Raw genomic sequence first — 71,310 nt, 5'->3', positions numbered from 1 at the left:
GGGATGTCAATGTAAATACTCCGATGGCCATTTGATTAATTGTTCAGCAGACTTATGGCTTGGGGAAGAAGCTGTTAAGGAGCATTTTTGGCCTAGACTTGACGCTCTGGTACTGCTTGCCGTGCAGTAGCAAAGAGAACAGTCTATGACTTGGGTGACTTAAGTCTTGGACTATTTTTTTGCCCTTCCTCTAACAGCGCCTAGTATATAGGTCCTCTATGGCAGGAAGCTTGGCCACAGTGATGTATTGGGCCGAATGCACGAGCCTCTGTAGCGCCTTATGGTCGGTCAGATGCCGAGCAGTTGCCATACCAGGCGGTGATGCACCCGGTCAGGATGCTTTCGATGGTGCAGCTGTAGAACATTTTGAGGATCTGGGGACTCATGACAAATCTTTTCAGTCTCCTGGGGGAAAAGGTGTTGTCGTGCCCTCTTCTTGACTGTTGTTGTGTGTTTGGACCTTGATAGTTTGTTGGTGATGTGGACACCAATCAACTTACCTCTCGACCCGCTCCACTACAGCCCCATCGATGTTAATGGGGGTCTGTTCGACCCACCTTTTCCTGTAGTCCAAGATCATCTCCTTTGTCTTGCTCACATTGAGGGAGTGGTTGTTGTCCTGGTACCACACTGCCAGGTCTCTGACCTCCTCCCTATAGGCTGTATCATCTTTGTCTGTGATCAGGCCTTCCACTGTTATCGTCAGCAAACTTAATGATGGTGTTGGAGTCATGCTTGGCCTTGCAGTCATGGGGAAATAAAGTAAACAGTTTGGTACTGTAGCCTGCATAAAACCAATGTCTTAGATATTGCACATGAACATATGGAAGATATCTTGGATAACATGGATAATATCTTGGAAGATTAGTCCAAATGAGGACTAAAAAACAAACAAACAAAACATATACAGTGCATTCGGAAAGTATTCAGACCCTTGACATTTTCCACATTGTGCTATATTACAGCCTTACTCTAAAATAGATTTTTAAAATCCTCATCAATCTACACCCATACCCCATAATGACAAAGCAAAAACATGTTTTTATATAAAATAAACTTATTTACATAAGTATTCAGACCCTTTGCTATGAGACTGGACATTGAGCTCTGGTGCATCCGGTTAACATTGATCATCCTTGATGTTTCTGCAACTTGATTTCAGTCCACCTGTGGTAAATTCAATTGATTGGACATGATTTGGGAAGGCACACACCTGTTTATATAAGGTCCCCTAGTTGAAAGTGCATGTCAGAGCAAAAACCAAGCAATGAGGTCGAAGGAATAGAGCTCCAAGACAGGATTGTATGATTGAGGCACAGATCTGGGGAAGGGTACCAAAACATTTCGGCAGCATTGACAGGTCCCCCCATCATTCTTAAATGGAAGACATTTCGAACCACCAAGCCTATTCCTAGAGCTGGCCGCCCGGTCAACTGACCAATCGGAGGAGAAGGGCCTTTGTCAAGGACGTGTCCAAGAACCCGATGGTCACTGACAGAGCTCGAGAGTTCCTCTGTGGAGATGGGAGAACCTTCCAGAAGGAAAACCATATCTGCAGCACTCCACCAATCAGACCTTTGTGGTAGAGTGGCCACACAGAAGCAGCTCCTCATTGAAAGGCCCATGGCAGCCCGCTTGGAGACTCTCAGACTATGAGAAACAAGGTTCTCTGGTCTGATGAAACCAAGATTGAACTCTTTGGCCTGAATGCCAAGCGTCACGTCTGGAGGAAACCTGGCACCATCCCTATGGTGAAGCATGGTGGTGGCAGCATCATGCTATGGAGATATTTTTCAGCAGCAGTGACTGGGGGAGTAGTCAGGATCAAGGGAAAGATGAACGGAGCAAAGTACAGAGAGATCCTTGATGGAATCCTGCTCCAGAGCGCTCAGGACCTCAGACTGGAGCGAAGATTCACCTTCCAACAGGACAATGACCCTAGGCACACAGCCAAGATAACGCAGGAGTGGCCCAGCCACTTTCCTTGAGTGGCCCAGCCTGAGCTGGGACTGTAACCTAATCGAACATCTTTGGAGAGACTTGATAATAGTTGTGCAGCGTCGCTCACCATCCAACCTGAAAGCGCTTGAGAGGATTTGCAGAGAAGAATGGGAGAAACTCCACAAATACAGGTGTGCCAAGCTTGTAGCGTCTTACACAAGAAGACTCGAAGCTGTTATCGCTGCCAATGGTGCTTCAACAAAGTACTGAGTAAAGGGTCTGAATACTTAAAGTATCAGTCAAGTTTGGACACCTACTCATTCTGTGCTTTTTCTTTTTAATATTTTCTACATTGTAGAATAATAGTGAAGACATCAAAACCTTGAAACAACACATGGAATCATGTAATAACCAAAAAAGTGTTAAACAAATCAAAATATATTTTAGATTCTTCAAAGTAGCCACCTTTTGCCTTGATTATAGCTTTGCACACTCTTGGCATTCTCTCAACCAGCTTTCCAACAGTCTTGAAGGAGTTTCCACGTAAACAGAGCATTTCTTGGCTGCTTTTCCTCCACTCTGCGGTCCAACTCATCCCAAACCATCTCAATAGGGTTGAGATCATGTGATTGTGGAGGCCAGGTCATCTGATGCAGCACTCCATTACTCTCCTCCTTGGTCAAATAGACCTTACACAGCCTGGAGGTGTGTTTTGGGTCATTGTCCTGCTGACCAACCAGATGGGATTGCGTATCGCTGCAGAATGTTGTGGTAGCCATGCTGGTTAAGTCTGCCTTGAATTCTAAATAAATCACTGACAGTGTCACCAGCAAAGTACCCCCACACCATCACACCACCTCCATGCTTCACGATGGGAACCACACATGCCGAGATCATCCATTCACCTACTCTGCATCTCACAAAGACATGGCGTTTGGAACCAAAAATCTCAAATTTGGGCTCATCAGACCAAAGGACAGATTTCCACAGGTCTAATATCAATTGCTCATGTTTCTTGGCCCAAGCAAGTATCTTATTCTTCTTGGTGTCCTAGAAGTGGTTTCTTTGTAGCAATTCGACCATGAAGGCCTGATTCACGCCGTCTACTCAGAACAGTTGTCTGTTACTTGAACTCTGTGAAGCATTTATTTGGTCTCCAATTGCTGAGGTTGGTAACTCTAATGAACTTATCCTCTGCAGCAGAGGTAACTCTGGGGCATCCTTTCCTGTGGTGGTTGTCATGAGATCCAGTTTCATCATAATGCTTGATGGTTTTTGCGACTGCACTTGAAGAAACTTTAAAAGTTCTTGAAATTTTCCAGAGTGACTGGCCTTCATGTCTTAAATGAATGGTGGACTGTCATTTCTCTTTGCTTATTTGAGCTGTTCTTGCCGTAATATGGACTTTATCGTTTTACCAAATAGGGCTATCTTCTGTATACAACCCCTGCCTTGTCACAACACAACTGACTCAAACGCATTAAGGAAAGAAATTCCACAAGTTAACTTTTAACAAGGCATACCTGTTAATTGGCATGCTTTCCAGATAACTACCTCATGAAGCTAGTTGAGAGAATGCCAAGAGTGTGCAAAGCTGTCATCAAGGCAAACAGTGGCTGCTTACCTCCAACACAATAAAATATACAGTGGGGAGAACAAGTATTTGATACACTGCCGATTTTGCAGGTTTTCCTACTTACAAAGCATCCAGAAAATCACGTTGTAATAAATTTTAAGTAATTCATTTGCATTTTATTGCATGACATAAGTATTTGATCACCTACCAACCAGTAAGAATTCTGGGCACTCACAGACCTGTTAGTTTTTCTTTAAGAAGCCATCCTGTTCTCCACTCATTACCTGTTGACTGCACCTGTTTGAACTCGTTACCTGTATAAAATACACCTGTCCACACACTCAATCAAACAGACTCCAACCTTTCCACAATGGCCAAGACCAGAAAGCTGTGTAAGGACATCAGGGATAAAATTGTAGACCTGCACAAGGCTGGGATGGGCTACAGGACAATAGGAAAGCATCTTGGTGAGAAGGCAACAACTGTAGGCAGAATTATTAGAAAATGGAAGAAGTTCAAGATGACGGTCAATCACCCTCGGTCTGGGGCTCCATGCAAGATTTCACCTCGTGGGGCATCAATGATCATGAGGAAGGTGAGGGATCAGCCCAGAACTACATGGCTGGACCTGGTCAATGACCTGAAGAGAGCTGGGACCACAGTCTCAAAGAAAACCATTAGTAACACACTACGCCGTCATGGATTAAAATCTTGCAGCGCACGCAAGGTCCCCCTGCTCAAGCCAGCGCGTGTCCAGGCCCATCTGAAGTTTGCCAATGACCATCTGGATGATCCAGAGGAGTAATGGGAGAAGGTCATGTGGTCTGGTGAGACGAAAATATAGCTTTTTGGTCTAAACTCCACTCGCCGTGTTTGGAGGAAGAAGGATGAGTACAACCCCAAGAACACCATTCCAACCATGAAGCATGGAGGTGGAAACATCATTCTTTGGGGAGGCCTTTCTGCACAGGGGACCGGACGACTGCACTGTATTGAGGGGAGGATGGATGGGGCCATGTATCGCAAGATCTTGGCCAACAACCTCCTTCCCTCAGTAAGAACATTGAAGATGGGTCGTGGCTGGGTCTTCCAGCATGACAACGACCCGAAACACACAGCCAGGGCAACTAAAGGAGTGGCTCCGTAAGAAGCATCTCAAGGTCCTGGAGTGGCCTAGCCAGACCTGAACCCAATAGAAAATCTTTGGAGGGAGCTGGAAGTCCTTATTGCCCAGCGACAGCACCGAAATCTGAAGGATCTGACGAAGGTTAGTATGGAGGAGTGGGCCAAAATCCCTGCTGCAGTGTGTGTAAACCTGGTCAAAAATTACAGGAAACATATATGATCTCTGTAATTGCAAAAAATATTAAGTTCTGCTTTTCTGATGTATCAAATACTTATGTCATGCAATAAAATGCAAATTAATTACTTAAAAATCATACAATGTGATGTTCTGGATTTTTGTTTTAGATTCAGTCTCTCACAGTTGAAGTGTACCTATGATAAAAATTACAGACCTCTACATGCTTTGTAAGTAGGAAAACCTGCAAAATCGGCAGTGTGTCAAATACTTGTTCTCCCCACTATTTGATTTGTTTTAACACAATTTTGGTTCCCTGATGATTCCATATATGTTACACTTATTCTACAATGTAGAAAATAGTAAAAAATAAAGAAAAACCTGTATTGACTCGGTGTCCAAACTTTTGACTGGTAAATGTGATATTTCCTGTGGTGTGTCTGTGTGATGTATTATTTATTTATTTATTTATTTATTACAAAAATGTCTGAGCAGTTTTTGTTTCGTCATGATGGTGTATTGTGTGTAGATTAGAGGGGGGGAAATAAACTACAGCTAGTTTTCCCCTCCCCACTCAGACTCCCCCCAGGCAGTCCCAGCTAAATTCTTGCTTGCTTAAGAAATATTGTTTTGCTAAAAACCTATTTTTGTCTGTTTCCATGGAAATCTATTACAGTGAGGTTTTTAATTGTTATCCAGAAATGATTTGATATTGATATAAAAACAGCTGCGTTTCCTTAAGAATCCAGGGGAGCCAACTTCTAGTTTTAAAGCATACTAATAACCTGTTCTAAATGCTCTATGGTCTTATCAAGAAGGAATTTACAAGATAGATTGGATTCTATTATATTTTTGTCAATAAGCAGACGCATTTATGAATTGCCCTTTATTTGAAATGTATATGTAATTATTCAACTGTGGTGGCATACTGTATGTGTCCCCGGATTTGCAACAGTGAAAAATACTTAAAATGACAGTTCAATATCAACCAAAATATTTGATGTGTAACTGTATATCAATGACAAAACATAATGCAAGTGGTTTATACTGCAATTGTTTTTTGCATTGTATAAAGTACTTAGGACAGGGGTGCTCAAACCTTTGGCCTGGTGGGCCCTGGGCTGAACAAATACATGTTTTATTTAGAATTATAAACTGGGTCGTTCGAGCCTTGGATGCTGATTGGCTGAAAGCCGTGGTATATTCGACCGTATACCACGGGTATGACAAAACATGTATTTTTACTGCTCTAATAATGTTGGTAACTGGTTTGTAATATCAATAAGGCACCTCTGGGGCTTGTGGTATATGGCCAATATACCACGACTAAGGGCTATATCGCGGCACTCCACGTTGCGTCGTACTAAGGAACAGCCCTAATGCCTTGGTATATTGGCCATATACCACACCCCCTCGTGCCTTATTGTTTAAATATAAAATGTAAAACATTGCATTTTAGGTCTTGAAACAACTGCAGTTCTGCAGTTGCAGAATGTTGCAGTTTTAATTCTACTTCCTTGCAGTTCTACACATTTTGCCATAGCATATGAACATGACATAAGTCATCTGAGTGAGAGACTAACAAAATCAGTGGGGGGCCCCTTGAAAGTCTGGGCCCCTGGGCACGTGAGTTTGGTTTCCCCGTCAGTAATTTTACTATGATTACTACCAGATTACTACCAGGTTTAATTAACTGGCTGGACTAATTTGTTGAATTAAACTATTGTTTTGTGCTGTCCTTGAATCCAAAGTTTTATTTTGTTGAGGAATCTGAACAAAAAGGTCACTCAGTTAGTTTGAACTAATGACAAAATGAATGGACACCATTCATTTCTATGTGAAGACTCAATAGAGCATTTGAAGCCAAGGAAGTCTGTTAAGATGGCGTATCATATGTACATAACATGTGCAGTGTCGTGTCTTTACTACTATCATTAAATTGAAGACAGTTTTTATTAAAGATTCTCTGTCATTAGTTTTACGTGATCAACTGATTAATCATGTGACTGTAATTAACTAGGAAGTCGGGGCACCAAGGAAAATTATTCAGATTACAAAGTTACAATTTCCCAATATAACCTTTCAGATATTTTCATATCTGATCAATAGTCATCTGATTAATGAATTATTTATTTGACCTCACGTTAGTCTCATTCCAAACGTCTTAAATTGTTGGTTATCTGCACGAACCCAGTCTTCACTATGAGTCATCTATACATCAATTGTCTTAAATCATTTATTTATTACTAAGTAATTCACAGAAATGCATAAACAAAACAAAGTAAATATGGTTACAAGAAATGATAGGAGAATGTACCCTAGTGGGCTAAACCGGCATGGCGGCTTGTTAGACAAACGGGAAGTGGGGGTAGACGAAGAAGTCACTATAGAGTTAATAATTCTAATAATTGAAATGCTAATCCTTTTCACATGAACACTCATTCATTCGGAAACCATTGCAATCAATATATATATTTACGCTCAGTGTCGTCTTGATCACTGTTGAAAAGTTAGTTTCTGAAACAAATACAGTATGTACATTTTAAAGTAAGTGAAACACACATTTACACTTGATTGTTTTTAATAATATGCAAAGGAAAATAAACAAGATACACTAAGAACTAACTGACAAATCATATCAATAGCTAAAAATGGACAATCAATTTACAGGTTACGGATGGGGGTCATTTTTAAATAGACTCATTCAATAGTAGTAACTTCACATAAGAGACATTGTAAAAATACAACAAACTTTCAAAGATTCGGTAACACCATTTTGATGGTCAGAATTGCCTCATCTTTAAGAAGTCATGCAACTTGGGCATTTTACTCACAGAATATTTAAATCAATACTACTACAGAAGGTAGTCGAAAAGCATTAACAATTTATTTTGTAAGAAAAATGTTCAGCCATTACATTTTGTAACAGACATAAAATGTCAGTAACATGTACACAAATAATTGTACCATTTACACAAAAACAGATTAATATACAAATGTATAAATACATACAGCTATGTCCATTTTGACTTTTTAATATACTTGTGATGTCATTTACTTGTAGGCTTATATGGAAATGTCAATGTTGGTCTACCATGGTACATTTTAAAGTAAAGTTAACGATGGAAAATCTTGTATTGCTTGACAGAGCAATCCTGTTCTCCAAGTCAATCTAAAAAGAATGTTGAAAACATGTATAATGATAAACAAAATAGTAATTGCATGATTACTTTGTGTATGAAGAGAGCTTTATCTTTGATCATTTTCTTAAATCTATTTACCTCACAATTCAAATTCAGTAATGTGGAGTCAGTATGGTAGACACAACTGCTGCTCATTTTACTTGACATATTATTTAAAAGTTACATGAACTGTAAAATAATATATGCTATAACATCTATGTTTTTTTAAGGCCTTCATATTAAGGGCCCTATTCAATCTGCAGACATCACGGAATCCAGACATAAATGGATTTCAACAATATTCAAAAGTGTGTTGAATTTAGTAGAATATGAATCAAATGTTTATTTGCATAAGTTCCGCACAAGATATGAAAATAATACATCAGTTGTTTTTTTTCCTGAAACTTTCTGAAGAGGCAATGGTATGGGAATGCCCCTGTATGTGTGGTGGCCGCACTTTGTGTAACCAGTTAGCGATGCTAATGAAAACTGTATTGTGGGTATTGTAATTTTTACAGTGCAAAACTAAAATTGAAAACTTATCTGAAATCAGACAATGTAAATGGGGAAAATACTAAACTGAATTTGACAAAATATATATAATTATAGGGCCCTATAGTACATTTTGAATTAGTACTCAGAGATATTTTCCAATTTGGGTTGCCTGATTTGAGATGTTTTTAAAGAAAAACCCTGTAATGAGTAACAAATGAATACAACAATACCAATCAATGTACAGGTTTTAACAAATTGTCATCTGATGTATTAAACATTCAAATGAACAGTGTCATTGCTTATAGGCATAGCCTATGTCTCTCCAGAAGAGAAAATGTCAGATATCTTCAGATGAGCAATTGTAACCTAAGACTGAATTCAATCAAATCTGCTGTAGCAATATTTATGCAGTTGTCCTTGTGTATACAACTTCTGTAATGTACACGTCTCTTAATCTGCGGTTTTTACCAAAACCATTTTGCAATTGTGTTTAGCACATTGGACAACTGCTAATGTAAAAATGACTTTATAAAATACATTTGATTGATTGTTTGTAAGGGAAATAGTATATTTATATACATGCTACTGCTTGAAAATTGCAATGGGGTTTGATTGAATTGAGCTACTTAGATAATTGCATTCCATTTATAAGAATTATGGTCGTCAACTACAAAAGTTTCTCACATCTCAATTGACAGGAATATGCGTTATAGAGGAAGGGTTTAAGTCACAATGTGAATACAGCTTTATGCACAAGCTATTGAAGAGATATAGACTCAGTGGCCAGTTTTTATTCACCCCTTTCATGAAAATGGTTCTTCCTACCGACAGTGAGTCACGTGGCTGTGGCTTGCTGTATAAAGAAGGCAGACAGGCATTGAGGCATTCAGTTACTGTTTGATTTAATGTTAGGATGGGCAAAACTAGTGGCCTAAGCGAATTTGAGCGTGGTATGATTGTCGGTGCCAGGTGCACCAGTTCTTATCCAGAGCGTCTTACAGGAGAAATTAGGGTTAAGTGCCTTGCACATGAACAGATTATTCACCTTGTCAGCTCGGTTACTGGCCCAACGCTATAACCACTAGGATACCACCATTTGTTCGATCCGATGTTGAAGACCATGAAAATGGGATCTTTCTGGAGTTTTTTTGTTTTCAAGATATCTACATGAAAATTTCACCATTTTAAAGGCATATAATTACATTCTTAATATGATAATGCATTTCACCTTATCTAAAATATGAAACTGTTTGATTTTATGAAGTAATTTAAGCCACAGTTGGCATATAAAAACAAAGACAGGGAATTTGTTGAATTAAACTAGTGTTTTGTGCTGTCCTTGAATCCAAAGTTTTATTTTGTTGAGGAATCTGAACAAAAAGGTCACTCAGTTAGTTTGAACTAATGACAAAATGAATGGACACCATTCATTCCTATGTGAAGACTCAATAGAGCATTTGAAGCCAAGGAAGTCTGTTAAGATGGCATATCATGTGTACATAACATGTGCAGTGTCGTGTCTTTACTATCATTAAATTGAAGACCTATAGTTTTTATCAAAGATTCTCTGTCATTAGTATTACGCGATCAACTGATTAATCATGTAACTGTAATTAACTAGGAAGTCAGCACCAAGGAAAAATATTCAGATTATAAGGTTATAATTTCATAATATAACCTTTCAGATATTTTCATATCTGATCCATAGTCTTCTGATTAATGAATTATTTACTTTACCTCACGTTAGTCTCATTCCAAACGTTGTATATTGCTGGTTATTTGCAAGAACCCAGTCTTCACTATGAGTCATCCATACATCAATTGTCTTAAATCATTTATTTATTACTAAGTAACTCACAGAAATGCATAAACAAACAAACAAGGTAAATGTGGTTACTAGAAATGATAGGGGAATGTGCCCTAGTGGGCTAAACCGGCATCGCGGCTTGTTAGACAAAAGGGGAAGTGGGGGTCAACTGAGATGAGACACTACAAAGTTGTTATAATTATCAATTGAAATGCTAATCCGTTGCACATGAACGCTCACTCATTCGGGGACAATTGCAATCAATATATATATTTACGCTCAGTGTGTCGTCGGGATCTTTGTTGAAAAGTTTGTTTCTGTTGGAGAGTTTTGTACCTCCCTCTCTCTCTCTCTCTGTCTTGGTTAGAGGGATAGTTCAGAGCGACATTCATTCAGTTGTTATAGATTGGATGTTTCGGCGGTGGTCGTTCTTCACGTTCAATGACACCGAATTCCTAGCTGCAGACTAGTAATTAATATCAAAGACTTGTTTTATTCTGTCTGTATCGAAAGTCTAAGAGTTTAACCACGTGGCATGTTTAAAAGATTCCGCAATGGTCTACAACCTTCGTCCTCTCCTAATGGAGAAAAACATGGTCTGGTGATAATTTCCCAATGTTGGGTTTTATTCGGAGTAGCAGAGAAGGGCTGTCCCAGGATGCCTGACCCTAACTGGGCTCAGGGGCGGTCCTCTGATTTAGTTCAAATCAAAAGGGAATTGTATTTTCCTTCATTAAACAGTCCAAAATCATATTAAACAATTTTACAAACAGTATCATACTCACTCATTTATCTTATACAACAATTAGATGTAAACCTCATATCTGAGGCTATTATATAAACAGTGTTATGGTAATGTGGCCACACCGTCTCCCATGAGCTTCCCAAGTTGTAACAAACGGACCAGTTCGTAGCTGGATTCTTCACCGATCTTTTATACTTTCTCCGGAACATGAAATTTGTTCGTACCTCAAGTTCTGTGAGGTGGAAGAAATTCCTTTGTGCTCTATGAAAATTTACTCTGCCTCTTATACTATGTGGCAGGCTCTTCTCTGAAATTTACGACCTCTCTCTGACCACAGCAGCCTAGTTGAAGGAGTCAAGGGGGAGGCAGGGAGAGGGGGATGGGGCTTGCTATACCCAAAGAGGGCAATGTCATGACAGCAGTTTGAGCTACTCCAGGAAGTGATGTTACAGGCTAGCTCTATGCTGCCCCCTCTCATTGAGTAACTAAAGTTGAAGGCTGACTGGGATACTGCAGGCTGCCATTAGCTACTAAATTTTCCTTGTGCGATTTTTAAAATCATTCGTTCAGGGACATACATTTGGTGTAATAGAGGCAATTATTGGCACCACTTCTAAAACCAAAGTTCCGCCCCTGTTTTTTTCAATAAAGATTAAATCATTCTAACATCTACAAACACATGGCGCATGCACCTCTGTATGTTCTGATGAACTAAAGAATGCAAATATTCAGGCCGCGTTAAACCTTTAGAGGATTTTCAGCATTAATAGATTATAAGTATGTTCAGTTTGACCAACTAACTTGGGCACAGTACTGTCATGTGTGACGCAAAAGAGTCATCTGAAATTACATGCAGACTAAATGTGCAGCAAGTTGTAGAAGGTTTCATACTATGATTTACTTTTAAATAACTCAATAGAGATCCACTGCCACTGAAAATATTCTGGAAAGTTATTAATTCTAATTGTCTCGCTCTGTGTCTGGAATTAGTTAGTCACCGTTTGTTCACTACCTAAATAACTAGCAATAAACATGTAAATACTGTACAATACATATAGTGACTTATGCATTGTAAATGTATATTGAAAATAGCATTCTAGTACAACATAGTCAGTCAGATACAACCGTTGAGTAGTTAGCTAGTAAATACAGAGACTGTATGTAAGAGTATACTGCAAACGACTGTTTCACATTCCTTTTGGTAATAGTTTTTTTTTTTGCATAGCACAATCTCATGAAAGTTCCTAAAGTAGAGATATGCATAGCTATGTTTAACTGTTTCTGCATTTTTAGGTTTGTCTTCATCCAGTCAATGGATGACATTCTTCTGTTTCTTACATTTGACATAACACTACTACCGGTAGTCTTGTGTATTTTTTTTCTTGAAATACAGGACAGATTGGGCTGTCAACAAGGTGACACCTTGCAACTTGAAATAAATGCTAAAACCGTGCTGCCCTTCTGAGAAAATTATCTCAATTATGTCTGATAAGCGGCTAAACTACTGTAATGATACAATGATTTCAGAAATGGAACATTGAGCTATTAGATATAAAAAAGGAGAGAGAGAACATTACAAGGGAAACACTACAGAGCCTTGGCTGAAGTATATAGGCAGCTTGGATTGGATTTTTCTCAGTATGATGGCAAATCCTGCTACTTGTGGAACAGGATTGGTTTGGCCAAGCCTGCCAGGATCTTTGGCAAATGTACTGAGATTATCTCTGCAATCATCTCTGGAAAGTTGACCTTGGTGGGCAGAGACTGGGCCTGGACAAACAGATCAAATGTAAACTGCTGGAGTTTCCTCACAACCTAGGGGTTGGAAAGATGGACAGAGACAAGACAAAGTTACAATTCTGTCACATTCTACGATTTTGCTTTGGAAAACAAAGTAAGAAATTCATAACTTAGCAGATCTTTATCATACATTCTATGACAACAAAATAAATAAAATACAGTTATTGAGGATGCACATTGTCTCTCACCGGTTGGAGGGAATCCATGAGACGGGTGAGTTGATACAACCTCTGAGAGCAGTTGGATTTCCTTCCATAGTTAATGATGCGACCAAGTTCATTGATGTAGGTCAGCCGCAATTCATCAAAGTACTTCTGACTCTTAAGACCGTCCACTGGAACTGCAAATGAGACAGCATGTAGTTGGTTTGTCCGCAATATTGAATCTCTGTTAAACTATAAAAAATGCACTGATTGGTTTCAATGAAAGATACACTATACTGTATATACTAAAGTATGTGGAAATCCCTTCAAATTAGTGGATGTGGCTTTTTCAGCCAAACCTGTTGCCGACAGATGTATAAAATCGTGCACACAGCCATGCAATTTCCATAGACAAACATTGGCAGTAGAATGGCCTTACTGAAGAGCTCAGTGATTTTCAATGCGGCACTGTCATAGGATGCCACCTTTTCAACAAGTCAGTAAGTCAAATTTCTGCCCTGCTAGAGCTGCCCTGGTCAACTGTAAGTGGGGCGGCAGGGTAGCCTAGTGGTTAGAGCGTTGGACTAGTAACCGGAAGATTGCAAGTTCAAACCCCCGAGCTGACAAGGTACAAAATCTGTCGTTCTGCCCCTGAACAGGCAGTTAACCCACTGTTCCTAGGCCGTCATTGAAAATAAGAATTTGTTCTTAACTTACTTGCCTAGTAAAATAAAGGTTAAAAAAAAAAATTTAAGTGCTGTTATTGTGAAGTGGAAACTTCTAGGACCAACAACGGCTCAGCCGTGAAGTGGTAGGCCATGCAAGCTCACAGAACGGGACCGCCGAGTGCTGTAGCGCATAGCGTGTAAAAATTGCCTGTCCTTGGTTGCAAAACTCACTACAGAGTTCCAAACTGCTTCTGGAAGCAGCATCAGCACAAGAACTGTTCGTCGGGAGCTTCATGAAATGGTATTCCATGGCCAAGCAGCTGCACACAAGCCTAAAACCACCATAGCGCAATGACGAGCATCTGCTGGAGTGGTGTAAAGCTTGCCGACATTGGAGCAGTGGAAACGAGTTCTCTGGAATGATGAACCAATCCCGCTTTACTATCTGGCAATCCGACAGACTAATCTGGGTTTGGCGGATGCTAGGAGAACACTACCTGCCCCAATGCATAGTGCCAACTATAAAGTTTGGTGGAGGGGGAATAATGGTCTGGGGCTGTTTTTCATGTTTCGGGCTAGGCCCCTTAGTTCCAGTGAAGGGAAACCTTAATGCTACAGCATACAAGAATATGCTAGACGATTCTGTGCTTCCAACTTTGGCAACAGTTTGGGGAATGCCCTTTCCTGTTTCAGTATTACAATGCCCCCATGCACAAAGTGAGGTCCATGCAGAAATGGTTTGTCAATCGGTGTGGAAGAACTTGACTGGCCTGCACAGAGCCCTGACCTTATCCCCATTGAATGAATTGGATGAATTGGAATGCCGACTGCGAGTCAGGCCTAATCACCCAACATCAGTACCAGACCTCACCAATACTCTTGTGGCTGAATGGAAGCAAGACCCTGCAGCAATGTTCCAACATCTAATGGAAAGGCTTTCCAGAAGAGTGGAGAATGTTATAGGTACCAACTCCATATTAATGCCCATGATTTTGGAATGAGATGTTCAACAAGCAGGTGTGCACATACTTTTGGTCATGTAGTGTATCTCAAATTGTATTCCATTTCCACAGCATTATGAACATGGCCTAAAGGAAATTGCTTGCAAGTCAATTTCATGAAAGAAGAAATACACAATGTGATGCTTTCTATAGTCTGTTAATGGACCTCTCAGCCTTTGTCTGGGCAACAACACTCACTGATGCTGAAGAGGAGCAGGGCCTTCATGCAGAGGAACTCTTCCTGAGTGACTTGCAGCAGGACAAACTCCTGGGAGAGTTGTCTCATCCGTATGCAGTGATCGAACATGCTGGAGATGTGCATCCGATGGCTGGGGACATGAGAAAAGAGAGGAGGAACAGGGTGAGATACAGTATATTGAGAATGAGCCAATAAAAAGACGGGGGGGTAGCCTATGGGGAATATATTAAGAAAGGGATCATCTGTTGCTATGAGAGATTATGTATAGAGGGGCAAATAGATGAGAGGATAAGATGGCGAGACCAGTATGTGAAACTTTTGCAATGATTACAAAATTGGCATCCTCCCTCTTTTTGACGATAGTTATATGTGACCTTTGACCTACTGCTAAGCGGGCAAATCTGGTTGTAATGATGTCATCTCAACCAGTTGTGCCCGCAGGGTATACCATCTGAATACAGGATTGCAGTGATTATTACTGAATCTTTTTTTTTTTTTCATAGTTAATTTTAAAAAAAAATGTCATGTGGAGATGTCGCTATTGGAAGCTCACACACATTTTTTGCATAAAGAAGTAGGAAATAATTTCCTGTCTCTGCATCAGACCTACCTAATTCTCGCTTGAATCATAGTTTTTGTGTTTCATAGGCTAAATGACACACTCTGTTAACATCTGACTTAAAAGTGATCTGTTCTTGCAATTTGTAGTCTATGACATTTCAGATCTAGATATGATAAATATTACAAAGTAGTGTGGATGTATTGAAGAATTTTCTTCAAAGTAACTTTAAGTAAACTATATTTTACTCAAGGGTAGCTTTAGTGTAGCTTAACTTCTTCCAGTGTGGTAGCTTGGTAAACTATATAATCTTCCCCAACACTGCTTATAGTACATGTTAGAAGGTTATATTCTCTATATTACTTAGCTACATGGATCAATGCTAATAAGGGTACTCTAGTTCCAGCATTTATACTACCAATTAATAATGCATTCATTATAGGTAATATACACTACATGACCAAAAGTATGAGGACACTTCCACATCGAACATCTCATTCCAAACTCATGGGCATTCATATGGGGTTGGTCCCACCTTTGCTGCTATAACAGCCTCCACTCTTATGGGAAGGCTTTCAAGTAAATGTTGGAACATATACCCCATAGTGTCAAAGTGGAATTATATTTTTAGAAATGTTTACTAATGAATTACCAATGAAAAGCTGAAGTGTCTTGAGTCAATAAGTATTCAACCCCTTTTGTTATGGTATGTCTAAATAAGTTCAGGAGTAAAAATGTGCTTGACAAGATACATAATAAGTTGCATGGACTCACTCTGTGTGAAATAATAGTGTTTAGCATGTTTTTGAATGACTACCTCATCTCTGTACCCCACACATACAATTATCTGTAAAGTTTCCTCAGTCGAGCAGTGAATTTCAAACACAAAGACCAAGAAGGTTTTCCAATGCCTCGCAAAGAAGGACACCTATTGGTAGATGGGTAAAATAAGAAAATAAAGCAGAAATTTAATATCACTTTGAGCATGGTGAAGTTATTAATGCACTACGAAGACACAGGAACCGCTCAGGGATTTCACCATGAGGTCAATGGTGACTTTAAAACAGTTACAATTTAATGGCTTTGATAGGAGAAACCTGAGGATGGATTAACAACATTGTAGTTGTTGATTTCAAGCATAGTGGTGGCTGCATCATGTTATGGCTATGCTTGTAATCATTAACGGCTGGGGAGCTTTTCAGGATAAAAACGAAATGGTGCTAAGCACAGGCAAAATCCTAGAGGAAAATCTGTTTCTACCAGACACTGGGAAATGAATTCACCTTTCAGCAGAACAATAACCTATAACACCAAGCCAAATCTACACATGAGTTGCTTACCAAGAAGACAGTGAATGTTCCGGAGTGGCCGAGTTACAGTTTTGACTTAAATATGCTTGAAAATCTATGGCAAGACTTGAAAATGGTTGTCTAGCAATAATCAACAACCAGCAAGACTCACAGCTGTAATCGCTGCCAAAGATGATTCTAACATGTATTGACTCGGGTGTGAGAACTTATGTAAATTTGATATTTCTGTATTTCATTTAAAAAATTCTAAAAACATGTTTTCACTTTGTCATTATTGGGTATTGTGTGTAGATGGGTGAGAGAGAAAATATATATTAATCCAGGCTGTAAGAAATACATTTGGAATAATTCCAGAGGTATGGATACTTTCTGAAGACACTGTATGATTGCCTTCAAAAAAAAAATCTAATATTCCTCAGGACTTTCCATGTGACAAAAGAACACCGAACAAGGAAATTAAATATAAATGTTACTGAAAGCCAGGTTTGTAAGCCCTTGTGCACATGTAATTCTAGACGTATCGGTGAGAAAGATAGACCGAGAGTGAGCAGGAGGTAGAGAGGGAGAAAGAGTGAGAGAAAAAAAAGAGACAGGGACAGAAAGAGATGGACAAAAAAATAAATTGGTATCTGCCATACTTATTACAGCCAACTCACTGGAGGAAATCTCCACCAACATAATGGGGACAACACTGAGTTGGTGGACCTGGTGGTAATAAGGTAATTTAGCGGAGATAATTGAATTCACTTTCACATCGTATCACATACTCATTGAAAACCAGGTCCGGGGCGAAATAGAGCATTCTGCCGTTGGCATTCTTGTAGGACCTCCATCCCAAGCCGAACACCATCACCCCCATCCATGAATGCTGGATGACTGTCATCTGGTCATCCACATGCAGATTCCGAAAACCTGAGAAGAAAATGAATAACCACATGGAAATGGATAACAATCATTGATTACAATATAATGATCAAAATATGATACATGCCTTCACGACCTCCAATGTGCTGCAATGCCATTGCAAACTTGTTATAAATAAAATGTAATCTTCTAAACAATTAATCAAGAACAACATGGAAATACATTTCTTCTATTCCAGTACTGTACCTGGCAAGCCTTTGGCCCACTTGACCACTTTGACAAGTTGGCGCTCCCCGAGTTCGTTGAGGCTGGTGAGCAGCGCTGCAGCTGAGTCAGGCTGGCATTGGTCATGTCCCGCATGTACCACCTCTGGCTCAATGGATTCCAAGATGTTAAGGAACACCAGCTGAGAATGGAAGCTCAGGCCGGATTGGGGAGAGACTCCCTGGATGGTATCGGTGGGGCCTTGGGTGGGAAGATCCTCCTCCGGACTCTTCAGCTGTACAATCTTCTTTAGTTTACGTGCTACATAAGGTCAAGAAATGGGACACGGATGAGTAATGGTAGAAGAATAGTGTAATATTTGGTGCAGCTGTTGTGAGAGAAAAATTACAAGATCATTATAGTACTGTTTATGCATCTCTAATAGCTTTGATGAGTATTCTCTCATCTGTGTCTATGGGACTGAGTTGGGCATCTGGAGCTTGAGCTGACTTGTTGATAATAACCTACAGCTGGCATTCCATAGATAAGATGTGGTGTGTGTGACCCGAGATAGAGACAGCCTGGAGGAGTAGAACAATCCCTTATTGCGTCTAATCATTCTTGCATCTGGGAAATGGCACCGGGTGCAGATGACCACAGGAGATTAACCCAAGGTGGCTTATGATGCTGATCTGGGGATCAGCATTGGAGGGGTGGAACCAGCCCTGACTAAGCATTTTTAGGTCTCCTATAGAAGATCTCTGTTTTTTCATTAAAGTTTAAACTCTCAGCAACACACCTGAGAGTGTGCAGTAGACCAGCTTCATTATTGCAATAATTAATCAATATTAAATATAGATGATTGTTTGAAGAAATTACAAAGCCTCTCTGTTTTCATGAATTTCCACAACACTGTTAACAATTGCCAAATCAGAGGAAAGGAAAACGTGAGAGGAATGAAAGTTTAAATATATCAAAAGGACAACAGAGAAGGACGTACCAAGGGAGAGCATACTCTTTACAGGTGAGACTGTAAGAAGATATGTCACACTGTAAGCTATAGTGAAAAGCCAACTTGTTTCAAATAACATCACACTCCTTTACTTTTTCCACATTTTGTTACGTTACAGCTTTATTCTAAAATGGACTCAATACAATGTTTCCACATAAATATACATACAATACCCCATGTCAAAGTAAAAACAGGTTTTTAGAATTGTTTGCTCATTTTTATATAAAAAAAATAAATAGATTGATTACATTCACATAAGTTTGCAGACCCTTTAACTCAGTACTTTGTTGAAGCACATTTGGCAGCAATTGCAGCACCAAGTCTTATTGGGAATGACGCTACAAGCTTGGCACACTTGTATTTGGGGAATTTATTTTTAAAAATCTGAAATATCACATTTACATAAGTATTCAGACCCTTTGCTTAGAGACTAGAAATTGAGCTCAGGTGCATCCTGTTTCCATTACAAATCATTGAGCTGTTTCTACAACTTGGTTTCATTCCACCTGTGGTAAATTCAATTGATTGGACATGATTTGGAAAGGCACACAACTGGAGCAAAAATCAAGCCATGAGGTTGAAGGAATTGTCCGTAGAGCTCCAAGACAGGATTGTGTTGAGGCACAGATCTGGGGAAGAGTACCAAAACATTTCGGCAGCATTGAAGGTCCCTAAGAACACAGTGGCCTCCATCATTCTTAAATGGAAGAAGTTTGGAACCACCAAGACTCTTCCTAGAGCTGGCCGCCCGACCAAACTGAGCAATCGTTCCTCTGTGGAGATGGAAGAACATTCCAGAAGGACAACCATCTCTGCAGCACTCCACGAATCAGGTGTTTATGGTAGTGGTCAGACGGAAGCCACTCCTCAGTAAAAAGCGCATGACAGCCCGCTTGGAATTTGCCAAAAGCCACCTAAAGGACTCTCAGACCATGAGAAACAAGATTCTCTGGTCTGATGAAACCAAGATTGAACTCTTTGGACTGAATGCCAAGCGTCACGTCTGGAGGAAGCCTGGCACCCTCCTTATGGTGAATCATGGTAGTGGCAGCTTCATGCTGTGGGGATGTTTTTCAGTGGCAGGGACTGAGACACTAGTCAGGATTGAGGGAAAGATGAATGGAGCAAAGAGAGATCCTTGATGAAAACCTGCTGCAGAGTGCTCAGGACCTCAGACTGGGGTGAAGGTTCACCTTCCAACAGGACAACGACCTTAAGCACACAGCCAAGACAACGCAGGAGTGGTTTCGGGACAAGTCTCTGAATGTCCTTGAGTGACCCAGCCAGTGCCTGGATTTGAACCTGATCAAAAATCTCTGTATAGACCCTGAAAATAGTGTGCAACAACGCTTCCCATCCAACCTGACAGAGCTTGAGAGGATCTACAGAGAAGAATGGGAGAAACTCCCCAAATACACTGTGCCAAGCTTGTAGCGTAATACGCAAGAACATGTGAGGCTGTGATCGCTGCCAATGATGCTTCAACAAAGTCTCTCAACCAGCTTCATGAGGTAGTCACCTGGAATGCATTTAAATTGACAGGTGTGCCTTGTTAATTTATGGGATTGCTTTCCTTCTTAATGTGTTTGAGCCAATCAGTTGTGTTGTGACACAGAAGATAGCCCTATTTGGTAAAAGACCAAGTCCATATTATGTTAAGAACAGCTCAAATAAGCAAAGAGAAATGACAGTCTATCATTACTTTAGGACATGAAGGTCAGTCAATCTGGAAAAGTGCAGTCGCAAAAACTATCAAGAGCTTTGATCAAACTGGCTCTCATGAGGACCGCCACAGTAAAGGAAGACCCAGAGTTACCTCTGCTGCAGAGGACACATTTATTTGATTTACCAGCCTCAGAAATTGGAGCCCAAATAAATGCTTCACAGAGTCCTCAACTGGCAGCCTCATTAAACAGCACCCGCAAAACACCAGTCTCAACATCAACAGTAAATAGGCGACTCCAGGATGCTGGCCTTCTAGGCAGAGTTCCTCTGTCCAGTGTCTCTGTTCTTAATCTTTTCTTTTTATTGGCAAGTCTCAGATATGTCTTTTTCTTTGCAACTCTGCCTAGAAGGCCAGCATCCCGGAGTCGCCTCTTCACTGTTGACGTTGAGACTGCTGTTTTGCGGGTACTATTTAATGAAGCTGCCAATTGAGGACTTGTGAGGAGTCGAGATCTTCAGTTTCTTGGAAATTTCTCGCATGGAAAGCCTTATTTTCTCAGAACAATAATATACTGACAACTTTCAGAAGAAAGTTCTTTGTTTCTGGACATTTTGAGCCTGTAATCGAACCCACAAATGCTGATGCTCCAGATACTCAACTATTCTAAAGAAGGCTAGTTTTATTGCTTCTGTAATCAGAAAAAACGTTTTCAGGTGTGCTAACATAATAGCAAAAGGGTGTTCTAATGATCAATTATATATAATGTTCCAAATTTCAGAGAGACAGACAGCAAAGTTTATACAAATCTCCACTATTGAAAACAAAATGTTAGTCTAAAAGAAATGTGAGATAAGGTCTAGATAGATTTTATAGTGGAGATCAAGTTTATAAGTTGCCTGGCTGGGCTGATGAGATGGTGGATTGCGCAGTCAGAAGGAACATAAGTAAATAGGCATTTTAATGTCATAGATTTACCCGGTGGCAACTTGTGCAATAGACACCGGCTGGAATGAAATTTTAACAAATCAGTATTCAGGGTTAGACCCACCCATTAACAACACACACACACAAAACACAGAGACACACGTCATACACAAGCAGACTCTTGTACTCACATATACACTCACACACATCCATACTCACAAACACACTTACATGCAGTGCCTTCGGAAAGTATTCAGGCCCCTTGACTTTTTCCACATTTTGTTACGTTACAGCCTTATTCTAAAATGGATTAAAGATATATATTTTTTCAGCCATCTACACATAATACCCCATTATGACAATGCAAAAACTGTTTTTGTAAACGTTTGCAAATGTATAAAAAAACATACCTTATTTACATAAATATTCAGACCCTTTGCTATGAGACTCAAAATTGAGTTCAGGTGAATCCTGTTTCTTTTGATCATCCTTGATGTTTCTACAACTTGATTGGAGTCCACCTGTGGTAAATGTAATTGATTGAACATGATTTGGAAAGGTCCCACAGTTGACAGTGCATGTCGGAGCAAAAACCAAGCCATGAGGTCGAAGGAATTGTCCGTAGAGCTCCGAGACAGGATTGTGTCAAGGCACAGATCTGGGGATGGGTATCAAAAAATGTTGGCAGCATTGAAGTTCCCCAAGAACACAGTGGCCTCCATTATTCATATATGGAATAAGTTAGGAACCAACAAGGCTCTTCCTAGAGCTGGCCACCCGGCCAAACTGAGCAATCGGGGGAGAAGAGCCTTGGTCAGGGAGGTGACCAAGAACCCGATGGTCACTCTGACAGAGCTTGAGAGTTCCTCTGTGGAGATGGGAGAACCTTCCAGAAGGATAACCATCTCTGCAGCAGCCCACCAATCAAACCTTTATGGTAGAGTGGCCAGATGGAAGCCTCTCCTCAGTAAAAGGCACATGACATTCCGCTTTGAGTTTGCCAAAGGGCAGCTGAAGACTCTCTGGTCAAGATTCACCTTCCAACAGAACAACGACCCTAAACACCCAGCCAAGACAACACAGGAGTTGCTTCGGGACAAGTCTCTGAATGTCCTTGAGTGGCCCTGCCAGAGCCCGGACTTGAACCCGATCTAACATCTCTGGAGAGACCTGAAAATAACTGTGCAGCGACACTCCCCATCCAACCTGACAGAGCTCGAGAGGATCTGCAGAGAATAATGAGATAAATTCCCAAAATACAGGTGTGCCAAGCTTGTAGCGTCATACCCAAGAAGACTTGATACTGTGATTGCTGCCAAATGTGCTTCAACAAAGTACTGAGTTAAAGGGTCTAAATACTTACGTAAATGTGATATTTTTTATTTATATAAATTAGAAAACAATTCTAAAAACCTGTTTTTACTTTGTCATTATGGGGTAATGTGTATCGATTGATAAGGGGGAAAAAACTATTTCATCCATTTTAGAATAAGGCTGTAACATAACAAAAATGTGGAAAAAGTCAAGGGGTCTGAATACTTTCCGAAGGCACTGTACACATACACTCAAACACACAGCCAACGATGCTGTCCCATGTACTGTATATTGAGACTGGACACTTCCTGTTTCCTTTATACTGTTTTTCAAACTGTGTTTTTATATACTGTATTGTTCACATAGCTCATTCTAATATATCTACTACTGTACATTGCATTTTTGTTACAATGTTTATATAAACAACATGTATTTATAAACTGGATTCTTAACATAGCCCACTGCAATATATCTACTGCTGTCAGGTTGGATGGGGAGCGTTGCTGCACAGCTTTTCAGGTCTCTCCAGAAATGTTCGATCAGGGTCTGCCATCTCCACAGAGGAACTTTAGAGCTCTGTCAGAGTGACCATTGGGTTTTTGGTCACGTCCCTGACCAAGACTCTTCTCCCCGTATTGATCAGTTTGGCCGGGTGGCCAGCTCTAGGAAAAGTCTTAGTGATGACAGAACTTATTCCATTTATGAATGATAGTGCCACTGTGTTCTTGGGGACCTTCAATGCTGCAGAAATATTTGGTACCCTTCCCCAGATCTGTGCCGTGACACAATCCTGTCTCGGAGCGCAACAGACAATTCCTTCAACTGTGGACCTTGTATAGACAGGTGTGTGCCTTTTCAAAATCATGTCCAGTCGATTAGAAATCAATATTTACATCTTCATCATCTGAGTTCATTCATTAGGTCAGCAACTTCAATGAGTTCTGCTGATTTGTCATCCAACTTAGTCATTGTGTTTATTAACTGATTGTCATTGGTCTGCAGCATTTGGAGTAGAACATTGTTACTTTGAGTAACGTTCAACAAAACTTCATGCATGTTATCAAGTTGCGCGCTCTTGTTTGTAGACAACTCATCAGATGTATCTAATTTGGCGTGGACATTGTTGCATTTAGTTTTGGCTAAATCGAGGTGTTCCTGTAGAAGACAATGTTGTTCCTGTAGAAGACGATTTTGTTGAAGAGTTTGTGCTCATTCATCGTCATAAGTTTTTGCGATAACTTTTAATTATTCGGTTTTCAAACGCGGTTCCATAGCTAGTAGTATTTTTCCCTTTTCTGCGTTTGTCATTAGTTTCCGGTTCTCTCCGCCTGTCCCTTTATGTCTACCATGTCCTGCCCGTGCTTCAGCTGAGCACTGCGGTATTGGACCAATGCCAATCTAGGATGGCAAGAGATCAGGGCTAAACTGGAAAGAACCTTTACAAGGCCTGCGCCCGATGGTAGATTTTGGAGAGTGTTTGTTGCGATTTCTACTGTTTATCCACTAATGGCATAGTTAGGGTTGGTATCGTTGCTGAGGTCAGAGATCAATCCTTTTATGTGTGAGGTGTTCACTAATTAGCGGGGGAGTGGGTACCACCCCGTCTGGTAGCTTGCACATTATTAAAACATTTGAGAGGGTTGAATTTTTCCCCCTATATTTCCAAAGTTTGGATTTGGAATTCGTTGGAGGCGACAAAGACGATTTTAATCTATTTATAGACGTTAATGAACCATCACTACTGTATCAGTAATGTTGGAGGTGGATGTGAATGAATTTGCAAAAACAAATTGAATTGATTAATTAATGTTAATGCTAAATCAAACTGTGTTGGCTATTTGGGAATTCAAATGTAATTAACCTGAGAGCATTTCTTCATCTAGGTTCATATGGAAAAGTTTAAAATGTCTCATTTGATTGGAAGAACTTGAAAAGGTATGTTCAACAATTTAATTTATTAAATGAGATTGAGATTGGCTGGATTATCATAAAGTGTAACCAGTAGTTTAAATGTTAGGGTGCATTCACCACCAGGTTCACATAACCTAAGGTCGAAGCCACATGGCATTCCCGCAAATGTGGGACTTCTGTCAGTACTGGGTAGTTATAAATCAATGACCTTTGCAAAAGCAAATTTGACTGATTAATCAATGTTAATGATAATTCAAACCTGTACAGGCTATTTGGGAATTAAACTTTAATTAACCTGAAAGCGTAGCTGTACCAAGATTAATGTGGAAAAGTTTAAATTGTCTCATTTGTAGAAACCAATCAATTTGGATATTATTTCAAATGTTCATTTGAAAAAGGTAGTCTGGCAATTTTACCTCTTAGTTAAATTGAAAGAGACAAAGATATCCAAATCAGTTAAGATTGGCTGGATATCATAAGAAACCACTTGACATAAATGTGATACACGTTTGGTGACACAAAAATAATGAATCTTTTTTTTTTTTTACTGGCGATTCAACTCCCCCAGGGGTCGCAGAAAGCTGAAATCAAATGGAAGTACAGATGGGTGGGACTTCCGTCGCCCATGACGGAGGAATTTCAACATAACACAGGAAAAACAAAAATGGCTGCTCTCCCTATGTTACCTTTAGCATCTCGTGCAAGCTAATCCTACTTTGTACACTTTCAAGCATAACATAGGATAATTTACACTACGGTAAGAGGTTCTACTAATGACGTCTCACCATCAACCCATTCGGCATTCTTCTTTGCTAGCACTAAATTACCGGAACTCGTGGAAATTTTAGAAATAAGACACACTTGTGGCCTACCCACACCATCTAAGTATGGTAGACGGATACAGTTGAAGTTGTAAGTTTTACATACACCTTAGTCAAATACATTTAAACTCAGTTTTTCACAATTCCTGACATTTAATCCTAGTAAAAATTCCCAAGCCTCAGGTCAGTTAGGATCACCACTTTTTTTAAGAAATGTTCAGAATAATAGTTATTTGCCAAAAGCTTTTATTTCTTTCATCACATTCTCAGTGGGTCAGAAGTTTACATACACTCAATTAATCAAATCAAATGTATTTATAAAACCCTTCTTACATCAGCTGATATCTCAAAGTGCTGTACAGAAACCCAGCCTAAAACCCCAAACAGCAAGCAATGCAGGTGTAGAAGCACGTTGGTTAGTATTTGGTAGCATTGCCTTTAAAAATTGTAGCCTTCCAAAAGCTTCCCACAATAAGTTAGGTAAATCCTGGCACATTCCTCCTGACAGAGCTGGTGTAACTGCGTCAGGTTTGTAGGCCTCCTAGCTCGCAGACGCTATTTCAGTTCTGCCCACACATGATCTATAGGTTTGAGGTCAGGGCTCTGTGATGGCCACTCCAATACCCTGCCTTTGTTGTCCTTAAGCCATTTTGCCACAACTTTGGAAGTATGCTTGGGGTCATTGTCCATTTGGAAGACCCATTTGCGACCAAGCTTTAACTTCTTGACTGATGCCTTGAGATGTTTCTTCAATATCTCCACATCATTTTCCTACTTCATTATGCCATCTATTTTGTGAAGTGCACCAGTCCCTCCTGCAGCAAAGCACCCCAACAACATGATGCTGCCACCCCCGTGCTTCACGGTTGGGATGGTGTTCTTTGGCTTGCAAGCCTCCGCCTTTTTCCTCCTAACATAATGATATGGCGAAACGGTTCTATTTTTGTTTCATCAGACCAGAGGACATTTCTCCAAAAAGTACGATCTTTGTCCCCATGTGCGGCTTTCAGGTTATGTTGATATAGGACGCGTTTTACTGTGGATATATATACTTTTGTACCTGTTTCCACCAGCATCTTCACAAGGTCCTTTGCTGTTGTTCTGGGATTGATTTGCATTTCTCGCACCAAAGTACTTTCATCTCTAGGAGACAGAACGCGTCTCCTTCCTGAGCATTATGACGGCGGCATGGTCCCATGGTGTCCCATTGCGTACTATTGTTTGTATAGATTAACATGGTACTTTCAGCCGTTTGGAAATTGTTCCCAAGGATGTACTAGACTTGTGGAGGTTTAAAAAATGTTGGCTTTTGACTTTCCCATGACGTCAAGCTTAAAGGCCCTGAATTTGAAGGTAGGCCTTGAAATACACAGGTAACCCACCAATTGACTAAAATGACTGTCAAGTAGCTTATCAGAAGCTTCTGAGTGAAGTGAAGCAGTGACAGGACTATGATACAGCTCACTTCACTACCAGAGATTACCCGGTTCAGCCAAGGAATTGGCTCCTCTTTGGTTGCCATCTAACCAATGAGACTGCCCAGCTCATTCAAGGATCACGACTTATCAAATACAACATGGAGAAGAAGTCTTCTTAGTGATGGACATATGCAAAATATATATATATGACATCATGTTCTGGAATTTTCCAAGCTGTTTAAAGGCACAGTCAACTTAGTGTATGTAAACTTCTGACCCACTGGAATTGTGATACAGTGAATTATAAGTTAAATAATCTGTCTGTAAACAGTTATTTTATTGAACTAGGCAGGTGAGTTATTTTCAATGATAGCCTAGGAACAGTGGGTTATAACTCCCTTCAAGGGCAGAATGACTGATTTTTAACTTGTCAGCTTGGGGATTCGATCTTGCAACCTTTCGGTTACTAGTCCAATGCTCTAACCACTAGGCTACCTGCCACCCCATGCTTGGTACTTGCGTGGGAGTGTGAGTGACAGAGAAATAGTAATTGTCGCTTCCCAACTATCGGATCAATAACCTAATAGGCATTTCAAATACTCTAACTAAATGGTATGGCTAAGGTTGATAAGACATCCTCACTGCTTTTACAAAGTTTTGTTGAAGTCTAAGGTTTTCCAGTGCATAGTTATTTCTCAAGTCAGTAGTTTAGTTCATCACAGTGGGACACTAAATGAAATCTAGAGGATAAGGGATTTGCTTATATGGGATCTTCAGTCTGCTTGCCCGTTTATCCCAGGCTTAAGAAGCCCCTGAATCATTGACTGTTGATGTCCCTCAACATGTGGTGCATGCATAGTAGCTCTAACCTGGATGCAATCATGGGAACTTGAGACTTCATCTTCTCAGTCTTTGTGTTTGTGCCATTAACGAAGGGAGTTATGCTTAAAACATGCATAGTAATATTGATAACAGTATTATTAAACAAAGTATTAATATAATCAATTAGTAACAATTATGAATTTGCTCAGTGTGTGCCTCAACAGGCTTGCCCCCCACTACCACTACCATCCTCAAAGGCACTAGGTCATGGCTCTGAGAACTATTTCCATTCTAGCTTGGTATATCGCTTTATGAGCACAGGCCCAGAATAGACCTGTCCAGTTCTTATACAGTATACTGTACACATGAACACCTGTTTTAACCCTCTCAGAGCCTATTCATGAGAAATACATGTTTGGAAGCAATTGTAAAGATAATGGTGGAGAAATCATTGCATATTAATCCCCAAAACGTATCATGTACTACCAATACTTTATCGAGCTAAGCCATCCATAGAAACCCAGCCACAGGAAAGGAAAATCTTATCCTGAATATTATCATAATTGTTCCAAATGCATAAAAGATAAATGTTCCACAGAGAAAAAAATATACCAGTTGTGAAGGATAACTAAGTGAGCAATGTGAGAGGGAGGATTGTATGTTGGTTAGGGAATCAATGGCCATAGCAACAGTGGGCAGAGCATTTGGTAAGTTCACACTTTGCAGAGTCAATGGGCACACCATGTCACAGGGATACAACTTGATATTATTAGCAGCTGAACAAATGTAGCAAACATTTACTGTACTGTTACAGTATTATAATGGATGTACTTCAACACAGCAAACAAATTGTTTCCATATTTTAACGTTGGGATTAGTGTACTTTGTAATGTGTTATGCTGTTTTTCTATAAGTGTCCACCAGGGGTACAGTGCCGTGAAAAAGTATTTTCCCACTTTCTGTTTTTTCTATATTTGCATATTTTTTTACACTGAATGCTATCAGATCTTCAACCAAAACCTAATATTAGATAAAGGAAACCTGAGTGAACAAATAACACATTTGTATACTTATTTAATTTATTTAATTAGCAAAGTTATACAACACCCAATGCCCCTGTGGGAAAAGATTATTGCCCACTTAAACTCAATAACTGGTTGTGCCACCTTTAGCTGCAATGACTGCAACCAAACACTTTCTTGTGGTTGTTGATCAGTCTCTCACATGGCTGTGGGGGGATTTTGGCCCACTCTTCCATGCAGAACTGCTTTAACCAAGCAACATTTGTGGGATTTTGAGCATGAACTGCTCATTTCAGGTCCTGCTATAACATTGGGTTTAGGTCTGGACTTTGGCTAAGCCATTCCAAAATGTTATATTCCTTGCTTTTCAGCCATTCTGATGAAGATTTGCTTGTGTGTTTTGGATCATTGTCTTGCTGCATGTCCTAGCTGCACTTAAGCTTCAGCTCATGGAGGGATGGCCTGACATTCTCCTTTAGAACTCTCTGATACAGACCAGATTTCATGGTTCTTTCAATGATAGCAAGTCATCCAGGTCCTGAGGCAGCAAAGCATCCCCAAACCATCACACTACCACCACCATGCTTGACCATTGGTATGAGGTTCTTACTATGGAATGCAGTGTTTGGTTTTTGCCAGACATAACGAGACTCATGTCGTTAAAAAGTTGACTCGAGTTTGCCAAAACGCACCTGTCAAGACTGGGCAAGTCTTTTGGAATAATGTAATATGGGTAGATGCCCCAAACTTGTTGGACGACATGATTCCCTTCATGTCCGGCAAAAACCAAACACTGTCCAAAAATGGATGAAGCAACTGCAGATTGCCCCTTTAAGGAAATGTAGAGTGAACCATCGGTGCACCCTTGGATCCCAGTATTATTGTTCATTTATTTTTTCAATCTGCGTAATGAAAAGTGCCTCAGTAGCTGAATCAGTAATAAGCTGGTAAATCATGACATTTCTATTTCAGATGTAATAAATAACCCTTCATGTAATTTAGAGAAAGAAAATAATTAAAACATTTCTCCAAGGATTCCCAAATATATTAACAATTTTAGTATCTTATCTTGGCACTGATCTTTGCATAACACATAGTAAATAGGTCAGGTTAAGATCTACGCCTCCATCAGACTGATGCCAACCTAAACAAAGGCAGCCAAGACATGAGTTTTCTCTGTAACTCACCCAATTTAGTGGAAATCTAAACATATACAATATACTGATTTCCACATTCTTTACGGAATGGCTCAGACGAGTAGAGCAGATCTATTAATTAAGAGGTACACATGGCATTTGGTATTATTTCAGATTTGTAGGTATAGCTAAACAATGTCAAGCTGAAAATGAATTAATAATTGAGCGCCACTGAGTGTACAAAGCATTACACTTCCTAATATTGAGTTGCACTCTACATGGACTATACAAGATGTCGAAAGCATTCCAGAAGGATGCTGGCCCATGTTGACTACAATGCTTCCCCCAGTTGTGTCAAGTTGGCTGGATGTCCTTTGGGTTGTGGAACATGCTTGATACACATGGGAAACTGTTCACCGTACATTGCAGTTCTTGACACACTCAACTATCATACCAACTATCATACCCTGTTTAAATCTTTTGTCTTGCCTATTTACCCTCTGAATGGCACACATACACAATTCATGTCTCAATTGTCTCACGGCTTAAAAATCCTTCTTTAACCGGTCTCCTCCCCTTCATCTACACTGATTTGAAGTGGATTTAATAAGTGACATCAATAAGGGATCATAGCTTTTACCTTGATTCACCTGGTTAGTCTACAGTTGATGTCAGAAGTTTATATACAACTTAGCCAAAAACATTTATAAACTCAGTTTTTCACAATTCCGGACATTTAATCCTAGTAAAAAGTCCCTGTCTTAGGTCAGTTAGGATCAGCACTTTATTTTAAGAATGTGAAATGTCAGAACAATAGTAGAGAGAATTACTTATTTCAGCTTTTATTTCTTTCATCACATTCCCAGTGGGTCAGAAGTTTACATACACTTGATTAGTATGTGCCTTTAAATTGTTTAACTTGGGTCAAACGTTAACTTCCACAAGCTTTCCACAATAAGTTGGGTGAATTTTGTCCCATTCCCCCTGACAGAGCTGGGGTAACTGAGTCAGGTTTGTGAGCCTCCATGCTCGCACACGCCTTTTCAGTTCTGCCCACATATTTTCTATGGGATTGAGGTCAGGGCTTTGTGATGTCCACTCCAATACCTTTTTTTGCTACAACTTTGGAAATATGCTTGGGGTCATTGTCCATTTGGAAGACCCATTTGCAACCCAGCTTTAACTTCTTGACTGATGTCTTGAGATGTTGCTTCATTATATCCACATAATTTTCCCTACTCATGATGCCAGCGATTTTGTGAAGTGCACCAGTCCCTCCTGCAGCAAAGCACCCCCCCACAACATGATGCTGCCACCCCCGTGCTTCACGGTTGGAATGGTGTTCTTCGGCTTGCAAGCCTCCCCATTTTTCCTCCAAACATAACGATGGTCATTATGGCCAAACAGTTCTATTTTTGTTTCATCAGACCAGAGGACATTTCTCCAAAAGGTACGATCTTTGTCCCCATGTAGTCTGGCTTTTACACGCTCTTAAAAAACATTGAATTCATGAATTCATGGTATTTAAATTGCCCTTCACCAAGGCAAATGCAGAGAGGAACGTTTAATGATCCGTTGGATAATGGGAAAAGGTCAAAGTCTCAAATTCAAGTCATAATTATTTTTTTAAGCAAGAAGAGGTAGGGTGGGTATTGGCAGTTGGTGTAATTACCGTCAACTGTTACTATACCCTTCTAGACACAACATATTTAATCCCAGGGTTGATTACTAGGCATCAGCCAACAAAGAAAGTCTATCCTGTAACCATATGACATGTCTCTTTTTATATGCTAATGAGAAGGTTAGGAGCAAGAAAAGGTCGCCCAGGTTATTAGATTATATTTTCAAGGTTTTTTCTCTTTCAATGAACCTCTGCTAAATGAAATAGCTTAAGTGGATCTGTAAAATGAACTGCCATATCAAATGTTCTATTATGGAAAGTAATTACAGTTCTGAGAGTAATAACGTAATATGGAATTCAGCATTCCAAATGAAAACCTCCAAGCAATGATACTTGACTGGTGTCTTCCATTCTTCAGTAGTAGCAAATTCAAATATGCATTATTCCGTTCACATTTGAAGCTCTCGTCTGAGCTTTCAAATTACAGTCCCAAACTTACCTGTGAGAAAGTACACAGTGCACAATAAAATTCCATGAGAGAAACATCTGATGGGAAGGAAGGCTCTTTCTAACTACATCCGGAATGGAGGTACCTTTTCCCTGACAATCACAGCATCACATCACATTTTCCCCCCATGGGCTTGTCAGCATCTGGTGGCTAAATTACCAGCATTTCTGCTCCTTTAATTCACGTGTCTCATGTCTACTTTGTGCTTCTCTGTGCAGTTGTCACCATTAACAGAATGAGAAAATGGAAGGGAGTGAAAATTTAACACAAGAACCAAAATTAGTCCAGAACATGTCCATCTTTGAGACCTCATACGACAAACAGCTAAGGAAAAGTGAATGAAATAGGTCTAAATTGCCTGGTGGCACAGCCAGGGGCTTGATTAGCAGTAGTATTCTCCTTTGTGATGCAGCGATTCAACAAAGCTGGCTAAGATGTGTAGTACGGGTTGCAACATTCACAAGAAATCAGGTACTTATTCTAAAGAAGACCATTTCTGAAAAATAATCCATGCTGAGTTTAACTCTAAAGTTCAGTTCTATTCCCTAAAATGTGCTGAGGGTCTTATGCTGTATATGGGGGATTCTACAGAACTGAGGCAAATTGCAGTCCCACCCCCCCAAAAAACGTTTTTTTTAAATGTTAAGTCTACAAACAGGGCATTTATTTACATCATGATATGTTCAAATTTAATCCAAGGAAATAACAAACATATTTTTTAATTAATATTGTCAAAAGTAATTGTTTATTCACCTATTTGTATTGAAAGGCGGCTGTCCCAAACTCCTAAACTCCTTAACACTATTATTAATGATTTTATCTTTTTTTTTTAAACACTGCTATTTCAGTAGACCATCTTAAATTGTTATATTATTACACTGAAATATACTGATCTAATTAGTAGTTTTGTTTATTGTTAAACATCTTTTTTTTAAATACTGTCCCACCTTTTGATGTCACTACCGAAATACACACACTAAAAGAGTGTAGAATGAATGGGTCATAAGTCAACCAATATCACCAGGTGATGGCACATCACCCGACCCACCACAATACGCCTTTTACTAACAGAAGCATCATCAGACCTCTGTAGTAGACTATTCAATTTCTCTCTTTCAAAGCACTGGAAACAGAGCAGAAGATGCTGTGCTCTAAAGATGGCATCGTAGACACACACACATTAGAAGATATTTGTCGATCTGATTAGAAACAGTATGCTCACAACCTTAATCTCCTAAATGATGTCACTTGTGTATTTTGTTAGAATTGAGAAATACACTACTGTTCAAAATGTTGGGATCACTTAGAAATGTCTTTGTTTTTGATAGAAAAGCTATTTTTTTATCAGAAATACAGTGTAGACATTGTTAATGTTGTAAATGACTATTGTAGGTGGAAACGGCTGATTTTTAATGGAATATCTACATAGGCATACAGTGTCACGTTCTGACCTGAGTTTCTTTGTTTTGTCTTAGTTTTAGTATGGTTAGGGCGTGAGTTTGTGTGGCCAGTCTATGTTCTTTTTTCTATGATTTGGGATTTCTGTGTTTGGCCTGGTATGGTTTTCAATCAGAGGCAGCTGTCAATCATTGTCCCTGATTGAGAACCATACTTAGGTAGCCTGTTTTCACCCTTGAGTTGTGGGTGATTATTTTTCCGTTTCAGTGTTTGCACCATTCGGGACTCTTTCGGTTTTCATTTGGATTATCTTGTTCTTTTGTATTTTGTATTAATTTTCCATTAAATCACATTATGGATACATACCACGCTGCATTTTGGTCCTCCGATACTTCCTACTACTCCTCGTTAGAGGAGGAAGAAGACCATTACATACAGAGGCCCATTATCAGCAACCATCACTCGTGTTCCAATGGCACACTGTGTTGGCTAATCCAAGTTTATCATTTTAAATTGATCATAATTGATCATTAGAAAACCCTTTTGCAATTATGTTAGCACAGCTGAAAACTGTTGTTCTGCTTAAAGAACCAATAAAACTTGCATTTGTATGTTCGATTATAGGCTCAAAATGGACAGAAGAATGGACAGAAGTACTTCCTTCTGAAACTCATCAGTCTATTCTTGTTCTGAGAAATGAAGGCTATTCCATGCGTGAAATGGCCAAGAAACTGAAGATCTTGTACAACGCTGTGTACTACTACCTTCACAGAACAGCGCAAACTGGCTCTAACCAGAATAGAAAGAGGAGTGAGAGGCCCCGGTGCACAACTGAGCAAGAGGACAAGTACATTAGAGTGTCAAGATTGAGAAACAGCTGCAACTTGATGAGCGGAAAACGAACGATGCCAGTCAGCCTGCACAGCCGGCCCATTGAAAGCCTATAGACAAGATTAAATTCACAATAATCTGATGAGTAACAATATTAGGCCTATCAGTTGTCAAATTGGACATTAAGAAAAACACTATGTCCGACGCAAACCCAACACCTCTCATCACCCCGAGAACAACATCCCCAGTCCCTACCTATGTTTTTCATCGGTAGGGACTGGGAAACTGGTCAGAATTGAAAGAATGATGTATGGCGCTAAATACAGGGAAATTCTTGAGGGAAACCTGTTTCAGTCTTCCAAAAATTTGAGACTGGGACGGAGGTTCACCTTCCAGCAGGAAAATGACCCTAAGCATACTACTAAAGCAACACTTGAGTGGTTTAAGGGGAAACATTTAAATGTCTTGAAATGGCCTAGTCAATGTCCAGACCTCAATCCTATTGAGAATCTGTGGAATGACTTAAAGATTGCTGTACACCAGCGGAACCCATCCAACTTGAAGGAGCTGGAGCAGTTTTGCCTTGAAGAGCAGGCAAAAATCCCAGTGGCTAGATGTGCCAAGCTTATAGAGACATACCCCAAGAGAATTGTAGCTGTAATTGCTGCAAAAGGTGGCTCTACAAGGTATTGACTTTGGGGGGCTGAATAGTTATGCACGATCAAGTTCTGTTTTTCTGTCTTATTTCTTGTTTGTTTCACAAGAAAAAATATTTTGCATCTTCAAAGTCGTAGGCATGTTCTGTAAATCAAACTATACAACCCCCCCCAAAAAAACATTTTAATTCTAGGTTGTAAGGCAACAAAATAGAAAAAATGCCAAGGGGGGTGAATACTCAAAACACTGCCTGTTTGATGGTTCATCGGAGGGCATAGCAGGATTTATTATAAGTTTCCGGGTTAGAGTCCCGAACCTTGAAAGTGGCAGCTCTACCCTTTAGCTCAGTGCGGGTGTTGCCTATAATCCATGGCTTCTGGTTGGGGTATGTACGTACGGTCACTGTGGGGACAAAGTCATCGATGCACTTATTGATGAAGCCAATGACTGATGTGGTGTACTCCTCAATGCCATAGGTAGAATCCCGGAACATATTCCAGTCTGTGCTAGCAAAACAGTCCTGTAGCTGCTTCTGCTTCATCTGACCACTTTTTTATCAACCAAGTCACTGGTGCTTCCTGCTTACATATTTACTCATAAGCAGGAATCAGGAGGATAGAATTATGGTCAAATTTACCAAATGGATGGAGAGGGAGAGCTTTATACTCGTCTCCGAGTGTGGAGTAAAGGTGGTCTAGAGTTTTTTTTTCTCCCTCTGGTTGCAAATTTAACATGCTGATAGAAATCTGGTAAAACAGATTTTAAGTTTCCCTGCATTAAAGTCCCCGGCAACTAGGAGCACCGCCTCTGGATGAACGTTTCCTGTTTGCTTATGGCGAAATAGAGCTCATTGAGAGTGGTCTTAGTGCCAGCATCGGTCTGTGGTGGTATGAAGACAGCTACGAAAAATACAGATGAAAACTCTGTAGGTAGATAGAGTGGTCTACAGCTTATCATGAGATAATCTGCCTCTGGCGAGAAAAACCTAGACTTCCTTAGATATTGTTCACCAGCTGTTGTTTACATCTTTTCAAATCAATTCAAATGTATTTGTCACATACACATGGTCAGCAGATGTTAATGTGAGTGTAGCGAAATGCTTGTGCTTCTAGTTCTGACAATGCAGTAATAACCAACGAGTAAACTAACCTAACACTTCCAAAACTACTACCTTATACACGCAAGTGTACAGGGATAACGAATAAAGTACATAAAGATATATGAATGAGTGATGGTACAGAACGGCATAGGCAAGATGCAGTAGATGGTATCGAGTACAGTATATACATATGAGATGAGTAATGTAGGGTATGTAAACAAAGTGGCATATTTTAAAGTGGCTAGTGATACATGTATTACATAAAGATGCAGGTAGGCTAGTTGAGGTAGGCTAGTTGAGAACAAGTCCTCACTTGCAACTGCGACCTGGCCAAGATAAAGCGTAGCAATTCGACACATACAACAACACAGAGTTACACATGGAATAAACAAAACATACAGTCAATAATATAGTAGAACAAAAGAAAACAAAAAGTCTATATACAGTGAGTGCAAATGAGGTAAGTTAAGGAAAAAAATAGGCCATTGTGGCGAAGTAATGACAATATAGCAATTAAACGCTGGAATGGTAGATGATGGCAGAAGATGAATGTGCAGGTAGAGATACTGGGGTGCAAAGGAGCAAAATAAATAAATAAATAAATACCAGTATGGGGATGAGGTAGGTAGATAGATGGGCTGTTTACAGATAGGCTACGTACAGGTGCAGTGATCTGTAAGGTGCTCTGACAGCTGGTGCTTAAAGCTAGTGAGGGAGATGTGAGTCTCCAGCTTCAGAGATTTTTGCAATTCGTTCCAGTCATGGGCAGCAGAAAACTGGAAGGAAAGACGACCAAAGGAGAAATTGGCTTTGGGGGTGACCAGTGAGATATATCTGCTGGAGCGCGTGCTACGAGTTTGTGCTGCTACAGTGACCAGTGAGCTCAGATAAGGCGGGGCTTTACCTAACAGAGACTTGTAGATAACCTGTAGCCATGGATTTGACGACGAGTATGAAGCGAGGGCCAACCAACGAGAGCGTACAGGTCGCAATGGTGGGTAGTGTATGGGGCTTTGGTGACAAAATGGATGGCACTGTGATAGACTGCCTCCAGTTTGTTGAGTAGAGTGTTGGAGGCTATTTTATAGATGACATCACCGAAGTCGAGGATCGGTAGGATGGTGAGTTTTACGAGGGTATGTTTGGCAGCATGAGTGAAGGATGCTTTTTTGCGATATAGGAAGCCGATTCTAGATGTAATTTTGGATTGGAGATGCTTAATGTGAGTCTGGAAGGATAGTTTACAGTATAACCAGACACCTAGGTACAGTATTTGTAGTTGTCCACGTATTCTAAGTTAGAGCCGTCCAGAGTAGTGATGCTGGACGAGCAGGCAAGTGCGGGCAGTGATCGATTGAATAGCATGCATTTAGTTTTATTTGCGTTTGATAGCAGTTGGAGGCCACGGAAGGAGAGTTGTATGGCATTGAAGCTCGTCTGGAGGTTAGTTAACACAGGGTCCAAGGAGGGGCCAGAAGTATACAGAATGGTGTCGTCTGCTTAGAGGTGGATCAGAGAATCACCAGCAGCAAGAGCAACATCATTGATGTATACAGAAAAGAGAGTCGGACTGAGAATTAAACTCTGTGGCACACCCATAGAGACTGCCAGAGGACTGGACAACAGTCCCTCTGATTTGATACACTGAACTCTATCAAAGAAGTAGTTTGTAAACCAGGGGAGGCAATCAATTGAGAAACCAAGGCTGTCGAGTCTGCCAATAAGAATGTTGTGATTGACAGAGTCGAATGCCTTGGCCAGGTCGATGAATACGGCTGCACAGTAATGTCTCTTATCGATGGCGGTTATGATGTTGTTTAGAACCTTGAGCGTGGCTGAGTTGCACCCATGACCAGCTCTGAAACCAGATTGCATAGCGGAGAATGTATGGTGGGATTCGAAATGGTCAGTAATCTGTTTGTTAACTTGGCTTTTGAAGACCTTAGAAAGACAGGGTAGGATAGATATAGGTCTGTAGCAGTTTGGGTCTAGAGTGTTGCCCCCTTTGAAGAAGGGGATGACCGCGGCAGCTTTCTAATCTTTGGGAATCTCAGATGAGTAATGTAGGGTATGTAAACATTATATTAACATTATATTAAGTAGCATTGTTTAAAGTGGCTAGTGATATACACTGCTCAAAAAAGGGAACACTAAAATAACACATCCTAGAAATGAATTAAATATTCTTATTAAATACTTTTTTTCTTTACATAGCTGAATGTGCTGACAACAAAATCACACAAAAACTATCAATGGAAATCAAATTTATCAACCCATGGAGGTCTGGATTTGGAGTCACACTCAAAATTAAAGTGGAAAACCACACTACAGGCTGATCCAACTTTGATGTAGTGTCCTTAAAACAAGTCAAAATGAGGCTCAGTAGTGTGAGTGGCCTCCACGTGCTTGTATGACCTCCCTACAACGCCTGGGCATGCTCCTGATGAGGTGGCGGATGGTCTCCTGAGGGATCTCCTCCCAGACCTGGACTAAAGCATCCGCCAACTCCTGGACAGTCTGTGGTGCAACGTGGCGTTGGTGGATGGAGCGAGACATGATGTCCCAGATGTGCTCAATTGGATTCAGGTCTGGGGAACGGACTTGGCCAGTCCATAGCATCAATGCCTTCCTCTTGCAGGAACTGCTGACACACTCCAGCCACATGACGTCTAGTATTGTCTTGCATTAGGAGGAACCCAGGGCCAACCGCACAAGCATATGGTCTCACAAGGGGTCTAAGGATCTCATCTCGGTACCTAATGGCAGTCAGGCTACCTCTGGCGAGCACATGGAGGGCTGTGCGGCCCCCAAAATAAATGCCACCCCACACCATGACTGACCCACCGCTAAACCGGTCATGCTGGAGGATGTTGCAGGCAGCAGAACGTTCTCCACGGCGTCTCCAGACTGTCGCGTCTGTCACATGTGCTCAGTGTGAACCTGCTTTCATCTGTGAAGAGCGCAGGGCGCCAGTGGCAAATTTGCCAATCTTGGTGTTCTCTGGCAAATGCCAAACGTCCTGCACGGTGTTGGGCTGTAAGCACAACCCTCACCTGTGGACATCGGACCCTCATACCACCCTCATGGAGTCTGTTTCTGACCGTTTGAGCAGACACATGCACATTTGTGGCCTGCTGGAGGTCATTTTGCAGGGCTCTGGCAGTGCCCCTCCTGCTCCTTCTTGCACAAAGGCGGAGGTAGCGTTCCTGCTGCTGGGTTGTTGCCCTCCTACGGCCTCCTCCACGTCTCCTGATGTACTGGCCTGTCTCCTGGTAGTGCCTCCATGCTCTGGACACTACGCTGACAGACACAGCAAACCTTCTTGCCACATCTCGCATTGATGTCCCATCCTGGATGAACTGCACTAGCTGAGCCACTTGTGTGGGTTGTAGACTCCATCTCATGCTACCACTAGAGTGAAAGCACCGCCAGCATTGAAAAGTGACCAAAACATCAGCCAGGAAGCATAGGAACTGATAAGTGGTCTGTGGTCCCCAACTGCAGAACCACTCCTTCATTGGGAGTGTCTTGCTAAATGCCTATAATTTCCACCTGTTGTCTATTCCATTTGTACAACAGCATGTGAAATTTATTGTCAATCAGTGTTGCTTCCTTAGTGGACAATTTGATCACACAGAAGTGTGATTGACTTGGAGTTACATTGTGTTGTTTAAGTGTTCCCTGTATTTTTTTGAGCAGTATATTTTCCATCAATTTCCATCAATTCCCATTATTAAAGTGGCTGGAGTTGAGTCAGTGTGTTGGCAGCAGCCACTCAATGTTAGTGGTGGCTGTTTTACAGTCTGATTGCCAAGAGATAGAAGCTGTTTTTCAGTCTTTCGGTCCCTGCTTTGATGCACCTGTACTGACCTCGCCTTCTGGATGATAGCGGGGTGAACAGACAGTGGCTCGGGTGGTTGTTGTCCTTGATGATCTTTATGGCCTTCCTGTGACATCGGGTGGTGTACATATATGCATAGCCCTTGTCTTACTAGACGCCGCTCTTCTATCCTGCCGATACAGCATATAACCAACCAGCTGTATGTTAATAATGTCGTCGTTTAGCCACGACACCATGAAGCATAAGATATTACAGTTTTTAATGTCCCGTTGGTAGTTTAATCTTCCTCGTAGGTCATCGATTTTATATTTTCCAATGATTGAACGTTAGCTAGTAGAACGGAAGGCAGGGGGGTGTTATTCGACAGCCTACGAATTCTCAGAAGGCCTCCCGACCTCCGTCCTCTTTTTCTCCGTCGTCTCTTCACGCAAATGACTGGGATTTGGGCTTGTTCGTGGGAAAGCAGTATGTCGTTCACGTCGGACTCGTCGGACTTGTTAAAGGAAAAAAAAACTTCTGCCAGTTCGTGGTGAGTAATCGCTGTTCTAATTAAGTTATTTTCGGTCATAAGAGACGGTAGCGGCAACATTATGTACAAAATAAGTTTTAAAATAAGTTGCAAAAAAACTAACATAAATACACAATCGGTTAGGAGCACGTAAAACATCAGCCATCTCCGGCGCCGTCTCTTGTAAAAAACCTCTGTCAGAGTCAAATAGATTAAACAAACATCTTCCCTCATCAATCTACACACAGTGTCCCATAATGATGAAGCAAAAACTGTTTTTAGACATGTTTGCAAAGCATGGTGGCCCCAGCATCATGCTGTACCCACAAATTTTCTATAGGATTGAGGTCAGGGCTCTGTGATGGCCACTCCAATACCGTGACTTTGTTGTCCTTAAGCCATTTTGCCACAACTTTGGAAGTCTGCTTGGGGTAATTGTCCATTTGGAAGACCCATTTGCAACCAAGCATTAACTTTCTGACTGATGTCTTGAGATGTTGCTTCATTATATCCACATCCTTTTCCTACCTCATGATGCCATCTATTTCGTGAAGTGTACCAGTCCCTCCTGCAGCAAAGCACCCCAACAACATGATGCAGCCACCCCCGTGCTTCACGTTTGGGATTGTGTTCTTCGGCTTGCAAGCCTCCCCCTTTTCCTCCAAACATAACAATGGTCATTATGACCAAACAGTTCTATTTTTGTTTCATCAGACCAGAGGACATTTCTCCAAAAAGTATCATCTTTGTCCCCATGTGCAGTTGCAAACCGTAGTCTGGCTTTTTTATGGTGGTTTTGGAGCAGTGGCTTCTTCCTTGCTGAGCGGCCTTTCAGGTTATGTCAACATAGGACTCGTTTTACTGTGGATATAGATACTTTTGTACCCGTTTCCTCCAGCATCTTCACAAGGTCCTTTGCTGTTGTTCTGGGATTGATTTGCACTTTTCGTACCAAAGTACGTTCATCTCTAGGAGACTGCTAAATGGTCCCATGGTGTTTATACTTGCGTACTATTGTTAGTAACATGGTAACTTCAGGCGTTTGGAAATTGCTCCCAAGGATGAACCAGACTTGTGGAGGTCTAAAACAGAATTGCTGAAGTCTTGGCTGATTTCTTTTGATGTTCCACTATGGCACTGAGTTTGAAGGTAGGCCTTGAAATACATCCACAGGTACACCTCCAATTGACTCAAATTATGTCAATTAGCCTATCAGAAGCTTCTAAAGCCATGACATCATTTTCTGGAATTCTCCAAGCTGTTTAAAGGCACAGTCAACTTCTCATCCACTGGAATTGTGATACAGTGAATTATAAGTATAAAAATTCTAAGAAATAATCTGTCTGTAAACAATTGTTGGAAAAAGGTCTTGTGTCATGCACAAAGTAGATGTCCTAACCGACTTGCCAAAACTATAGTTTGTTAACAAGAAATTTGTGGAGTGGTTGGTAAACAAGTTTTCATGACTCCAACCTAAGTGTATGTAAACTTCTGACTTCAACTGTATATACAGGGGGTACCGCTTTCCAAGTCATTGTGCGGGGGTACAGGTTAGTCGAGGTAACGTGTAAAAGTGAATAGTTTGGGTGGCAATTTAATTTTTTCAGTTTGTTCAGGCTTGGGGGTAGCAGCTGTTAAGGAGCCTTTTGGTCCAATACTTGGCGTTCCGGTACCGCTTCCATGCGGTAGCAGAGAGAACCGTCTTTGACTTGGGTGACTGAAGTCTTTGACAATTTTGGGGGTCTTCCTCTGACACCACCTAGTATATAGGTCCTGGATGTCAGGAAACTTGGCCCCAGTGATGTACTGGGCCGTAGGCATTACCCTCTGTAGCACCTTATGGTCGGATGCCGAGCAGTTGCCATACCAGACGGTGATGCAACCGGTTAGGATGCTCTCGATGGTGCAGCTGTAGAACTTTGAGGATCTGGGGACCCATGCCAAATCTTTTCAGTCACCTGAGGGGGAACAGTTTTTGTCTTGGTGTGTTTGGACCATGATAGTTTGTTGATGATGTGGACAACAAGGAACTTGAAACTCTTGACCCGCTCTACTTCAGTCCTGTCGATGTTAATGGGGGCCTGTTAGGCCCTCCTTTTCCTATAGTCCATGATCAGCTCCTTTGTCTTGCTCACATTGAAAGAGAGGTTGTTGTCCTGGCACCACACTGCCAGGTCTCTGACCTTCTCCCCATAGGCTGTCCCATCGTTGTCAGTGATCAGGCCTACCACTGTTGTCAACAAACTTAGTGATGGTGTTGGTGTCATGGTTGGCCACGACTTCAACAGAGAGTACAAGAGGGAGTACAGGAGGACACTAAGCACACACCCCTGAGGTGCCCCAGTGATGAGGATCAGCGTGGCAGATGTGTTGTTGCCTACCCTTTTCACCTGGGGGTGTCCCGTCAGGAAGTCCAGGATACAGTTGCAGAGGGAGGTGCTTAGTCCCTGGGTCCTTAGCTTAGTGATGAGCTTTGTAGGCACTATGGTGTTGAACACTGAGCTGTAGTCAATGAACAGCTTTCTCACATAGGTGTTCCTTTTTTCCAGGTGGAAAAGGGCAGTGTGGTGCAATTGAGATTGTGTCATCTGTGGATCTGTTGGGGCGGTGTGAGAATTGGAGTGGGTCTAGGGTTTTAATTGGAGGCCTATCACAAAACTATTTTTGTAGGAGATTCTAGTTGGCTAATAAAAGCATGTTGATCTCAGCATAAACCAGCCTATTATCTCTGAAGATCCTTCATTTATTGGTGATGGATAGTTTAACTGAACGTTTAGGATACTTTTAAAGAGGTCATATAGGCTACTTCTCTGCCAGAGCTCGTGAGATAACTAGTCCTACCGGTAAGTGTGGTCTGAGCAATTCCCTCATGATATCAAGTTACCTCCCTACACATAGGCGGCTCATCCATAAGGCTAGGGAAAGCTTTCCCTAAAGTAAATTGAATTAAATTGACAAAAAAATATATAGCCTAATTAGCCTACTTCTGTCTATACAAAAATAAAAACCTATCAAAATAGGCTACTAAAGCATGATTTGGCCTCAGAGGATCATTAGCTTCTTTAAAGAAATTGCATTAAATTGTATTGCCTACAGTTGGCTACAGTTGCCTACAGTTGCCTACAGTTGGAAGGAAGGGCAACCAATTTGTGCAGCTTACACGGCAAATTACAACTAGATTATTGTTGAGTTGCGACTGTCAGTGAAAAGTAGAGGCCCAGCCAGGCATAAAGCAATATTTAAAAATACAATCACGGGATGACATAGTTTGGAAAGCAAATGGCTATTGCTGTAAAGAGACTACAATGAAAATACTCTAATCTGGCTTTTAGTTATCAAAATTCTCAATTTAATTGTGTGAACAACACTATAGCCTATCTTATTGGCACCAGTGAAGAACATTGGCCATATCCCTGGTGAGTGCGCACTGCACATATTCACATTTTATAATTGTGTCAGTGCCAAATTTTTGGACGTCATATTCTATTTGTGTCTCCCCTTCTCGTAGGCCTATTATATGGACGTTGTTTTCATCGATCTGTTTGTCAGTGTCATTAGAGTAGGCTCCCTTGCAACTTGTCATATTAAACAAGATTCTGCTAATGTCTCCAGTCATATAAAGTGTAGTAGAATTGCATAACATTTATTTATAAAAAGGCCACATTTTTACCGTTGTCACGGCTGTTGAAGGATGAGGACCAAGGCGCAGCGTGGTGAGCATACATTATCTTAATTTTTTTAAATGACGCCGACAAAACCATAAACAATACAAAACCAACAGTGATGCTTAAGGCTATGTCCCATCAAACAAAGTTAACTTCCCACAAACACAGGTGGGAAAAAGGGTACCTAAGTATGGTTCCCAATCAGAGACAACGATCAACGACAGCTGTCCCTGATTGAGAACCATACCCGGGCAAAACAGAAAATCATAGAAACACAAAACATAGAATGCCCACCCCAACTCACACCCTGACCAAACCAAAACAGAGACATGAAAAGGATCTCTAAGTTCAGGGCGTGACACAGAATGAAGAAGCGTGTCTGATATAGGCTAGCATATAGTTTAGGCCTACTCTACGCTATAGGCCATGCATTGAACAATCTTTTTTGTGAACAGTGATTGAGTTATGTTATTAGCCTAAATGAGTATCCAATCTACTCATCACATTACGAATAGTAGGCTATCTTACATAAGTCTACAAATGTGATGATGCATGGAATGCGTTATTAGAAAGGTGAATTTTTATGGTGAAAATTACCTTCCCCAAACATGAAACTCACATGCCGCCTATGTTCCTACATTGATTCTATTTGATGGAAAATCGTTGTTTTTGCAGTTTTAATTTGCAGTTTAAAGTAAAATATATGTCAAAATTGCCCAAACCAAAACGGCCACAACCGAAACTATAATGAAACCATAGAGATATACAGAGATCTCCTCTTTGTATCTGTGCCATTATGGAGTCTGTGACAGCATGGGCAGAATCATTGAGGCCATCTCCATTATAAAGTCACCATGCTCTACCAACTGAGCTACAGAGGATCACCATGTGGGTAGTCGACAAATGCACGCTTCAAGAAAAAGTGTGGAGTATTGAGATGCTTTGTCAGCAGGGGGGCTCCAACCCTTCAAGAGCCCAAACATTGACATCTATTTGGCCAAAATGTGGATGTCTATAATGTGTTATACTGTACTATAATTAACTGTACTCTACTGTATTGTGCTGTACTATATTGTACTGTACTACTCTACTGTACTGTACCATACTCTACTGCACTCTAATGTACTGTGCTCTCCTGCACTCTACTCGAGTTTACTCTACTTGAGTATCTTACAATTGAAGAAAGGGCCCACGGACTCTTGATCTAGTGGTCTTGGTCTTGGCAATGTCTAATAAGATGATGCAACCACCACTATGCTTGAAAATATGGAGAGTGGTACTCAGTAAGGTGTTGTGTTGGATTTGCCCCAAACATAACACTTTGTTTTCAGGACAAAACGTTAATTGCTTTGCCACATTTTTCTTGCAGTATTACTTTAGTGCCTGGTTTGCAAACAGGATGCATGTTTTGCAATATTTGTATTCTGTACAGGCTTCCTTCTTTTCACTCTGTAAATGTGGTTAGTATTGTGGAGTACTATAACTACAATGTTGTTGATCCATCCTCAGTTTTCTCCTATCACAGCCATTAAACTCTGTAAATGTATAGTCACCATTGGCCTAATGGTGAAGTCCCTGAGCAGTTTGCATCCTCTTTGGCAACTGAGTTAAGAAGGATGCCTGTACCTTTGTAGTGACTGGGTGTATTGATACACCATCCATAGTGATGACAACGGTCCCGTTCACGGGATGGGGTGTCACTACAGGTTAACAAGTCACATAATAAGTGGCACGGACTCACTTTGTGTGCAATAGAACATTTTAACATGATTTTTTTAATGAGTACCTCATCTCTATACCCCACAAATACAATTATCTGTAAGGTCCCTCAGTCGAGCAGTACATTTCATCCACAAACTCATCTGACACGAATTAGCATAACGCAATGGACATAAATCTTCCTAGAAAATGTTCCTATTCATGAAAATCACAAGTGAAATATATTGGAACACAGCTTAGCCTTTTGTTAATCACCCTGTCATCTCAGATTTTCAAAATATGCTTTACAGCCAACGCTAGACAAGCATTTGTGTAAGTTTATCATAGCCTAGCATAGCATTAGCATTATGCCTTGCTAGCAGCAGGCAACCTTGTCACGGAAATCAGAAAAGCAATCAAATTAAATTGTTTACCTTTGATGAACTTCAGATGTTTTCACTCACGAGACTCCAGGTAGACAGCCAAAGTTCATTTTTTCCCAAAAGATTATTTTTGTAGGCTAAATAGCTCCGTTTTTGTTCTTCACGTTTGGCTGAGAAATCGCCCGGAAATTGTGGTCACCACAACACTGAAAAATATTCCAAATTAGCTCCATAATATCGACAGAAACATGGCAAACGTTATTTAGAATCCATCCTCAAGGTGTTTTTCTAATATCTATTCGATAATATATCCGTCGGGACAATTTGTTTTTCACTAGGACCGATTGGAGTAATGGCTACTTCTGTATTTTACTCAAGAATCTCTCTCGGAGCCACCATGTGACCACTTACGCAATAGCCTACGGCTATTCTTCAACAGAAATGTGTAAAACTACGTCACAATGCCTTGGGGAATATGTAGAGAGCGTAAGCTCGTTGATGGTAGATTCACAGCTGAATAGGGAGTCATTGGAACGCAGCGCTTTCAAAACCTGGAGCACTTCCGGATTGGATTTTTCTCAGGCTTTCGCCTGCAACATCAGTTCTGTTATACTCACAGACAATATCTTTACAGTTTTGGAAACGTTAGAGTGTTTTCTATCCAAAGCAGCAGTCAATTATATGCATATTCTAGCATCTTTTCCTGACAACATATCCCGTTTAAAACGGGAACGTTTGTTTTTCAACAATGAAAATACTGCCCCCTAACACCAAGAGGGTTTAAGCAAATCTTTACTCCTGAACTTATTTAGGCTTGCCATAACAAAGGAATACTCGGATACTTATTGACTCAAGACATTTCAGCTTTTCTTTTTTTAATGAATTTGTTAAAAATAATAAAAATAATAAGTTATTCCACTTTGACATTATGGGGTATTGTGTGTAAGCCAGAGGCAAACATCTCAATTTAATCCATTTTAAATTCAGGCATAACATAACAAAATATGGAAAAAGTCATGGGTGTGAATACTTTCTGATAGCACTGTATGTTGGAAGACATGTGCTGAACGTTTGGGGAAAAATAGAATACAACTGAGCTGTTTTTTCAACCCCCAATTTGCACCACTTCTGTAAAATGGCCCATATTCACTCACTGGCCAGTTTATTAGGTAGGGCCATCTAGTACCGGGTCGGACACCCTTTGCCTCCAGAACCGCTTGAAAAATTGGGAACATTTTACAAGGTGTGTTGTTCCATGCTGATGCGATGGCATCACGCAGTTGCTGTAGATTGGACAGTGGTACATTCATGCTGCGAACAGCCCGTTCCATCTCATCCCAAAGATACTCTATTGGGCATGGCCGCTGGGTGGGGGTGCTGTGGGGAATAATAAAGGCCAAGTGCACTATTTTTGTTGTATTTTTTCAGTTCCCTCAGCACCCCTACATCCCGCAGCTATGCTATTGTGTTGAGGTCTGTGGACTGTGCAGGCCACACAAGTAAACTGAACTCGCTGTAATGTTCAAGTCAATGTTTTTCCACTCCTCTATCGTCTAGCATTGGAGCCGTTTTTCTTCTTGGTTTTAGCTGATAGGAGAGGAACCCGGTGTGGTTGTCTGCTGCAATAGCCCATCCGTGACAAGGATCGGCGAGTTGTGTGTTCCGAGATGCTGTTCTGCACACCAGTGTTGTACTGACTGCGCCATTATTTGTCTGTCTGTAGCCCGCCTGTTATCTTGCACGATTCTTGCTATTCTCCTTTGACCTCAACAAGCTGTTTTCATTGACTGAATGTTTTTGTTTGTCGCACCATTCTCGGTAAACCCTAGACACTATCGGGCGATCCGGCGCCCCCGGCACCGCCGATGATACCACGCAACACGCCCATTCTAACGTTCAATTGAACAGTAACTGAATGCCTCAATGCCTGTCTGCCTGCTTTATATAGCAACCCACAGCCATGTGACTCACTGTCTGTAGGAGCGATATGTTTTCGTGAACGGGGTGGTATACCTAACAAACTGACTGGTGAATGTATGTAACTGTACATTCACAAACTTTTGTCCATGATTATCGATCAGTGAGTGGATGGATGGATGGCTAAGTACTTTGATTATTTCTCATTGACTTAAGAAATTGACATAATAGTTGCATTTACTTCCAAGGGTCATCCCAGCTTCAAAACACCTCCTCAGTCGACATGATGGGCAGTTCTTCCTTCTCAGCTTATCGATGGTGCAGTCATTTCTGCTGGCACACAGGTATTTCTGTTTCCCTAACAAGGATGCAAACAAAGATAAGATTTAGAATACAAAATTCTACTTTGAATTATTAAGAAAGTTGCGTCATGGTTGTAAGTTGTAACATGGTTGTTAGTTACATCATGAATGATTACAGCAGGAACAGTTGTACATTTTGATCTCTTGCTTATCATGTCCAGTGTGATGATCATAAAAAGAAGGAGCTTAGACTATAAAATCTCCTCAGCATACACACTTTTGTTGAAGAGTACATTGACATGCTCTATAAGTAGCACATTGAAATAATCAAATCTATAATTTTACATGGCATGGTTTGATGGCAGTTATGCGGCTTCCACTCACAGTTCAATTAAGAAAGGAAAATACTGAACAAAACAAATGAATACCTAGGAGCTGGAAGGCAGCATTTTAGCTGGTGTTTTCTGTTATTTTTATGGCAGAGCATGGTCAATTAAAGAGAAACTATATTGCATCCAAAAATATTTTGCATCCAAAACTGCCATTGTACTGAAATAGTAATGGATTAGATATAATTGTCAGTCAAAGCCTGATTAACTTGCCTTGGTAGCTCAGAATGTTTGTGTTTAAATCTGATTTCCCAGAGGAGTAGGCTAGGATGAATGTAACTTTAGGCAATTTTGTAAAAAATGACATAGATTTCTGTTGACATATTCCAAATTAACCATACTATGGACCATGGGAATTTTCCTTTGAAATATATTTAACAATTTTCCTTATGACATAATTTACATCTATTCTGAACAACAATGTAAACACAACATGTAAAAGTGTTGGTCTCAAGTTTCATGAGCTGAAAGAAAAGATCCCAGAAATGTTCAACACGCACAAAAAGCTTAGTCCTCTCAAATTTGGTGCACAAATTTATTTACATTCCTATTAGTGAGCATTTCCTCTTTGCCAAGTAAATCTATACACCTGACAGATGTGGCATATCAATAATCTGATTAAACAGCATGATCATTACAGAGGTGGACCTTGTCCTGGGGACAATAAAAGAGAAATCTAAAATGTGCAGTTTTGTCACTCAACACAATGCCACAGATGTCTCAAGTTTTAGGGGAGCATACAATTTGCATACTGACTGCAGGAATGTCCACCAGAGCTGTTAGAGAATTGAATGTTAATTTCTCTACCATAAGCCACCTCCAATGTTGTTTTAGAGAATTTGGCAGTACGTCCAACCACATGTAACCACACCAGCCCAGAACTGCAACATCCAGCTTCTTCACCTGCCGGATCGTCTAAGACCAGCCACCTGGACAGCTGATGAAACTGAGGAGTATTTCTGGCTATAATAAAGCCCTTGTAGGGAAAAAAGCCAAGTGGGTGGGCCTATGACCACCCAGGGCCACTCATGGCTGCACCCTTGCTCAGTAATGTGAAATCCATAGATTAGCGCCAAATTATTTATTTCAATTGATTGATTTCCTTATATGAACTGTAACTCAGTAAAATCGCTGAAATTGTTTCATATTGCATTTACAGTATTCAGACACCTGGACATTTTCCATATTTTGTTACATTATAGCCTTATTCTAAAATTGATTAAATATTTTTTTCCCCTCATCAATCTACACACAATACCCCATAATAAAGAAGCAAAAACAGGTTTTAGACATGATTTGTATTAAAAAAAGGAATTAATTGAAATATTACATTTACCTTAAGTAATCAGACCCTTTACTCAGTACTTAATTGAAACACCTTTGGCAGCGATTACAGCCTCAAGTTTTCTTGGATATGACGCTACAAGCTTGGCACACCTGTATTTGGAAAGTTTCTCCAATTCTTCTCTGCAGATCCTCTCAAGCTCTGTCAGGTTGGATGAGGAGCGTCGATGCACAGCTATTTTCAGGTCTCTCCGATCAGGTTCAAGTCTGGGCTCTGGCTAGGCCACTCAAGGACATTCCCGAAGCAACTCCTGCATTGTATTGGCTGTGTGCTTAAGGTCGTTGTCCTGTTGGAAGGTGAACCTTCACCCCAGTCTGAGGTCCTGAGCGCTCTGGAGCAGGTTTTCATCGAGGATCTCTCTGCACTTTGCTCTGTTCATCTTTCTCTCGATCCTGACTAGTCTCAAAGTCCCTGCCACTGATAAACATCACCACAGCATGATGCTGCCACTACCATGCTTTACTGTAGGGATGGTGCCAGGTTTCTTCCAGACGTGACGCTTGGCATTCAGGCCAACGAGTTCAATCTTGGTTTCATCAGACCAGAGAATCTTGTTTCTCATGGTCTGAGAGTCCTTTAGGTGCCTTTTGGCAAACTCCAAGCGGGCTGTCATGTGCCTTTTACTGAGGAGTGGCTTCTGTCTGGCCACCCTACCATAAAGACCTTATTGGTGGAGTGCTGCAGAGATGGTTGTCCTTCTGAAAGTTTCTCCCATCTCCACAGAGGAACTCTGGAGCTCTTTCAGAGTGACCATCGGGTTGTTGGTCACCTACCTGACCAAGGCCTTTCTCCCCTGACTGCTCAGTTTGGCCAGGCGGCCAGCTCTAGGAAGGGTCTTGGCGGTTCCAAACGTCTTCCTTTTAAGAATGACAGAGGCCACTGTGTTCTTGGGGACCTTCAATGTCACAGAAATGTTTTGATACCCTTCTTCAGATCTGTGCCTTGACAAAAAGTTTTATATATATATATATATAACAAATAAACTTAATTAAGTTTTTATATATATATATATCTAAAAACAACGTAATTACATATATATATATAAAAAATGTGCAACATATTCTAAACCTGTTTTTGCTTTGTCATTATGGAGTATTGTGTGTAGATTTATGATTTTTTTTACATTTTTTAAAATCAACTTTAGAATAAGACTGTAATGTAACAAAATGTGAAAAAAGTAAAGGGATCTGAATAGTTTCTGAATGCACTGTATGTTTTTGTTCAGTGTAATACATAAAGACATTATTTCCAAAAAGCATGAGAGGTGGCTCTGACATATGGATCCCATTTCCACCATTAATGCTCTGCTCTGTCTTCTGTGTGAAGAGGTGCAACTTAAGTCTTACCTTCTGCGGCTCTCTTGAAGAACACTTTGCAGCTGCCACAGGTGAGCGCTCCATAGTGGCAGCCGGATGCCTCTTCTGCACAGATCAGACAGGTCCTCTGGGGCGGGAAGAAGAACTCCATGGGGTACATGTGGTCGCTGCCACCCTCAAACCTATAGGAATATAGTAAAGGCTTTTAGAAAACAACAAAATCATATACACAAACAGTACAGAATTAGTCAACAGCATCATTCAATAAGTATCTGAGTTCCTATTATCTTCTGCCTCTCTCTATTGCCACTGCATACACTCTGGTAAGGTGTTTCCTGCCATTTTAACAAAAGTAATATAATATATGCTATTTAGCAAACACTTTTATCCAACGTGATTTACAGTCAGTCAGTCATGCGTGCATACATTTTACATGTGGGTGGGCACGGGAATCAACCCACAACCCTGGCAGTGCAAGAGCAATGTTCTCCCAACTGAGCCATACAGGACCAGAGGTGACCATGAACCTAATGCTTGAGGCCTGTATTTTTTTTCTATAGGGGTTAAACCACTGAGAAAGGACTAGTGGACTTGTCTAAAATATTCAAATTCATCAAAACTATCATAGTATATATGCAGAGCTACCATTGTCCACGTGATAATTGACAAACACAGAGCAATTGATCGGATGAAATTAACATTATGCAAGGCACGTCACGTCACATAAGCAAGTTGATCTTCTGCTAAAAATAAACATGGTTAGCTATAAGCCACTGACTTAGAAGGGGAAAAATGACCAACACCTCACACAGAAGCTGACTGCCAATCTGGACCATAGTCCATGATCAAAATGAAACGTGATTGCCTCTGGCTGGCATTCTATAGGACTCCTCACATTGAGGCCTCAGGTGCAATACTACTACCATCAAGTGCATCACCTATTCGTGTGGTTCTATAGAAATAGTGAAAAGGGTAAATCCATTTGAATTGAATCACCCCTTTTGACTTGAACGAAACCTTCCATACATATTTGCCCATTGTAGAGGTGTTGTAAATAACAAGGAGGTCTGTACACTCTTTAAGCTTCCAATTCACTGCTTTATTGACCACGTTTCTATCCGAAACCGATCTTCTTCAGTTTTTTTTGTTTGACCTGGCGAAGATTAGTTTCAAATGGAAACATAGGCAATAAAGTGGTGAATTGGGAGCTTAAAGAGTGTGCAGACCTCCTTGTTATTTACTAGTATACTTTATTAGCACCTATGTTTTTTAAGGATGTGCATATGACCACAAACCTTGCCATTGTAGAAGTGCCCAGAAAGTGACTTTTTGGACCTGAATGCCAAAATATTCAAGAGATAAAGGTGTTTAAAGTTGACCCATTTTGCATACCCCACCATACCATGAAACATCCATGTCTTCATCACTGTAAGGGATAAACAGTTGAGACTGATATAATTTAAAAGCTTACAAACAGGGTTGTCAAATTATAAGATCATTTCTAGAGAATTGTATTTATTTATTTTTTAAATTACATTTTAACAATTCAATTATCTACAAAAGCATAAAATTCATATTCACATATTGTAGCTTAGACCCTACTTTACATTATCTAAGGTTTTTGTGTTGTTCCTGCCATCGGTTTTGACTTAACATGCTCTTGAATACAAGGTGGGTGCTATGTTTTGGCTGACAAATGTACTAAAATGGGAATACAAATATAATGTGAACTTTCAAATGATACCACAAAGATGATTGGAGGTCCACACATCAGAGAATATTGACTTGAATGGATATATCTGTTGTTGTAAATGTTATTGTCAATCCTCCATAGGAAACCTATTTAAATCATACTAATATAGATAATAGAATAGACTTGACCATTTAAGTTGACATACAACGGGTGGATCTGTGGTATAGTAATTAATTAGTTGTTAAAATGTCAATTCAATTTAAATGTCAATAGGGTACCAGCTACATTGCAATGGTCTGAAGAGATAGGTCCATTCTATGATGTCACATCCTGACCTTAGTTCCTTTTTTATGTCTCTGTTTTAGTGTGGTCAGGGCATGAGTTGGGGTGGGCATTCTATGTTTTTGTTCTATGTTTTGTATTTCTATGTTTGGCCTGGTATGGTTCCCAATCAGAGGCAGCTGTCGATCGTTGTCTCTGATTGAGAACCATACTTAGGTAGCCTGTTTTGCCACAATGTTTTGTGGGTAGTTGTTTTCTGTGTCGGTGTTTACCATACAGAATTGTTTCGTGTCGGTCAAGCTCTTTGTTGCTTTTGGTCATTTAGAGTTCTGTTTATTTTATTAAACATCATGAACACTTACCTCGCTGCATCTTGGTCCTCACCTTCTTCCACCAACGACAGCTGTTACATATGAATTATATTTCTATGATTGAAATTACACCCAATCTGTATTCAAGAGCATGTCGTGTCTTAACCGATGGTGGGCACAACACAAAACCTCAGCTGATGTGAAATAGAGTGTAAGCTACAACATATGCAAATATGGAGAAAAAATACATCTGAGTTTACGTGTTTTCAATCATTTGTGTTAAAGGTTTGTAAATTACAATTTGTATTCCGTTATATACATATATTTTTTAAATAATACAATTGACAACACTGTGTGAGCTTTTAAATTATATCAAACTTATTTTCCAGGGATGAAGACATGGATGTCTCATGGTACGGTAAAGTATCAAAGTGGCTCAACTTTGAGCATCTTTATCTCCTAAATGTTTGGGCATTCAGGTCCAAACATTCCCTTTCTGACCACTTCTTACATTAAAGTTGTGTTTAAATCAAAAGGGATGCTGATTTAAATCAAATGCATTGAACCAAAATTGTATTTTATGAACAGATCCAGATTTATTTAATCATTTTTACTTTTCTCCCTCTGATTCACAGTTTCTAAGTGAGATGAGAATTTGTCTGATCTCCCATTAGAGCTGGACAGAGGGTGTGATGAGAGAGTGTGGGAAAGGCGAGAACAGCAGTGCCGGGGCCAGGGGGGCAAGAGGGGTGCTCTACTGCAGCTGTGAGCACAGGAAGAGATTGGAAAGTGTGTACAGACATAACTATAATTCAATGACACGTAATGTAAGATGTCAAGGCTCTATATAAAAAATGCAAGGACAAAGCTTATAACCAATCACCAAAACAGTCATCTATACAGTATCTGCAGTATGCTAAATGCCCACTCGGTCAGAATCTAGAGCAAGAGAGGTCAGCTGTAAGGGAATAAAGCACAAGGCTCAGTTTTGTCATAGTTACCTCTGAACAGCTATCAGTGGCTTAATATTTAATTTGACATGACTATATACAGTTGAAGTTGGAAGTTTACATACACTTAGGTTGGAGTCATTAAAACTCACTTTTCAACCACTCCACAAATGTCTTGTTAACAACTATAGTTTTGGCAAGACGGTTAGGACATCTACTTTGTAAATGGCACAAGTAATCTTTCCAACAATTGTTTACAGACAGATTATTTCACTTATATTCCACTGTATCACAATTCCAGTGGGTCAGAAGTGTACATACACTAAGTTGACTGTGCCTTTAAACAGCGTGGAACATTCCAGAAAATGATGGCTTTAGAAGCTTCTGATACGCTAATTGACATCATTTGAGTTAATTGGAGGTGTACCTGTGGATATATTTCAAGGCCTACCTTCAAACTCAGTGCCTCTTTGCTTGACATTATGGGAAAATCAAAATAAATCAGCAAAGACCTCAGAAAAAAAATGTAGACGTTATCCACTTTTGCAATAAACATTTCAGGGAAATAGTTAGAATTCTTGGAATTCCAAAATGAGATGTGCATTTAGGATAGGTGGCAATACTGCAGGACATTAATAAGTTGATGGCATATCCTGTAGATGTCAACATGGCGTATTAATGTGAATGTATAGGGCAGGCATGGCAAGGCAGGGGTAAACAGAAATTATCAGAAAAGCTGCATAATTGTATTTCAGACGGGTTCTGACCATTTTGACTATTCATAAAACGCTATTAGGCAAAACATCTCCACTTCTAAATTGTATTGTTAAAATCATCAAGGATTAAAAAAGTATGTGATTTTATATTGGAAAGAATCTTACTCCTCTGAAATTACTATTCAGCCTCACTGTCAAAGACTTGTAACCACAGAATTCTACTGAATCAAAGCGGATGTCCTTTGTCAGGGAGAGCCGGGACAAAAGTAACACGTGGCGAAAGTAACACGCCCATTTTCTCAGATAACACAGAAGCTAGAATGATGTAGTCAAGTCACCACGTTCCTAATGTGGAGGATGAGCTCACTGCAAAGAAACAGCCTATTCCCACCATGTTTCACAGAGTTATCAACAAAAAGTGGTTATGAGCGATGTATGTCACAAAACGGACCAGCAAGTGATTTTTGGTTGTAGAGTTGTGTTGAGTTATTTAAGGGTCCAAACATATGTCATTTTCTTAACCCATCTAGTGACTAAATGACAGCATAGGCTTCAAGTCTTGGGTGTTAGCCTGGGAGAAGCTACAGGGGAGATGATTGGGAAGAAACTAACACACTGTAAACTAATGACTTTTAATAAAATCAAATAAACGTTCAAGCACAGGCCATTGTCTCCTCTAGTTAATTTTGCTTTTATAATGTTAGCAAAACATTAACTGACTGACTGAATGTTTGAAAATTGTATATGACATCATTAGAATTATGCCTTAATCAATTGACTTGATGGCTCAGCTTCTCACAAGCTTTTATCGACAGGTTAGTGGTTAAAATATATATCTTTATGAATCTGGGGGTCAATTACCTTATGTCAAGCCATGGAAATGTGATAAGCATGATACGTTTGCAGTTTGTAAAGAGAATTAAGATGTTTATTCTATCAAGACACGAGGAGTGTGCATGACAAGGACAGCTGGAGTGCACCTGATTGGTAGATCTAAGCATGAACAGTCATTGAAAATGGTGAAAAACATATCCTACTACATTCCCATGAACGTGAGATGAGAAAATTATGGTTAATGTAGCTATTATGTGATCCATTTTAATCTGATTAATATTGTAAGGCAAAATATTGTGGTTGTGCAGCATTGCTATGTTGATGGTTCATTTTCATACATTTCTAACCTATAGCATTATTCAAATCGGCACAAACATGAAATGATGGCTGATAGTACATTTGTTGAAAGTAAAGACCATAACAAACCAGAAACATGAAGATAAGACTTTTGTGCACTTCTTGCCAAATGTTACTTCTGTCCCAAGGCTATTTTACTCCCACCGGCAGGTACAAAATTGACATTGCGGTAGTTCTGTTCTCTGTCTATTTAATTTAAACTAATTTACCCTAGAAAAGTAATTACAGTTTCTAATGGTATATGATATATATGTTATTTGTAATAAAATACGGTGTCTCTAGCTCTATTGGGCTCCCAAGTGGCGCAGCGGTCTAAGGCTGTACCACCTCCGCTCGTGATTGGGAGTCCCATTGGGCGGTGCCCAATTGGCCCAGGGTTGTCCGGGTTTGGCCAGGGTAGGCCGTCATTGTAAATAAAGAATTTGTTCTTAACTGACTTGCCTAGTTAAATAAAAAGTTAAATAACTATGTTACCCTACCCACCCCATCTAACCAGTTTGAAATGAAATTCACATTCAATAAATAAATGTCGCCGAGGTGAATGACTACTCCACATTAACAAAATAAGCTATTCTGAATTTGATATAACAGGAGGCTGATATCAAGAATGCTGCCCATAAGCCAATTGGAGCTAATAGCCATATGGTTTGTAAGTTCAAAAACTGACGCAAATAGCACTAAGACATTTTAGACCTTAGAATCCACATAATATTTTACACTGCAGGTGGTGTGTGACTTTGACATGTGAATTGTCATTAGCACAGCACTTTCATGCTTGAGGTGCAATTTGGAGAGTAATTTAGAATCTCAGGTAAATTCATTGTCTCATTTAGTGAGTGGATCAGGTGGTTAGGTCATCAAAATCAGCAGTGGAGTGCTGACTATTAGTGCATCCAGCCCTTTGTCCTCAAAAAGTGTGTCGTCGTCGTCGTCCCCCACACACACACACGCACACATACACCTCAAATGACGAAACAAATTCAAACAACCTTTCCCAGTCATAAAGCCCAGTGCATTGCAGGCTGCCACCTGCTTGTGTCGTGAGTGTATAAAAACAATGCCATTATGAGCCATGAGGCCAAGGAAGCTACATCAAATAGGACAAGAGGGATCTGAGGCATGAAGCCCACTCTTAGTCCAGTGGGGAGTGAGAGTGATCCGAGAGAGGGAGTGGTGGAAACCACCTCTAGTAAAGATGATTCAACTTTACAGCCAGACAATTCTGATGAAATACCACAGGGATTATTAATCCTACACTGATTGGGATGATGGTGGAATAAACACACATATAGTAACAGTACTGAGCAAACAATATGCATTAAAAACACCAGCATTTCATGGATAGAGTTAGTTTTAAAGCAGATTTTATATAGTTTTGAATAGTGAATGCAGGAATTTACATTTTATTGTTTTTTTTTCTCTCAATGTAACTACAAACTCAAACCATCACCTTGAAATGTTAAGTAAATATGCTCAATGTGTTGGTAACTAATCTTTTTTTAACTGAAACTTACAGTGTAAAGAACTATACTGCCTGTGTGATATTGGTTGGAAATCCGTCCGGCTGCTATAATGTGGAAACGATAGAACATCATCTTCATTAATAGTTACAAATATGCAAATATGCCTCTCATGACATGTTGATGACAGCTAAAGGTAAGGAACAGTCCAAAAAGAAGTGTTAGGTGCCAGTGACTGTTTAGTCAGACAAAAATCTATTTTCACACCAAACAGAGCATAATTGCTGCAACAGAAATTGACAACATAATTGACCCTTTGTCTAACAAGCCTTTTTTGGCCTATCTTGTTCTTCCACACTTCCATATTCCATTCAGTCACTGTGCTGAGCTTTTTGGAGCCAGAGTATAGATAATATATTATTACTGACCAATTTGAACATGTATCCATAGAACACCGTAACATCCCATGGTTGGTGAATTATCTCTGATGTTTGTATTTACTTCCATAGTTGGATGAAGCCTGATCAGACATGCTTTGTTATAGTTCCAGTCCGTAAAAAAAATGCACCATTAGATAATATATTGCTTATAAAAGCATCCTATAGAGCAGGGGTATTCAACCTCACCTGGTTGTCTAGGTCTAAATTGAAAGGGAAAAAATGAGTGTCCTTGGTCTAAATCCGTCTATGATTAGAGGGGAATGCAGTGGAACTGGCTTCGAGGTCCAGGGTTGAGTTTGAGGGCTATAGAGGAAGCTATAACAATTAGCACTCATGTGTAATTGAAAAGGCATGGTCTGGATGTCCCTTCGCAGTTATAAACTGGCTATTGGGATACTTCTAGAACTGTGAACACACCAGAGGGGTTACTGTTTATGACTAAGATACAAATCTTAAAAGCACTCAATGTGATGTAATAGGTCTATGTTTGGTATAATTGTAGTTGCTGCTGTTATATTGCAGATCAGAACAATGTACGTGTTAATGCCACAATGTGAAACATTTTCTGACAAAGACAATATTACTTTGTCTAGGGGGTAATTGAATAAACAATCAAATTCACATAGGAACTCAAGCTAGGGCTCAGTTATAGTGGGCCTATCAGACCATTTAAAAATGTATATAGATGAGCTCTCCAAGTCAGAGAAAGATATTCTAAAATATGGCCATGTGTATGAATAATGTGGGGCTGCTGTCAAACGGGCAGTAAAGTAGATCACCAGTTAACTCATGTAAAACTAGATCTCTATCTCATGACATTAATCATAGTGCTAAATGTAAAGACTTCTGACAATGTGGAAATGAGGAATACCGTACACACAAGCATGCAAATCGAGTGTTATTGCTACCCATTACAATACATGCAACTGTTTGATATAAATTCCATACCACTTCAATATCTTAGAAACATCTTGTAAATGCAAATACCAAAATTCAAAACTACAGGGCAAAATGAATCAACAGGTAAGGGCATCAATAATGCACTATTATCCTGAGTTGGAGAAATATTACTCCCTGTAACAGATATTATAGAGATGCGTATTGTCTAAGTCTTTGTCTTCTGGTTGGGAATAATTGAGCTACAGATTCAAACATGTTTGAGATTCAAAAATGCTTTCTCATGGGCAGGAAGGAAGAATGTTGTTTATAAATCTCTTGTAACTAAATTTAAATGAAGGGGCCCACGTCTCATATGATCATGTTAGTAAATGGTTTATACTGTAAACAAGATTTTATAGCATTTCTTGTTCTGAATATATGGGAATTGAGATCATCAGTAGTCATTTTTGGAGTAAGAAAAATGTGACTGGACCGATAACAACCTTCTCCCTCCACTCAGTTTTAGGGTATGCAGTGTCTTGTGTGTAAGATAAGAAAGTCTGCTCATTGAATTCTTACAGTCCCTCAAACGCTTATCTTCACAGAGCCTGTACATCAGGGATCATCAACTAGAGTCAACTGCAGGCTGATTTTTCCTTGAGTGGGTGTTCAGGGGGCCTTAACATAATTACAAATATTTTGTAGATCGCAAATTGACAGCAAGAAGCCCAAATAGATACATTTGACTAAAACATAATAATTTCACACCTGCTTACATTTGTATACAATGACATGTCTCTCTATTATGTGTGGAAATACTTTGGACCAGATTTTCTAAATTAAAAGCACTTGGAGCTGATTTGCTGGTATTTTTTTAGGTTATCAAAATAAAAATCAGTAAATGTTCTAAAAATTTGGCCGGCGATCTACCAGTTGGGGAATCCTGCTCTTAGGAAAAAAGATGCTATCTATAACCAAAAAGGGTTCTTTGGTTGTCCCCATAGGAGAACCCTTTGAAGAATCCTTTTGGGTTCCATGTATAACCCTTTCCACAGAGGGTTCTGCATGGAACCTAAAAGAGTTATTATACCTGGAACAAAAAGGGTTCTCCTTTGGGGACAGCTGAAATACTCTTTTGGAACTCTTTTTTTCTAAGAGTGTAGTCTGTATATATAATGTATTTATCTTATTATATAGGCTACATGACCATCTCTTGAAGAATTACAGGTTCACTTTAAGGTTGAGACATTGATTTGACTACCTTTGAATGAAAATAATGTACACCATATACCCTGTGTGGTCCAATAAGGGCTCTATTTTGTGTCATTCCATCCATCCTACTACACCAAACACCAAATCACTGTGAGTAAAACATTAAAGACGTACTCAGTGTAATACAGACACTACAAATATGATACTTGCGTTTTTGCATGATATTAGTTGCACATTCCACAAGCAGGATTTATGTTGGACAACTGTTCATTTTCATAGTAGCCTATGAAAAGCATTGTTAATCAATTCAACAACACATTTTGCGATCGAGAAATGTTCCATGGCTCTCAACACAACAGATATGTAAATCATGCGGCATGTGGCTGTGTGTCCAATCAAACTATAGGGAAACGTTATACAGACAACATAATAGTAAAATAAGTTCTAATGAATCCTAGAAGGTCTCATTTCTTTAAAAAAGCAAAAACAGACAAGCACTATGGATATACACTATTCAGAGCTTAGAACTATAGATGCTCAAAGTAGTCTACAAAGTAGGCTTATAAAACCTTTATTTGCTGTAATACAATGATATGGAGGTGCAACTTTGCAATTCCTCTACGATGTACAAATCTGAACTGTTAAAATGTGATGTTTTTTCTGTTCCTTCAACACTATTCACAGCAATCCTTTACAGGATCAGTAGTGGCCTAACCTATGCAGAATTCATTCTCATTCTATGTTAATACTGCAGTAACCACCGCATTGTGTAATACTAAGAGTGCTAAATTTATTAAAGATAATCAAATAAACGCAACACTATATAATTTGCAATATTACCATTTGGCAATGGGGTAGTTGATTTTTTTCATCAAATACATATTATCAATATAACAGTAGGAAGAGGGAATTAAGAATTGGAATTATGCAGCCCATAACATTGTAAAATATGACAGGTGACAGATTGCTTTGTTACACTGAATTTACAAATGTAGGTTAATTACACCATAATAAGGGCACTGTAATGTAACGTGTTTCTGTGTATTTGGGCATGTCAATAAAGTTCTTACCTGGCATCTGTGTAAGAGACATCCAGACTGTCACCAACCTCATTCTTTATGCATGGGGAGTTGGGATAGGGCATCCTCCCTAGCATCTCGCCCGGGTACCACTGCTCAGGAGTTGGCCGCTCTCTGCGCACGAGTCCCCCACCCCTCTCATATTCATGAGGGTTACAAATTAACGCAGTGTCCGGTCCCGCAATGTATGAATTCAGTCCATATTGTGTATTGTCATTGTCATTATACCTGTACTGAAAGTCCCATGACGTTCCGGCAGGTTCATTATGCCTATTAAAGGCCTCAGATTTTATCTTGACACTGTACTGTTGTTGTAAGTAGTCAGCATATTTGTCCTCCATAGTCTCTCCAGTTTCACCGACATGTGCTGGGGGTTTGTAGAACACACGAGAAGAGTTTCTGTCTGTTTCGGTTTGACTGAAATGTGCCAAGTGTACTGGCAATAGTTGGTCAAAATGATAAGACGCTGAGCGAGCTCCTGTATTCAGAAAATGATCTGTTTCTTTTGAAGTCGGGTCATCCCTGTTTTCATTCAGTCTAAACTCCTGTTCATCTGTGGATGGATGTCCGGTGCTAAAGTGCTGTATGGTCGCCACTTTTTCTGTAAGGTTGTTTGCAGGGGAACTTTGAAATATCTCAACTAGTTGTTTATCACTTTGTAGTGGCTTGGCATAGCGCTCACTGGGGCATGTGTATTCTGTTATGGAGACGTTTTCTCCAGCTCCAGAACATTTCAATAGAGGCACCTCAAACAAATAGTTTTCTTGACTTTGGTGATTTACGCTGGATGGTGCGTGATTAGGTCCCAGGTCAGTCATCTCATTTGCGTCCATGGTCAATCCCAGTGACACAGAGACAGCGTTGCAGAGCTCCCTCGCCGTTTTTGAGATGGTGCTGCAGGCAGAACTGGAGCAACTGCTCGCCACACAGGCCTCACTGTTATGATTTAACTCATTTCCGTGATGGGACACAGAGGGTTGACAGGGCTGTTGTTCGGTATTGGAGACTTGCTGTCCAGAGCGATACGATCCGTATTCATTCGCGTTTGGATTGTCTGACTCGTTCAAAGAGGAAAACCCGGGTTTGTTCCCTTTTGAGCTTTTGGCAAAATGAATACGACATGCCACTGATTCGAGTGTTCTGGAAAAACAAACGCTGTCATCTTCCCTCACTTCAATATCAGAATTGCGAGCCGTTCCTGAACATATTTCTTTTCGGGATGATTGCCGGCTCGTTTGGCGCACCTCCCAGGGTTGTTTATTCTGCAAGAAACTGTACTTTGAACTACAAAAGTCCAAGCTTTCAGTGACATTCGTGTTACTCGGCAATGCTTGCACGTTGTGGAAAACGTTTTGGAAAGGTCCGCGAAAAACTAGGTTTGTGGAGTCACAAACTCCCCCTAATCCAACCGGAATCTCCATAGTCAAAAAAAATGTCTGAGTTGTAAAAATGAGGTTCGTGAAAACGTAAGTTTATTGACCAAGTTCATTGACAAGAATGTAAAGTCATCGGCCCATTGGCGTTTAACAAAACAATGAGTCAGCTAATTAGACCTATCTTTAAAAAAATAGGAGGATAGGCCTATTGCGTAATTTAATATATCTTTTTCGAAATATTTATCCTAAACCAAAAATGATTTGCCCAGTTAATATAAAAAGGTTTTTAGACAAATATGTCGTTATTTCATAAAATTCTTACGGATTCAGATATTTAAAAAAAGTTGATGCATGCATTTTGACATTATAAAGCCAACAGAAGTATCCTACATGTCAGATTTGCGCTCACCATCCATGAAGGCGAAAATGAAAATTGTCCTGACTGAAGTGATGTTCTGAAGTCGATGGACTATAATCGTGGCTATTTTTCCCTGTTGTCTGTGTCCAATCTGGCAAATGCGTATCCGGAGGGAAGCGGTGCCTGTTTCAATCATGAAACTCCTCTTGTAGGCTAACGTTTAATATCCATAAAGGTGCAAGCCTACAAAGGAGTGATGCATCCAAAAAAACTCGTCAGACAACTGAACACACCCCGGTTGAACAGCAATTAATGCTTGGTTTTTAAGAATGTTTGGATTGCTGCAAGTTTGCGCAGGGACAAAGTTATCTTCCAATGTCCTTGAGCGCTTTTTGCCGTCAGCCTGTGAGTTTGGCAGCATTCCTTAATGACCAAATAAATATATTTGGATTAAGGCCAGTTGGCCTACAGAGCGTAATTCAAAATACATGTATATATATATATATATATATATATATATATATATATATATATATATATATACAGTACCAGTCAAAAGTTTAGACACACTTACTCATTCAAGGGTTTTTCTTTATTTATACTATTTTCTACATTGTATAATAATATTGAATACATCAAACTATGAAATAACACATATGGAAGCATGTAGTAAGCAAAAAACTGTTAAAACAAATCAAAATATATTTTAGATTCTTCAAAGTAGTTTTGCGGGTACTATTTAATGAAGCTGTCAGTTGAGGACTTGTGAGGCATCTGTTTCTCAAACTAGACACTAATGTACTTGTCCTCTTGCTCAGTTGTGCACTGAGACCTCCCGCTACTCTTTCTATTCTGGTTAGGGCCAGTTTGCGCTGTTCTGTGAAGGGAGTAGTACACACCGATGTACGAGATCTTCAGTTTCTTGGCAATTTCTCGCATGGAATTGCAGTCATTTCTCAGTTCAAGAATAGACTGACGAGTTTCAGAAGAAAGTTCTTTGTTTATGGACATTTTGAGCCTGTAACCGAACCCATAAATGCTGATGCTCCAGATACTCAACTAGTCTAAAGAAGGACAGTTTTATTGCTTCTTTAATCAGGACAACAGTTTTCAGCTGTGCTAACATAATGGCAAAAGGGTTTTCTAATGATCAATTAGCCTTTTAAAGTGATAAACTTGGATTAGCTAACACAACATGCCATTGGAACACAGGGGTGATGGTTGCTGATAATGGGCCTCTGTATGCCTATGTAGATATTCCATTAAAAATCATCCGTTTCCGGCTACAATAGTCATTTACAACGTTAACAATGTCTACACTGAATTTCTGATAAATTTGATGTTATTTTAATGGACGTAAAATTGGATTTTCTTTCAAAAACAAGGACATTTCTAAGTGACCCCAAAATGTTGAACGGTAGTCGCTCTGGATAAGAGCGTCTGCTAAATGACTTAAATGTAAATGTAAATATAAATATCCTATTGATACAAGTATACTAGACAGTCAAACGTATTTCAATGTGAATATTAAATATGAAAATCATGAAATGTCTTACTTAGATAAGATTGGGTTGAAATGAGGACCTATACGTAGCCTATAATAAAAAAGGTTTAGAGTTGGCTGAGTGTAGTGGACATGCACACAGCAAATTCTCCAGTGTTAAATCAACACTAATAGTGTTACATTTAACACTGGTCCAGTGTCTATAGGGGTCTACACCTTTTAGTGTTAAATTAGCACACTGCTTAGTGTAAAGCCTTATTTGCATATTTCCCAGAGTACGTTGCCTTTCAAGTGAATTGTAGCGTTTACCACCCATGACAGTATTTGTTAGTGACATGGTTGTTGCAGTCATTCATCTTCAGTCCTGTGATCTTCACCAAGTGAAATCCTAAGTGAATATATTACCATTAAAATTACATTCTTTTACACAATATAACAAGTATTTACCCTAATACAGTGGCCTGAAACTCAAGGATTTCAGGACTCAAGTCACATTATGATGGCTTACAAAGTTACAGTGGCTTCCAAAAGTATTAACCCCTCTTGGAATTTTTCCTATTTTGTTGCCTTACAACCTGGAACTAAAAATTATTTAGGGGTGGGGGGGTTATTTGATGTACACAATACCCCTACCACTTTGAAGATGCAAAATATATTTTATTGTGAAACAAACAAGAAATAAGCCAAAAAAACTGAACATTTGAGCGTGCAAGACTATTCACCCCCCCCCCCCCCCCCCAAAGTCAATACTTTGTAGAGCCACCTTTTGCAGAAATTACAGCTGCAAGTCTCTTGGGGGATGTCTCTATAAGCTTGGCACATCAAGCCACTAGGATTGTTGCCCATTCTTCAAGGCAAAACTGCTCCAGCTCCTTCTAGTTGGATGGGTTCCACTGATGTACTGCCATCTTTAAGTCATACCACAGATTCTCAATTGGATTGAGGTCTGGGCTTTGACTAGGCCATTCCAAGACATTTAAATGTTTCCCCTTAAACCACTCGAGTGTTGCTATAGCAGTATGGTTAGGGTCATTGTCCTGCTGAAAGGTGAACCTCCCTCCCAGTCTCAAATCTCTGGAAGACTGAAACAGGTTTCCCTCGAGAAATTCCCTGTATTTAGCGCCATCCATCGTTCCTTCAATTCTGACCAGTTTCCCAGTCCCTGCCGATTAAAAACATCCCCACAGCATGATGCTGCCACCACCATGCTTCGCTGTGGGATAGTAGTCTCGGGGTGTTGTAGGTGTTGGGTTTGCGCCAGACATAGCGTTTTCCTTGATGGCCAAAAAGCTCAATTTTAGTCTTATCTGACCAGAGTTCAGAGTCCATATGTTTGTGGAGTCTCCCACATGCCTTTTGGCGAACACCAAACGTGTTTGCACATTTTTTTCTTTCAGCAATATTTTTTTCTGGCCACTTCCATACTATGGACAGATACTCCATTCTCAGCTGTGGAGGTTTGCAGCTTGTTCAGGGTTATCTTTGGTCTATTTGTTGCCTCTCTGATTAATGCCCTCCTTGCCTGGTCCGTGAGTTTTGGTAGGCGGCCCTCTTTTGGCAGGTTTGCTGTGGTGCCATAATCTTTCAATTTTTTAATAACGGATTTAATGGTGCTCCGTGGGATGTTCAAAGTTTCTGATATTTTTGTATAACCCTACCCTGATCTGTACTTCTCCACAACTTTGTCCCTGACCTGTTTAGAGAGCTCCTTGGACTTCACAGTGCCGCTTGATTGGTGGCGCCCCTTGCACCAGATCTCAAAGGGGTTGAATACATATGCATGCACCACTTTTACGCTTTTTAGTTTTTAGAATTTAAAACAAGTTATTTTTTAAATTATTTTTTTTATGTCCATTCCATAAAATCAAAATAAAAATCCATTTAAATTACAGGTTGCAATACAATAAAATATGAGAAAACGGCAAGGGGAATTGTCACGGACGTCGTCGTGGAAATGACTGGACCAAGGTGCAGCGTGGTGAGCGTACATTTTCCTTTATTTATATAAATGTCGCCAACAAAACAAGAACCAAAGAAACAACCGTGAAGCTTACTAGGGCTATAGTGCCACTAACAAAGTAAACTACCCACAAAATACAAGGGAAAAAAGGCTGCCTAAGTATGATTCCCAATCAGAGACAACGATAGACAGCTGTCCCTGATTGAGAACCATACCCAGCCAAAACATAGAAATAAAGAAACTAGAATGCCCACCCTAGTCACACCTTGGCCTACCCAAAATAGAGAATAAAAGTCTCTCTATGGCCAGGGTGTGACAGGAATTAATACTTTTGCAAGGCACTGTATGTGTAATTCCTATTGGAATCCAGCCAGAGTGGGGATACCCAACATTTTGAATTTTTACACACCTGCAACCTGCATTCAGAATGACTTCTAGGTTGGAAAGACTAAGATATGAGACTACCTAAACCATCTAAACTGGAAAAACCATTTCAGTAACATGTCCAAGTCACAGATTGTATTCGTGAAAAAACATGTATGTAATTTATATTTGATTAGCAAAATATTAATTCATCAATGTACATGCAAAAACATAGGTATTGAAACAAATAATTTTTTTTTTTAAATCAACCTGCAATGGAGCACTGAAAAATCAACACCAGGTAACGCTGGCCAATTTGCTGTGTAATGTCAGAGTACAGGTCTAATTACATCATTATGTAGGATAATGACACATCTCTGTTCATCATACAATGCTTGTAGCTACTAGAAATACGTGTCTGTTTCATCACAACAGGCTTACATTGCTGACACAGTTATCCAAAACAACCTTCATTCACTTTAGAGTCTAGGCAGTAGCAGGTAAAGTTTCCTTCACAAGAGCATGTACTTGTGCCACCTGGGATAAGAATGATCAAACATGAATGCAGAGTACATGGGCAAATATCTGTCCTTCCTAAAAACACAGATTGTTGTATAACAACATTTTCAATTTATTCCTTGTAAAAAAAGAAGAAGTTATAATTCCAACACCCTTTGAACACCCGCTGTAAAGTAATAACTATGCAAATGTCATCTAATGTGTCCAAAAAACATATGTAAAATGAAAATCCCAAAAATTACACACAACAAATATTAAAAGAACATTATTGCACAGTGTAGACCTAATAGATACAAAATGCAGCAAGGATGGTTTGGTAGTAAATTATATTCCTATTCCGCCTATAGAAAACACAAAAAAGGATATACCACATGTAGGGTATTTTTGAATAGGAGGAAACTGAGTTACTTGTCAGAATTCTGAATACTTACACAAGTACTAAATGTATGTATGTAGCTTCATATTTATCAACACCATGAACTTTTGTATATTAATTAACAAACATCACACCACCCATCTATTGTAGGCTGGGTCAAAATCTCTAATGAAAGTCAACCTTGAAACAGAACATTGTATATAAGAGGGTAAACTCAAGGCTGTCTGCAGGCTCAGTAAGGCCATCCCATTCTATACATGGCAGGTTAGGAATTAGTGATGTTTTTTGTGGAACTATTTCAATATTTGAATGTATAGACAAATAGTATATAATAATCCATAAAACAAAACACCTTCTGTCTTCATTATGCCAATCTGGTGAGGAGCAACATGTCCGATCAGATATCAATGCAATATCACTGTGAATCACTGGGGCATCTGGTCTTCAAGATCTCTCTGAAACAATATCCTCCTGATCCCAACCCCCTTGTTGCTTCCTGGTTACAAACTTTAGGCTACAAACCAACAGCATATCCATATAATGTATTTTATTATGGATCATCAGTAGGGACAGGAGTTTTCCGGATCACTTGACTTGACCAAGTAACCTCTGGGTCCTAGTTGTCAGACATAACAAGAAACATTTTTCCACTTCGGTCTTTACCATATCCTTGTCTTTTCAGAATTGGGCTTACAGTAAGCTAAATAGTTGCCATAGGATATAGTAGATGAGATTCATTAACATCACTTCAGTTCATACCTAAACTGACTGTTAGAATATGTATAGTCCTCCATTTTGAAGGAGAGTAAGAACAGGGAGTTCTATTATGTGCAAAAGACAAAACATGCAGGAAATAACTCGATGGGGAGTACTGTTGAAATCATTGAATCAAGAAGGGCTTTCATCTATGAATTACAATTACATGATTGAAAAACTATGAAAAGAGTCATCTTTTGTGGTTCCTGCTGAGATAGAGATGTTGTCCATGGACTATCCAGACCACCCTGAAACATACACAATAGAACCATCTACAATGTATGTACTATAAGTCCCAATGTATTATGTGATTAATTAATTCATTGACTTCAAAAGAAAATACCAAATAAATTACTGTCCCAGATTGCTGAAGTAAAAAGTTCATTTAAATTGCACTTTGTCTTGCTCCAAAGGCATACCTATGCACTAGTTAGGATGTCAGCTCCAGCGAGGTAGAATTCTGGGTACCCCTACAGTAATAAGCAATAGTGACATTGTTATTCACACATTTGATCAAAAACAGTGTCTCAGCTGAAATGATTTGTCTCTCTGTACCCTCTGAATTTATCTTAGGGATTCAACTTACGACTCCCAATTTAGCTCAAAATGAGATATGAGACAAGATTTGTGAAAAAAATAGTAATGTGCTTTGTTCGTGCGAGTCTGTGATTTTCATTCTTTAATGTAAGGCTGGCCAGCTGAAACAGGGTGAAGCGAGAGGAGTGAATGTGTGGGAGAGGGAAAGAGGAAAAAGGCAAGGTTTCCAAGAGAGGAAATGCCAAGGCTAAAGCATTTTTTTTAAATGAAAGGTTACAAACAGTGAACAGAGTAATAAATAGTTTTTCCACCTATGGCTGGGATTTTAACCCACTGCAGTTTTGGCCGATTGATACAGTATTACCACTTTAATAGGTATTTGGTAGCATTGCCTTTAAATTGTTTAACTTGGGTCAAACGTTTTGGCTAGCCTTCCACAAGCTAAATGAGGTGATATCTCATTAAATATGCACATATTTGCATATCCTGCAAATCCATTTTTTTTGTCTCTGTGAAGTGAGCCTTAAAATGTTGGTTTCCTTTTTTTGAGAAGCTACAGGACCAGACATTTACATTTCTATCTGTAAAATACTGAAGACGTGTACATGAAAAGCATTTTTGGCACATTTTTCTGAAGAAAATGTTATCCAGAATAAACTATTCTCTCTGTAAAAGTATTGTCACGACTTCTGCCGAAGTCGACCGACTCTCCTTGTTCGGGCGGTTTTCGGTGGTCGACGTCACGACCTTCTAGCCATCACTGATCCATTTTTCATTTTCCATTGGTTTTGTCTTGTCTTCCTTCACACCTGGTTCCAATCCCATCCCACATGTTGTTTATTTCACACTCTGTTTCCCTTCATGTCCTTGTCGGAGATTATTTGACTGTATGTTATGTGCAAGTTATGTTTTGGTGTGCGACGGGTTTTGTACCCACTTTTATTATTTTGGTTTTCGGAGTTTTGTGAGCACCATCTGTAGCCGCAGCGGTCACACTGCCGGTCTGTGCCGGGTTGGTTCCTCTGGGAATCGAGGCAGCAGGCAGGGCGCTCTGGCGTCACCCCAGGTGAGCCGACACCATTCTCACCCAGAGCCCTCTGTTGCACATATGTTTGTGTCTGTCACGTTCCCTGAGTTTAGCTGGCATTTCCGGCTTAAGGCGCTGATAATTTCTGGCTGGTAATTTTATTGATAGAGCTTTAGCCTATAATTTAGGGATCACCATCGTTCCGGTGGATATGCCCTTCCCCGTTCACGCCTTAGATAGTCAACCTTTAGGGTCAGGGTTGCTTAGGGAGGTCACCACGCCTTTGAGCATGGTGATGCGGGGGGGGGGGGGTCTTACAGAGAGAATTAGTCTCTTCCTCATTGACTATCCTGCATTTCTGTTGTGCTGGGCCTACCCTGGTTAGCTTGTCATAACCCCACTGTTTTTTGGCCACAGAGGGCTCTCACGGGGTGGTCGCGAAAGTGCTCAGGTAGGTGTTTAGGGGTTTCCGTCGGTGCTACTATGGTGGAGAGTCCAGACCAGGTCTCCACCGTGTGCATTCCCCCTGAATATGCCGATTTGGCTCTCGCCTTCTCCAAAAAGAAGGCGACTCAATTACCACCTCATCGACGGGGCGATTGTGCAATAGATCTCCTGGTAGACGCTGCACTTCCCAGGAGTTACGTGTATCCTCTGTCAGCTATGGAAACATGTCTCCGAATCCCTGCGTCATAGGTACATTCGGTCCTCCACTTCACCCGCCTCCTCAAGTTTCTTTTTTTGTGAAGAAAAAGGAGGGGGGTCTGCGCCCGTGTATTGACTATCGGGGTCTGAATCAGATCACTGTGGGGTACAGTTACCTGCTACCGCTCATAGCCACAGCGATAGAGTCAATGTACGGGGTGCGCTTCTTCACCAAACTAGATCTCAGGAGCGCTTACAACCTGGTGCGAATCTGAGAGGGAGACTAGTGGAAGACGGCTTTCAGTACCACCTCTGGGCACTATGAGTACCTCGTCATGCCATACAGGTTGATGAATAC

The 71,310-nt window shown here is 40.1% G+C and overlaps 1 protein-coding gene across 2 annotated transcripts; it reads right to left on the bottom strand.

Annotated features, from left to right (window-relative positions):
• Positions 1–11,189: 11,189 nt before the first annotated feature.
• LOC123999303 (androgen receptor-like) lies at positions 11,190–63,555 on the bottom strand. Of its 2 annotated transcripts, none has more exons than XM_046304917.1 (8): positions 61,523–63,555; positions 51,349–51,500; positions 48,208–48,324; positions 17,837–18,115; positions 17,494–17,638; positions 14,857–14,987; positions 13,035–13,186; positions 11,190–12,861 (listed from the first exon to the last, which is right to left on the bottom strand). In XM_046304917.1, the coding sequence occupies exons 1-8, from the start codon at positions 62,950–62,952 to the stop codon at positions 12,703–12,705; spliced, it is 2,565 nt and encodes an 854-aa protein (XP_046160873.1). In that variant the 5' UTR covers positions 62,953–63,555; the 3' UTR covers positions 11,190–12,702. The 2 variants fall into 2 exon arrangements, with proteins under 2 accessions (XP_046160873.1, XP_046160874.1); XM_046304918.1 differs by having other exon boundaries at positions 63,317–63,555.
• Between the last annotated feature and the right edge of the window lie 7,755 nt (positions 63,556–71,310).

This window comes from Oncorhynchus gorbuscha, linkage group LG16 (genome assembly GCF_021184085.1).
Source record: "Oncorhynchus gorbuscha isolate QuinsamMale2020 ecotype Even-year linkage group LG16, OgorEven_v1.0, whole genome shotgun sequence".
Taxonomy (NCBI): Eukaryota; Metazoa; Chordata; class Actinopteri; order Salmoniformes; family Salmonidae; genus Oncorhynchus; species Oncorhynchus gorbuscha.
The sequence above is the reverse complement of the archived record's forward strand: the minus strand, read 5'-3'. Positions and strand labels throughout refer to the sequence as shown.

What these genes read in the sequence shown, in the direction of transcription:
- LOC123999303 (XM_046304917.1), bottom strand. Translation starts at nt 62,952, where the DNA reads ATGGAGATTCCGGTTGGATTAGGGGGAGTTTGTGACTCCACAAACCTA. An exon ending in CTTCAAGAGAGCCGCAGAAG is followed by an intron (nt 48,325 to 51,348) that starts GTAAGACTTAAG and finishes CATCCTTGTTAG; the next exon opens with GGAAACAGAAATACCTGTGT. An exon ending in GTGGGCCAAAGGCTTGCCAG is followed by an intron (nt 17,639 to 17,836) that starts GTACAGTACTGG and finishes TTTTCTTCTCAG; the next exon opens with GTTTTCGGAATCTGCATGTG.